We start from the raw sequence: 60,948 nt of genomic DNA on the forward strand, positions 1-60,948 counted from the left end.
CTCTCCGTGAATCTGGGTTTCTTCCCTCTCTGCCAAGGTCACATTCTTGCAAAAATCTTGACCAACATACCCTAAGGCCTGCGGTAAAGCCATTCTCTGCGGGCTGTGTATCACTGCAGATTTCTGAGGCACGGTTCTGCTGCAGTGAGCATTAGGGCCACACGAGGGTGCTCAAAGCCCTAGATTTACTCCACAAAAGCCTGAGATTACTTTGAGGCCATAAAAAGGTCCTGAAGTTTGGTGCATACTCAGGAGACCTGAATCTCTGAACTGTCCATGTGACGGCCAGGCCCTGGGCCTCAGCAGACTCGCAGCTCCTATCCTCTGGTTTCTTGGACTTGCCCTGGCTAGCTGACAGGGAGGTGAAGAGGGTCAACCACCACACCAGGGAGTCAAGAGTGCCTACAGCTGCAAGCAGGAGAATTGCATCCATCATCCATGTGGAATCTAAATCCCCTCTTGATGTAGAGGGGGACTGGACATAGCCATCCCAGGTCCACAAGAAGGAGGAATAGAGTATGGATTAGAGTGGACTTACTGGTGTTCTGCTGGGGAACTATTGTGATTAGTAAGGGAAGAAGTTGTAGTAGTGATGTGGAGAGGGTGGCCACGGTGGCTGCTGATGGTCAGGGAGGGAGGAAGAGATACGGTATGGGGGCATTTTCAGGATTTGGAGTTGTCCTAGGTGGTGCTGCAGGGCGGATGCTGGACGTTGTGTGTCCTGTCATAGCCCACTGGGTGGACTGGGGAAGAATGTGAACTACAATGGGGACCACTGTCCATGTGCTGCAACGGTTCTCCAGAATGTGTTCCCTGGGGGCAATGGATGTGCCACAATGATGGAAGAGTTTGCTGATGTGGAAGGGGTGGCGTGGGTGGGGTGGGGGCTATATGGGGCCCTCAAAGTTTTTGAATGTAACATTTAGAAGAAAATTAACAAGGAAAAAAAAAAAAAAGAAAGAAAGAAAGAAAAAAAAAGGTCCTGAAAGAGCCGCTTTCCAACTTCCAGTCTTCAGAACTAAAACCCACAAGCCCTTATCAAGGAGTTCTCTACTCTGCCCAGCTCACTGAACACTGCCCCTCCAGTGCAGGAGAAAAATAAAATTGATGGAGATGCACAGAAAAGGGAAGAGCAAGATGTCTTAGGTCCAGGAGACCCTTCTGCTCAGCAAGACCAGACCTGGCTTTACATTTTCCTGCTCTGGGGACACCAAGGCTAGTGGAGATAATCTGCTTTGTGTTACCTTTCAGATGGTTAATTCAACCTTCTGGTCAAAAGCATTGGTAAGAGAGAGTTGCAGGCAAGGAAGAAGCAGTTTTCCTCTAAATGTATGAAGAGGAGTCTTGCAGATAGTTTTTAGGGGTGAAAGGGGTCCGGAAACTGAGGAGGAAAGATTGTACAATAGGTGGTAGGTAATCAGATGAACTCTACCACATGGAAACAAAGAGGAAGAGAAAGGGAAGCCAGCAAGTACATAAATATTCATCAGTCCTTTGGGTTAGAGTTTGTCATAAGAGCAGAGAGCCTCACTTTGACAAGATATGTTTATGTTTGTGTTTTATAACACTGTTTATTTCTTGCAATTATTAATATGGAGCAAAATTATATTTGGGGGAAAGCCCTTTAATAAACGGTGTTAAGGGAAAAGAAAGGAAGAAATTTTTATTTTCATTTCTTAAGATTTGTTTGGGGAGCAGATGTGGCTCAAGCAATTGAATGCCCACCTCCCACAAGGGAGATCCTGGGTTCAGTTTCCAGTGCCTCCTGAAAAAAACAAACAACAAGCATACAAGCACTCTGGGGAGCTGTTGTGGCTCAGTAGTTGAGCACCAGCTTCCCATATACGAAGTCCCAGGATCAATCCCTGGCCTGCGATTCCTCAAAAAAAAAAAAAAAAAACAATAAAAGATTTGTTTATAATCGAGGTGGATCAACAGAAGGAGAATGAGGGAACCCTCAGCAGAAGATGATACTAAGGGGGACAGAGTCAAGGCTCTCTCTTTAGAATATTTGAAGAGTTAAGCATTTTTCTTATGCAATGAATTCAATTCCTTATAATTAATCTCTATTAGCTCTTCTAACTGCCTAGATCTAATTTAATCCAGCATAACTGAACTTTCAAATCTTGATTGTCCCTCTCAGTTCTTCCTATCTGTCCATGGAAACCTCATTATCTCGCCCTTACCCTGATTATCCTGTGGTCTTTAATATACCTGAGACAAGAAAATTTCTTCTCCTACTGCCAAGTGGGTAAGGCAATAGTCTTCCTTCTACAGATTTATCTTCTCTTGCTTTTTATCCTTTGTGAAGATTCAAGGATTCAGATTAATGTGATTTCAATAATGAAAATTTCTGTGAGTTTAGGTATTCTCTGGGTAGTGTGGTAATAGTGGGTTTGGAGATGGATGCAGCTGAAAAGCTGTGAGTAGTACACTAATATTTCGATATTTGACTATTTCATGGTTGAAATGAAAAAACGGTTTTATAGTCACCTGGAACAGGGTGGTATCCAGGCTCACATGTTATATATATACTCATAAATGCTCATATTGGAAAACGTTCCTTTGGCCACTGTGGTTTTCTGCTTTCAACTACAGGGAACCCTCAGATTTATCACCTCTGATGTAGCTGGAAAAGACAGGCTCCAGGTCCTTCCCACCACATCTAGTTCCCTTTAAAATTAGTTTTTAGCACCACTCTATCTCCAGGAAAGTCCTCTTCTCTGGACTGAGATTTAAAGTTAACAGCACTTTAATTTATTCCCTTACTATCAATTGAACCTGAAAGGAAGACTGCTCTCTGCCAAATTCCTCTCTTTCCCTACCCCAAAAAAGTTATTTCTAATGTCACTCCCTTCAGGTCATCTTAGCCTCTCTTTGGGGACCAAGCAAGGTGATATAAGAAAGGGCAATGGTAAGAAAAAGAGCAGGTAGGGTAGATTTTAATGAAAGTGTTAGCAAAAGTAAGGGAAGCAAGAATGAGGCAGAGGAGCGTGACTGAGGGCCAAAAGAGGTGAAGGAAACTGCCTATAGCTAAAGTCATTAAAACAGAAGGAATCAACAAAGAGGGAGAGTTCTATGATGAAATCAAGATGGAAACAATCTAGAAAGAAGTGGAAATGGGGAGTGGGTGTAGCTCAGTAGTTGAGTGCCTGTTTCGCACATCCCAGGTTCAATCCCCAGTACCTCCTGAAAAAAAAAAGAAATAGAAAGGGAAACTGGGAAACTGGAGAACACAAGTGGAAGAGTTTATATTAGAAATGAAGAAAAATTAATCTTCCCTGAGGCAAGCCCAATGAAGGAACAGATGGCTCAACTGTCAGGTCCTGGCAGAGAAGATGCAGACACAGAGAAGGACTGAAATACCAGAAAAAGAAACCAAGGGGATTGGTATTCCTTCCTGATGCTTTGATTCAGCTCAGTAGGCAGTGAAGTCCTTGAGTGGGAAAAGGAGGGAAGGTAGGAAATGAATTATCACAGGCAATATGGGCAACACTTCAAGAGTTCAAGTGAAATTGGGAAAAGGAATGTTAAATAGCAATGAAAGCCCCATTGAATTTAATGTGAACTTGTGGTCGGTAGACCAGTTGAACAAATTTCCCAAGAAATATTCAGGACCTTGCAGTCAATCTGAGAAGTGGAAAGTTATGATTGCAAGATTAAGAATGATTAACCTTGCAGAAACCTAATTGGAAAGGGCAGAGTAGGATAAAGAAAGAGACGATACTGAGATTGTTAATTATGGAATTCCAGCTAGAGAATAAAACCAAGAGAGGGAAAGGCATAAATAGTTAAGAGAAAGTCAGTAAATGGGAGCAGATCACACTGCAATCATGGTCAGAAAAGGAGGTGTCTGAGGAAGTGGAAGAAAAGAAAGGCAGAAACAGTGGAAGGAGAGATGTTCCAGTTTCAAAATCTTGGATGGAAGTCAGTTCTATGTGATGATATACTCAATCATTTTTTTGGTTTGTAAAGGTTGCCAATGCCATATACCAGAAATAGGTGGCTTTTACAATGTGAATTTATTAAGTTAAAAACTTACCTCATATTTTGTTACATTAACCTTTTTGAGGGTTTTTAATTCTCAAGGCATCATCAGAGATGCTGTCTCACTGAAGGTAAGCTGCTGCTGATCCTGGAGTCCTGCCATGTGGCAAGGCACAATGGTGCCTCTGCCCATCTCTGCCTTCTCCAGGCTCACTTTCTCCCTGAGCTCAACTGTGGTCAAGCACATGGTAGAGCACAATACCTTTCCGCTCATCTGCCCTTTTCTCTGGGCTGCTCCATTGCGACTTTTTCCTCTTCTGGGTTCTCTCTGAGCTCCTGGGTTCCTTCTCTCCATCTTTGCAGCTTTTCCTCTGTGTGCCAGTGCTTTTTAGTCCTCTGTTTATAACAGACACCAGTTAGAGGATTAAGAACCACTCTGGGTCTCACAATCTAATCAAAGGCCCTTCACTGAAGTGATCTAGTCAAAAGGTTTTCCTCATTGTGGTTGATAATCTTCTTCCATCCTCTCTCATGACTCATTTGTTCAGTTTTTCATTCCTTCTTTTATTCTTTTATTCTTTATATGTGGCTACCTGGTATCAAGTTTATGTGAAAGGTAGTAAGATATGTGGTTGGCCTTACAGAGCTGGGACATTGGACATCCTCACACTCATTCCACAAACCCTTCTTCTAAAGTGACCTCCAGAAGAATATCTAATTCAAGGACCCCAGAATGCCTACTTAGACTTTTTCCCTAAAAGCACATTATTCCACACTTTTAGTCCTTTACTTTTTCTGGGAGCTCACCAGCTGGTGGAGTCCTCTCTAACATTCTCATTCATAGGTATCTCTCATTTAGTTTTGACTCTCTCCATCTCTACGTGAAAAAATTATCTTCTAAACCATTTTCCCTATACACTCCTCTTCTTCTACTCCTCATTTTAATTCCTTTGCATATTTCAAGGAATAAGATATTTGAAAGAAACATTAGCAGTAACTTGCTTTTCTTCCCCCTTTTAGAACAATTATTTAAAACTCTTCCAAGCTTCTTGGTATATCCAGCTTCCTTTCATATCTATTTCCTTGTTTGCCTTCTTATGAATGAAAAAGAACAATTAGTCATCATCTTCTGCACAAAATTACTTTACATGCTATTATTTTATCTTTTAATTTATACAAAGCATAAAAAAGGTTTTGGAACAACAACTATTCAAGTATGTGGACAATTTTCTTGTTATGATGATTTTTTAAAAAATCAATTTTATTGATACATTTTAATAAAGCATGCAATTTATCCAAATTGTACAATCAATGATATTTGGTATATTAACATAGTGGTGTGTTCATCACTTCAATCATTATTAAAGCATTTTCGTTATTTCAGGAATAATAATAATAAACAGTAAACAGACAAACAAGGAAATTCCTCACCTCTCAATCTCTCTTTCCCCTGCTATACATAGTATTTCTGGCTATTCTTAAACAATTATTTATTTGTTTATTAATCAATTTTATTGAGATAATTTCACATATCATATAATCTACCTAAAGTATCTAATCAATGGTATTTATTAGCTGTTAAAAAGTCCTTTGTCGTAAAATTGTAAAATAAATAGATTGAAAGAAATTACAAATTTTGAAAGAGAGTGCAAGGCCAGGTTAAATTTAATATAATCAATTATAAAAAATAGCATAACAACAAACATTTATACATGTAAATAATAATTCAACTATAATAGAAATTAATTATAACAAAATTCTAATTTTTTATTATAGCTCTAAATATTGGAAATAAATTAAGAAATAAATTAATTATTGGCTTAGTTATTTAATTTCTATTTAGGCCATAATTCTTTCTGGATAATCAAATTCCTGTCTGGGAATTCTTCACATCTTATTTGAATGAATTATAGCAGATAGCACTTTGCCAACTCATAATTTTATGAGGTAGAAAAACTCAAAATCTTGTTCAGCAGTAGTTATGCTAAATCATTATTGATCCAGACAGATTATTTTAATTAAAGAGTATGAATAAGAAAGGGTTAAAGAAAAATGAAGTATCCAAAAATATATCTCTTCTCCAGTCCTCCTCAATTAAAAGTAAGGGTTTATTTTTTATGAAAAAATTACAGACTATTGATCACAGGAACTATTTGCCAGTTGTACTGAGTAATTATTGTTCATATACTATAATGTTGATATTTTACATTTATCTGGTCTATTTCAGCTCTTTTTTGGTTTCTATTTGCATGGAATACCTTTTTCCCATATTTCACTTTTAATCTGGTTGTATCCTAACATCTGAAGTGGATCTCTTGCAGACAACATACAGAAGGCTTATTTTTTTTATCCATTCTATCACTCTATAACTTTTGATTGGGGAGTTAAATCCATTAACATTCAGTGTTATCACTGTAAAGGCATTACTTACTTCATCCAATTTGTCCTTCAGGTCTCTCTTGTCCTACCATTCTACTGTCCATCTTCTTATCCTTTGGTTTACCCTCCTTAATAATCTTCATTTCTAAATTTGTCACCAAATCTCTTGCCCTTGTTCTTTTCTTTCAGGCTGCAGCACCCCCTTTAGTATCTCTTGCAAATCTGGTCTTTTTGGTAACATATTCTATCAGTTTTTGTTTGCCTGTGAAGACTTTGAATGCACCCTCATTTTAGAGGGACAGTTTTGCCAAATAAAGAATTCATGATTGGCAGTTTTTCTTTTTCAGTACCCTAAATACATCATAGCATTTTCTTCTCAACTCCATGGTTTCTGATGAGAGATTGACACTTAATCATATCAAATTTCCTTTGTATGTAATGCTTTGCTCTTCTCTTGCTGCTTTCAGAATCCTCTCTTTACCTCTGATATTTGTCATTCTAATAGTAGGTGTCTCAGGGTAGGTGTATTCACATGTATTCTACTTGGGGTGTGTTGTCCTTCTTGGATATTGATATTTATGTCCTTCATAAGGGTTAGAAAGTTTTTGGTTATTAATCACTCAAATATTCTTTGTCCCTTTTCCATTCTCTTCTCCTTCTGAATACCAATAATGAAAACGTTTGTAAATTTCACAATTATCATTCAATTCTCTGAGACTCTGTTCCATTTTTTCCATTCTCTTCAAATTCTGTTCTGCTTTCAAAATCACTGATTCTGTCCTCAAGCAATTCAAATCTGCTCTTATATCCCTCTAATGTATTTTTTAATCTCATCCATCATGTCTTTCATTCCCATATGTTCTGTTACCTTTCTTTTCAGACTTTCAAATTGTTCCTTATGCTTTCCCAGTGTCTTCTTAATATCCTTTATTTTTTAGTCATATTTTCTTTAAATTCTTTGAAGCGACTTAAGAAAATTGTGTGATTATCACTGATCAATTGTATTAAATCTCGTATCTCTTCAGGATATTTTGTTTGTTCCTTTGGTTGGGCCATCACTTCCTGTTTCCTAGTATGGCTTGTAATTTTTTGCTGATATCTAGGCATCTGAATATGTTGGTTAATTTACTCTAATGACTAATTTCGCTTTCTTGTCTATTGTCCTCCGGCCATACACATACACACAGTCTTCTCTGATATTTGGTTCAACTTATACTCGGTCTTTAAAGTTGCCCAGTTTTCAAAATCAGGGTAGGTACTCACTAGTGGGGCACAGATTTTCTTCCAGGGGTTGGATACAAAGAGCATTAAGTTTTTATCCCTGCAACTTTCAGACTGGTCAGCAGATGGTGCTAGCCAGCACAACGCAGGCTCTGCTGCTGAATTCACTGAAGCAAAGCACCCTGACCTCTCCCTTTTCTCTTGAAACAGCTGACAGGCAGGAAGGTGTCTGCTCCCCTCTCAGTCAGCTGCAGTGAGCCAGATGTTTCACCCCAGCTTAATATCTTGGTGGTGGGGTGGGGGAGTCCTTCCCTGTCTCCACAGGGGCCTGGTAACTCACATTTGTCTTTTTGGTTTCTTTGCCTCTCAGTCCCTTACCCTCCTGGGAGTTGTGTAGCACTGCTCTGGTCTACTGACCCCCAAAGTAGGTCCCTAGAACAGTTTTTGGCTCTTTCTCCATTGTTTTTGTGAGAACACTCAGTTCTGCCTATCAGTCTGTTGCCATCTCCCCACAACCCTCATATGTGAGGTTTGTTACTATGATTTTAACTATTTTATTTTCTCATTTATTCCTAACTTTACAATGAGTACATATAATTTTCAAGTTCTAAAATGTAATGTGCTGTAGTGGAAAGAAGCTCATCTGGGGTGAATCCTGGTCCCTCATTTATTTAATGTCTGACATTGGTTAAGTCTCCCTGAACATTAATATACCTATTTTATACTAGAGTAAATATGATGAAAATTAGATAAGATAGGAAGTGGATGTGGCTCCCATCTACCATAAGGGAGACCATGGTTTCACTTCCCAGGGCCTCCTTATGAAGGCAAGCTGACCCATGCCCAGAGAGGGCTGACAGCCCATGGAGAGCTGATGGCCCACACCCACGGAGAGTTGGTGCAGGAAGATGATTCAACAAAGGGAGACAAGCAGACACAGAAGAATGCACAGTGAATGGACACAGAAAGCAAACAGCAAGCAAGTGGCAAGGGGAAGGGGATTTTTTAAAAAATTAAATAAGATGATACATTCCAGTTCAAGTGGAATGCACTAAGCTTCTATAGCTTTTACAGACCATTTCATGTAATCTGTCACCTAAGGATTTGCTTTCTGTCAGTCGGTAAGAGACACCTATTATTACCCCCAGGGGTGGAGTCTCACCACTAAGGGGTAACAGGAGTGTAATAATGCCTGCCACCAGGATACTCTCCCAGGAGAACATACCCATTCCATAATTTGCAGGTGTTGCGGTCACCAGCAGAATCACAACTCACACAGCACTGGATGGAACAACGTTTTTACTCGCATAGAGAAGAGCAGAGTAAAATTAGCTTCACTAATGGGCGACAGTTCCTAATAGCCAGTGGATCTCAACGGAGCCCCCCTCTCGTGTGTTTGTACGCTATAGTGCAGGAACCCTTTGCCAGGGATGGATACACCACACGTGTGAGTGGATGCCTGTAAAACTTGCCCACTTTAATCAGACTGTCTCCAGTGCATATTTACATATGTTCAGGACAAAGGGAGAAGGAATGCAGTCCCCTTAAATTCTAGGGGACTTCTTTTTATTTCACCAGTTCCTGAGAAAAGGGTATATTTGAGAGACCTAGGGAAAGGTAGCAGGCCAATGCTATGATTGTCCCCTTCCCCATTTTCTTATATTATCCTGAAATTTGTTTGTCTTTTTATAAATTCAATTTTCTTCTCCAAATGTATTACATTTTCAATTTCATAGGTAAAATACAAAGTTAAATATTTTTTACTTTAACATTAAACTCCTAGTTCCAAGCATTTTGTTCAAGGGTGAGAGAAGGAAAGGGGGTTGATCAATGACTTCAGAAAGCAAATGGCCAACCACAATCCATGTTTCTGCTTCAAACTCATATTCACTTTCCAACACTACCCTGATTCTGGGTTTTCTAAGAATTTATGACACATTATAAGTATCAATAAATAAAGTGCCATCCAAATACTTTAAAATGTAGAGGTTAAGTGCCTCAAGAGATGGAGGGAAAATTCTGAGGTATAAATTAGTTGCACACAATCTAGCTTTCCCTGAATTCTGTTCCTCTGTGTGCCACAAGTTTTTCATAAACTCTAAGATAAATCATTTCACAACCTCTTTGACTACAAATTCTTCCTCTATAAAATAAGGATATAAATACTTGTTATGTATGCATACCTCTTATTGTTTCCATTAAGAATCAAGCTAAATAAATGATATGAAAATACTTGGAAAAATGTTTGGCATTGAACACATGTATAGTGATATTTTGTGTTTGGTAGGAAACAGAATATGCCTTTGAAAAGTAATTGCTAGATGTTAAAAACACATCACATTTAACTTTCAGACTGTATTCACATTTCCAAACAGCAAAAGCAAACCATCCAAATATTTAGCCTACCATCATGCCAACCATCTGGAAGTTTCCGAAATTAGTATCCAACTCTTTACCATAGCAATGTCCTATCTTTTTTCATGAATAATTCCATGATGCTTGATAAATTAAATGGGAACATTTTCGTTTAAATTAGTTATGTGGTGAGATGCCAATTATACACATCCTTAAAAATAGTTCAAATATCCAAGCCAGTTTTCCAAAGAAGTAAATCTTTTCATAATGAATGTCAAGATGAAATTTCAGAAAGCCAACAGGGATTATTCAGAAAATACAATAAAAGAAAGAGGGAAGGACCAGAAGTGCAGCTGCATGTAGCACACCAGGTGAGAGGAAATTGGAGAAGGGATGAGGATCATATTTTTAAGCCAAAAGAATCCATCCTAGTTTATGCCCTGGCATTCTGATGACATTGGCATGCCTTAGAGGAAATGATTGCACATACGTTACTTAAAACTTTGAATTTGGAGTGTTCTAATCAATGAATTGCTAGTAAATGATTAACACATGGCTCTCTGAAAAAAAAATGTACGTATGCATGGAAGTGCATATCGTTAATGTAAATTTTACTGATATAAAGAATGTATATAGCACACAACTTAAAATAATAATAAAACAAACAATATGCTTTGTGGTAAATTCCAGATAGCCAATTGATTTTCATGGAATTCTTTTATTTTTTCTATTGAGCTCTTGTGTTCATAGCCATTGTTTTCAAGTGATGAGTGTACTTCTGATATGAATATCAGGTGATACTTTTGTTTATGCTAATGAGTGAAATTGAAACAACAAAGACATATATTGAAACTTAAACTCATTCATCAAATATGTGAATGACTTCTTCATTGAATTTGGTAATAGTATGTCAATACTGGGAGAATTGTTTGTGCTATTACATTGTGATGACTGTTTTCAAGATACACATACATTTTATTAATATTTTCCCATCACTTTCTTAAGTATGGACAATAAATAAAACAATAAGTTAAGCCCTGATTTGTTACATTTGTTACATTTCTGTAGGAAATTCTTCCTCCATGGTTGGTTTCAAGCAACCAATGTGACATCACTGAACTTGGAAACGGGAAGAGGTGTGCAGCAGCACATCATTATATGGTACTTCTAACATATGATAGACCTAAATAACCATGAGAGCATACATTAATAAAATGGAGTATAGTAATTAGGAATTGATACATTTTGAGTATTTCCTTTGCTTTTAACAATAGTTATTGTATTGTAAATCAATATAGTTTGGTCTTTATAATAATAATGGCTGTGTTTTAACAATCAGTTCACAACATTCCTGAAAATTTAACAATTGGTACTCACGAGCCAGTATGTGCCATCTCCAACACACAACTGGGCATGATCCTTGAATCTTAGGTAATTTTAATAAAAGAAAATTTGACTTGAACATGAAGTTGTGGGAAATAGATCTTAAGGAATCTTCTTTTCTTGGAGGAATTGGTTAGAAGTTTGTATCAGACAAGTGGTCAATGGAGATCTTGGCAAGTCAGGTCCTGGGGCTACAGCATGGCTTTTAGCAACACCTGACATGCAACCTCACCTGCAGCCTGTCAGTGCCAACCCATCATTAATATTGAGTAAATAAAGGGGAGGCAGCCATTACCAGCAGGGCCTTCTGAGAGACCACGGAACAAAACAAAAAAACAAACAACAAGCAAACAAATGAAAAAGCCAACTCAGGAGAACTGATGAGGATCAGTGGTTGAGTGCCAGCTTCCCACTTAGGAGGTCCCGGGTTCAATCCCCAGCCCTGGTACTTAAAAATAAAAAAGACGGTATGATCTCTGTTTATCATGCTGTAGAGCACTGCCTTGCTCTGGGTTAATACTGTCAAATGACCAGAGGGAAATTTGTCTAATTAGGCGAGGCTGTTTGCTTCAACACATAATACAATTCCTCATAAAAATTCAAAATATTTATTTCTGAAAATGACCATGCAGAAAGTCCTTGAAAAGTTGTTTTTATTCATTGTACATTATGGTTTGATACAGTGATTGGGTAGAGAGGAGTAGAGAGTTACTTGGACTAAATTAAAATGCAAGCCATATAGATTTTCAAAAGAGATGTGTAAAAGATCATACATGATAAAAAGAAAAATGTTCATATTTAATTAATACTGATGTCATATAGACAAACACTACACTTATAAGAGCAAGGCACACATTGACACATTGGGGAGTAATAAAACAAACAATATCTCTACTCTCCTTTCTTCCACCAGAGGTCTTAACTCATTAAGCGGTCTTATTTTTTGTAATAGACTGTTCTAGTAAAATGAAAATGGGTTAAAATACAAGTCACCTGTAATTTTACAATTCTGGATTGACTCTAAATAATTTGGCAGTGCATTTTGAAGAGGATTGTTTTTTGTTTTTTTGTGTTTTTTTTTGTCAAAAGCTAATTCCTTTTGTTCTTTAATGATTAGAGTTAAGCAACATCTTCATGGTCTTTAAAAATATACTGAATGTCTCGTCTAAAAGAATACACAGCTTCCCTGAGGGCATTGGTTTACCTGTTGACTGGAGTGGTAAAATACAGGAAGCAGAATGATAAGTAAAAATCATAAGATATTTAAGTACAGAAGTGAAAATACCCAAGATATCTGGCAAGTTTAGATTTCTTAAGTCTTGTCCTGACAAGGTAGCAAGTTGAGGGATGCAGAAGTTTTGATTCACTCTCTGTTTAAAAGGGAAAAAAAACGTTTGGAAGCCATGGTTATTATAAATTATAAAATATAACATAATAATGAAATTTAATAGATTTTAAATTCTACCAACAACCTTACTGAGAGAAAATATCATTGACTCTGTTTTACAGGTGAGAAAACTAATTAAATAACTTAGCTTAAATCCCAGAACTACTTATTGGTAGAATTTAAATTTCTTTAGTCCAAGTCCGATTTTTTCCGCCACTGCATCAAATTGTCTATCACGGCCCAGTAATAGGGCAGAGGACACAGCCATGCCAACCTATCATTCCAAGTCACCAAGGATTTGAATTGTTATTTTTAAAGAGGCTTCTGCTTCTGGCCTCTGTGACAGAATAAGAAGATGGGCACGATTTCCAGAATTCTCTGAAGAGTAGACTCTCAGCACAGTCACTCTGACTGTGTTAAATGTGTTTAGTGAATAGATGAGCTTTGGTCCTCATCTGGTGACCTTGCCTGTTCTTTCCTGAGGAAATGATAATCTCTGGTCTTTGAGTCAACTATTCTCTTTATAGTCTCTCTGCAGGTCCGGAACAGATTCAAGAAAGCCAAGTGAGAATAATTCCTTCCATATAATTTTTCCTGAGTCTTTTCGGCATATGTGATTATTTTGTGCCATTTTAAGGTTTAGAGACTATTTCTCACTGAAGCAAATATATTTAGTACATTTAAGTGCCCTAACCCAATCCATGTATGATTACTTAAAAGACAAATAGAATCAGTGGAATATAGTTTATTGAGACACTATAAAAAGAAAACAATCATCAGATCTTACAGTGTGTTCTTAAATATCATTGCTTTTTCTGACTGCTTTGCAAATTATAACTTAACAGCTCTTAAACAAGAATAAATTTGCTCACCAGCCAAGGCTTTTTAAAATAAACTCTTCTTGCTCTCATCTTAATTTGTATTAAACTCTTCACCACATAAGAGGAATTTATACAATTCTTAGCACAGAGTTCAGCAGTCCTAATCTCACAAATGGCCAGGTAGCCACTTTCTCTCATTAGTATATGTCCATATAACCATGCATTATCTATGTTCATAATGGTGACTGTTTCTGCCTCTGCCAAACACAATCCTTTTTAAAATATAATGCACATTACGATTTTAGTGCATTATAGAACTCTGTGGCACATCTTTCGCAAACTGAAATAAAAGTGAGAAAAAATTACAAAAGTAAAATAAAATAAAGGTCTTACATGATATGGCTCACACTTTCTCTGCACAATCAGTTGTGGGTTTCAGTTTGCAGGTCATGGCCTCACAGCAAAGATTGCTACAATCCTAAAAGCACATACATCAGGATAAAAGTGGATTAAACATTGTTCTTCCCATAGACTGGGATCATAGAATTTTAGTACAAGATGGAAATGAAATCATACTTTCTAAATTGCTCTGCTATGTAAGTTCTAATTGAAATAACTCAGGAAATTTAGTATTAGGAAAAATGTTATGAGTAAAACAAACTATATCTTAAAAAGCCAGAAAAAGACTTGTCAAGGAATAACCCCAGCTAAATTTAGCCTGGATGGTATATTGTTAAATTAATTCAAAACTTCAAGGAAGAGTATTTCTATACTATTTGAAACTGCTTAAAAAAAGAGATAAAAAAATTCTCAAGCTGTTTTAACAAATCTATGTAATCTTCATAGCAATAACTGGTAATGAGCACACAACTTATTCTTGTTTATAAGTCTATATAAAACTTGAATAAATATTATTAAAACAATAGTTTATTAATATAATAACTTAGGTTTTCATTACAACTATGTGTTTTTTATAGCAAAATTGTAAGGGTGGCTCAACTTTACAAAATAAAGAAATATTTGGAGATTTAGAGGGAAAAAAAACCTACTACTATTTCATAGATAATTGACCAAAAGAAGCAGTTGGTAAAAATTCAGTAGGTGTTATTTAATTTTTTAAGCATATATAAGTAAACTATTAACAGAATGATGTATGATCATGATAAAGAAACTATGTATGACCAATAACAAAAATATATCCCATAAAATAAAAGATAAGACAAGGATTATTTCTATTCTATATTTCAATTAGGAAATTCTAACAAATACCATGAAATAAGCAAAATTATGAAAGAATAATAATTGGCATCAAAACAGTAATCATTTATTAGAACCTAAAAAAGGAAATATTGCACATACTAACAATAAAGAGAAAAATAAAAAAGTGAAAACATTCCAGAATAAACATTTAAAATGTACAAGTACCATCTGAGGAACTTATATAAAACTTTCCTGAGAAACTTTAAAGGCAGATTGTCTTTTTAAGACAACATTTAATATTGTGAAAATGTCATTGATCTTCAAAGTGAAATATGAATTTAATACATTTCATTCAGAACCTCAATCATATTTGGGGAAAAACTGATGAAAAAAATAAGAATAAGCAACAAAATATTAAAATACAGTTTAAAGTTATAATTAAAACGGCATGATGCTTATGCAATAACAACTAGATAGATGGAATAATAATTTTTAAAGTCTAGAAAAAATAGACTGAATATGTATTTAAAAATAATAAGATGATGTATCAGATCTGTGGAAAACCAGATTATTCAATATTGGGTACTATAAAGAGAATATATTTTATTTCTTTATAAGAAAACAAAACTATTTAAAAACTTAGTTGTTCATAAGTCTGAACCTTCTAGTTTTATTCAATTATGTAAGAAGGAAACTAAAAAGATATGGAAACAATGCATATATACTCAGAGAATACTAGCTCTTAGATATCATAGAGCCAGTAATCATTTTTTCATCAACACACATTGAATATATGCTTTTCATCTGCTGAAATTGGCATAACTTGGGTTATACACATTTTCAATTGTCTTACACCCAAGAAACTGTGTGGGAAAGCAAACAGGTAAGAATGAGATAACCTTAACTCTAATCTATTATAAAATAGCAAATCATTTTTAAGATTCCACATCTCATATTAATTGATAGAACATTTTCAATGTTCTTACAAATGATTAAATTATCCATGGAATTTAATATAATACAAATGATTAAAATACCTTAATAAATAATTTTTGAGACATAAAGAGGTTAAATGACTTCCCTATAAAGCCATCTAAAATAATGGATACATCTTGGGTTGCAACTGATTTCACCAATTATCAACTTTGTACCTTTGGAACAAGTTACTTAACTGCTCTGAACCTCACTTCTCCACTAAATTGAGATAACAGCACATATTTAATAGATTCGTTGTGATTAATTAAGGAGATGGTGTAGGTAAAAGAACTAGGTAAATTGTTTGACATAGAAAATCTCTTCTTTTAAAAAAAAAGTCTTAAAATTAAAAGTGACTGCTAAAGCAACAGAATGCTATATTTTAAAGACTGGGAATTGCTAATGAAAATTGTCAGAGACATTCTTTAAAGTACAGTGATGCATAGAAGATGTCTAATTTGATAAAAAGTAACAAAATAATAGTAATTGCCTTAGGTATTCTATGTTAACTTGTTTTGTTCAGGTCTAAGTGATTTCTCATTTTTCTTTTCTCTGCTTTACTTACTGCTTGGTTTATACTCTTTCTTAAGAAAAGGTCATCTCTCTCCATGGAACTTACTGCTAGATCTGTAATTGCTAATGTACAACAAATGATCGGTTGTGGCTTTATGTAATTTAGGAATTGTTGACTAGTATGTCTAGGAATAATCCCAGTGGCATGTTCTGTTCATGATTTACTTCTCTATAGTCAACTTCATACAATGACATCATAATCAAATCTTGTCCTTTGAAATGCCTTTCAGAAGATGACTAAAATCAGTGGTATTAATAAAAACACGGGTGCAAATGTATTTTTTGCCATGATACCAACTTTACCTTTTAAAGGAATTTAAAAAAATTTTTTTAAAAGGGAAGAAAAGAGAAAACTGCAGAATTCTTATGCACCAGTAATTCTAATAAAATCCATAAACCTTGAATGTTCTCATACCGTAGGAGAGCCACAATCACAGTCTTCTCCAACTTCCAGAAGATGGTTCCCGCACACTGGCTTTGTTATTATGTTTTGGGGAGTTGGCGCTTGTAGGAGGCACTTCGGTTTTTTAGATAGAAGGTATTTTTCAAAATGTGAGCGACAGATTGTACTGAAATCCTTTGGGAATTTTGAACTGTGACCAAAAGAAAAATCAGAAAGAACTTGCTATACAGTGATGCAGCTGTTGCATGATAAATAGACATGAAAATCTGACTTGTCTAACTGTACTGCTTGGTTCAATGGAAATATCATATGTAGTATCTGTTTAGGACTGCACCTTACCATATGTGAAAGGAAAGTGTGCATGCATGCAATGCTAGGTGGACAAAAATTTTCCTAGACGCCGTGTTGTAGAGCAGGAAAAATTTAAATTCCCCTGTGGATTTGATAGTGTCCTAAATGGCAATAGTGATGAACCTCACCATTTCTTATCATCCATACATCTTGTTGTTGAAAGATGAAAAATGAGAGAATTCGTGACCAGTGAAGGGAAATAACCGTAGGCTTATAGGTTGTGTGGATATATTTCTCTTCTAAATAGTGAGCACTTCAAGAGGAAGCATATTTTATTCATTTTTCTATCCCAAATCCTTGCAAAGTGTCTGGCATTAGCAGGTTAATTAATAAATATGTAAAAATGGATTGATTGAGTATTGGTAATGGGTATATATGAATATGTTGTCATCTAAATTATATTCATATTTTTAGAAAATATATTATTTTAGTTTAAAATAATGTAGTCATTGCACTTATAAGCCACATCTTGTCATAGCTGGAAATCTTAGTAAATGGGCACTGCTTGCAAGCAAAACCCATGCATCAAGAGATTGGAGAGAGATAGAGTCCTCAGTAAAATATATTTAGCCAACGTAAGTAGACTGCATCTAAATTCTTTACGGTTCTGAAGTTATACTATTTCTTCAGGATGACAAGATCTCACCTCAAATATTGATTCATTGCACAACTCCCAGAGGGACACTTGGTGTTATATGGAATATCAGGCATACCAAGGACATGACCCAACTCATGGGACATAATTGCTACAAGGGCCACATTATTCTTTTTTTGAGCCTGGAAAAAATAGAAACATCCATTACTTATTCAGTTATTTCTTAATCATTGCCCATGTGTAAAACTAAAAAGTAGCTTGAGGGATGAAAAATAATGAGTCACTAGACTCCTTTACCTGTCACTACTGATTGCAAAATGTTTAATAAATGTTTGAAATGGTGGGGTCCTATGAATCCAATTATTGAGTCAGTGCTCAAAAAATAATTGTTAAATTAATGAATATTATTTTCTTAGTAAATCATGGTTAAATCGAGTTAATTATATTCTTCATAGAATTACTAAAAGGTACCATAGTATGGACTCAGTCTCCAAAAACTAATGTATGGCACCTAGGACATTGGCAAGGCCTAGCCAAATGACACCCATTTGTACCTTACATGTCTAATTTCTCAGGCCATAAATATAGTGGACGACTGATTTAAAGCTAGTTCAGGCCACACAGGGCATGTAGATCCCCATTCTCTCTCAAACTTTCTACTCTTATTCACTAACAAGTCTTCAGGGAGAGCCAATGTAAGAAGTAATACTGATTCAAAATCCAAGGAATATCCACTGGAATGATTCAACAGTAGATTTAATTCTACTTTTATTTATTTATTCAACAATTGTTTACAGTACCAACTCTTTATAAGCAGTATGTTGTTTTTCTTAGAGTATGTGGAAATGTAGAGAGGCTTAATATAACTTTACAAACCTCAATAACAGCAACTGAAGAAGGTGAGCACAAGGAATTTGAGGCTGCCATTCCTGCTCGCCGATTGTTGAAGCCAATTCCACTTTAAGAAAGTTAGAAAAACACTGTCACAATATGCGCCTTTGGGACAATTAGCTCTTGTCAATTATGTTACATATTTCTCTGCCTTAGTCTTTTCTTTATTCACTAGTCCTCTGAAAATGCTTCTACTGTTCTACACCATTATAATAACTGCTAATAATCATCTCATATCTAAAAGTTCATTTCATTGATCTGACAAGGTCTTCCATTAATGATACAGATAAATTGCTTCAGGTACCTGAAGACTGTTCAAGAAGATATAATTGAACAGGAATCTCTAACAGGAAACACTGTAAATGGCTGCTCACCCTGCCTCACATGCTGGACTGCATGTGCTCACCTGAGCAGTTGACTGTGGTCATGAATCTTCATTTTCCCCATGTTAGAACGATGCCAACTCAGGAAGTTGTTAAAGGTGACGCCTATGTTGGGTGTCACCTTTATCTTGTCGCTGTCAGACCAGATTTCCATACCTACCAAGGCCACTTGAACATCTATGGTGTTATAAATCTGTGGAAAGAGTATTTTCTTCATGTAAATGTTTGGGAGTCATTTAGTGTTTTAGATATTTTGCAGACCATGAGTGATGGGTAAGTATATCCCATTTTGAAAATAGAAATTCTAGAAGATGCTTGGGCTAGAATATAGACGATTTTACCTTAATGGTCATCCATGTTCTGCCGAATTTCCTAGAACTTCTGACCTTGTGAGCCTCTCATCCACTTACCTGGCGAAACCAGAGGGAAACCCTAGGCTCCCAAGCAGAAATACATGAAGAAAAAACTTACCACATTGAGTAGGTTTACCACATCAAACACAAAACTTCTTATCAAAGTTATATTCTTCTGATACATGTGATACTGTAAAAAATTGAACAATATAATTAGAACAGCAAATTAAGGCAAAAAAGCTGACGGGGACAGGAGTTCACATTTCATAAAAAATTGCATATTTTAATATAATTAACCATCTATTAGTTCTCTGCCTATCTCATAGAAGAGTCTGGGTGTCAAAATTTTATTTCAAATGTAAGAGATTTTTTAATGAGAAAAGTAGACCTTTAAATAATTTTCAATGTTTTTCATTTTTAAGTTAAATGACTCAAATAATTTTTGTTTTTTAAAGTCACTTCAATATTGTTAAAATTTGATTATAAATGATTTACTAGGTAAAAACAAAGATTCTAGTATTTTTTCTGTATATGTAACTATAATGTGTTTACTTTATATTCACATAATATAGATAGAATTTTCAAAAACATTTTAATGACCATTTTTTATTATTGGGATTGACTTCCTGTAGTTAACTGATGTTATGTATTTTGCCAATAACTGAATATGTTGCTAGAAGATGCATATTAAAGGAGACAGATGAGTGAAAACTATCGTTGGCAAGGCAGGAAGAACACATAAACAACCAGGTGGAGGGACTCTGTATTGCTAGATAAAATAGTTGGTTGCTTGCCTTGTTATGAAAAGTAAATTTAAGAATTGATGTAATTGTCCAAGGAATACATATTTCATACTTACAAAGGCATTATCCAGCACCAAAAAGAGGTCAATGTATTTCTGAGCCTGAAGTAAGTCTTCTTGCTTTACAAAGAGTAAAATAACATTATTAATAATTACCTTTATTCTGAATGATCCAGAAGCTTACAAAGAGAGATTTTCCTCCTCAGAGGAAAATTAAATTGAAGAATAAATAAAGGAAGTACAGGCTTCTATTATACTAATTGTGGCTGAAGATACCAGTATACCATATATCATTGTTGACATTATTTAAATAAATGATGACTTGAGCTATACTTGGGAGACTTCTGGGGAAGATGGTGGTTAGGGAGCTCCAGGACTCAGTCCTGTCACCAAACCAAGTTCTGAACAGAAACTGTCTGAAACATCTATTCTGACACCCCAGATGCCTGAAGAACACTTTACAGCTTCCAGGAGAGAGAGAAATTACAGTAAAGGACAGTAAATTGCTCTCTCTGCCCATTGGCTACTGGCACCCATTCCCCACTCTCATGACAGACCATGGTAGAGTCCAGTCCCTTGTTAGCTGCTAGTGACTGAAAGGGGCATAAAAATCCTCTTCCCCAAGAACAGGACTGGGCTCAGCCAATTACTGATCATGGCTTTTGATTAGTGAATTCTGATCTCTGGTCCCAACTCTGAGGGCAGCTATTGTGTCAACCCACCCCAGACAGGGGCAAAGACCATAGAAATTAAAAATGCAGCATTTCCTCAGGGCTGCAGGGATCAGTTAGCTGAAAGGCTGCATTGGTTGGGCAGGACAGCAAATCTCAGCTTTGGGAAGCCATTTAAGTAGATTTTGGTGACCTTCCTGATACCCTTCCCAGGCCACTTTGGAGTCAGTCGATGCTTCTTCATGGGTCCCTGGTCCTGTTTTGTCTGGGAGAAACTGACTTGGAAAAGTCCCTCTGAGGTGATGCTCTTCTAAGAATCTGTCCTTCTAACAAAAGGAGCATGAGAAAACCAAAGGAGTATAAAAAATTCTAGAGGTGGACAGTCTAGCACAAAATCCTGCCAACTTCAAATACCAGGGAAAGGGAGGTCTGTCTCCTGGGAAACAGAGGGGAAAACCAACATTCCATGTTCTTGGATTGGAAGATTAAATATTGTTAAGATGTCAATACTACCCAAAGCAATTTATTGATTCTATGCAACCCCAATCAAAATCCCAACTACTTTTGTTGCAGAAATGGAAAAACCAATTACCAAATTTATATCAAAGGGTAAGGGACCCAAATAACTAAAGCCATCTTGAAAAAGAAGAATGAAACAAGAGGATTCATACTTTCTGATCTTAAAACTTATTACAAAGCCACAATAATCAAAACAGCATGGTATTGGCATAAGGGCAGACATATCAATCAATGGAGTTCAATTGAGAGCTCAGAAATCAACCCTTACATTTATGTCAAACTGATATTTGGCAAGGGGGCAAAGTCCACTCAATGGGGAAAGAATATTCTCTTCAACAAATGGTGCTGGGAAAACAGAATCTCCAATTGCCAAAAAAGCAGGAGGACACTTACTTCTCATCATATACAAAAATTAATTCAAAATGGATCCAAGATCTCAATATAAGAGCGAGAACTATCAAATGTACAGAAAAAATGTAGGGACACTGTGTTAGGCAAAGGTGTCACATTTTATATCCAAAGCACAAGCAACATAAGCAAAAATATATAAATGGTACCTCATCAAAGGAATTTATCATGAAAGTAAAATGGCAACCTATACACTGTAATAAAACATTTGGAAACTACATATGCAATGAAAGATTAAGAGCAGAATATATAAAGAAACTCTTTAACTTAACAACAAAAAGATAAACAATCAAATTAAAAATTGTGCAAAAGACTTGAATAGACATCTCTTCAAAGAAGATTTACAAGAGGACAGACAGCACATGAAGATACTCAACTTCATTAGTTATCAGGGAAATGCAAATCAAAACCACAATGAGATATCATTTCACACCCATTAGAACGACTGCTATTAAAATAAACGAACAACAAAAAACAAAACAAAACAAAAACAGAAAATAAGAGTTGGAGAAAATCTGGAGAAATAGGAACATTCATTCAGTTCTGTTGGCAGCGTAAAATGGAAGACAGTTTGGCATTTCCTCAGAAAGCTAAGTATAGAGTTACCATATGACCTGGCAATCCCACTACTATGTATATAACCAAAAGAATTTAAAGCATGGGTTCGAACAGATACCTGCATATTGATGTTCATAACAGCATTATTCACAATTGCCAAAATATGGAAACAATCCAAGTATCTATCAACCAATGAATGGATAAATAAAATGTGATTTATAGATAAATGAAATATTATTCAGCCATGAAGAGGAAGTCCCAATATGTGTGACAATATGAATGAACCCTGAAGACATCAAGTTGACTGAAATAAGTCAGATACAAAAGGACAAATTTTATAAACTCTCACTAATTCGAACCAGTCAAAATAAGCAAAGTCAAAGAGTCAGAATCTAGAATATACATTACCAGGAGACAGTGTAGGGAGAGGGACAGGGATGGTAAGACTTTAAATGTACAGGGTTCCTACTTGGAATGATGGAAATGTTTTGGGAATGGATAGTGGTGTAAACACAATTAATAGCACTGAAATATATATCTGAATATGATTAAAAGGGGACATGTTAGATTGTATAGATTGTAGCAGAATAAAAATTTAAAAAAAAAATCTATGGAAATACATTACAGGAACATGGGCCCTAAGTTAAACCATGGACTTTAATAGTTCAATTATAAAAATGTGCTCTCATCAGTTGCAATGAATGTTCCACACCAATGCAAGGTATTGGTGTTGGTGTGGTATATGGGGATCCTATATTTTATGCATGATTGTTCTGTAAAACCACAACTTCCCTAATAAAGAAGAAAAAAATCTGTACTCACTTTTGGGTTATTGAGTGCCCTAGAAGTTCGAATAGGGCCTTGTTTCCTGCCAACATTTCTCACACCACAGGTTTGATTAGCTGGGTCTAGCTGCTCCTGGTTATATGTGAGGACAGCATGCTCTTCCTGGTTATTGCTTTGCAAAGGCTTTATCAGATATGTTTGGTCATGATGCGTGAAGTATCCCCTGTGAGGCACAGAGATTTGTATTTCAGGGTTTCTTTCATGCAGTCACATAAGCTAACCAGAATGGACTGAGACCTCTGCACTGACCCCAATCTCACACATAGTTTATTTTGATAGGCTTTCAGCTAACTTTTGCTATTTGAAATACTAATCAATAATTGTCAATATTAAATTGAACCATATCTTATTTACCCAAAGAATTCTGAACAAGAATTACTAAAAAGGACTTTAGAGCATGAACTCAGTAAATATTTTTCAACAGTTCACACTTTCTTTCAATAAATATTTCTTGCCAGGTCTTGGGAATATAATAAGGAGCAGAGATAAATCAGTGTTTAGGTACCAGGGCCCCAGAGGGGAGAAAGAGTGTTTAGCAAGTCAAGCAGAATGAAGAGCTGGCATTAGTAATAGCTTAAAGAATCCCTCTTCCAAGTAAGATAAGTAGTTCAGAAATACAAAATCAATCCATATGATGGACTATTACAAAGCCAACCTAGCCACTGGAAACGGTGTCTGTTTAAGGTATATTATGGCATGGGGCAAAGCTTATGCTAAGGGTGAACCATATCAGAAGGACAATTACCTATATTTTATTTCACTTATTTTATATTTACTATTGCAACTATGTAAAGTATTAGTATCTACATGTGTCAAAGCTGCAAACATGATAAACATGAGTAATAGTGATAACTTATAGGTAAACATTTGAAGTGATTGCAATTTTCTTACCTGTGCTTTTTCTTATTTTTCAAATTTTCCCTAATTGGCAAGCATTACCTTTGTAAACAGACATATACACACACTTAAAAATTAAGTTCAACTGGGATAAGTGCAGGATAGAATCATTTAGGAAATAAAAATAATGCTTTTAAGGAGTGGGGTGGGTAAACATGGATATAGATCAGGATGTTCTCAGGGTCCTGAGTGTAGCCCTCTTGTTTAAAAATTGCTAGGGCTGACTTCTGCTAGAGCAGTAGATTATGAAATCAGTGTAAGGGTGATACTTTACACTTCACTTTAACCACCCATGTTTGGCATTTTAGGATATGTACAACTTTAATAAAATAGTAAGAAGACTTTAACATTTAAAGAGATTAAATTCAATATAACAAAATTGTGCTCAAAGTTATGAGAGTGCCTCTCACCTCAACCCATCACAAGTGCTAATGCTGGCAACAGAATTCTTTTCATTTTGTATGTGTCCTTCATAGTAACAGTGTTCCTGGGGTTGGAAAAAAAAGAATTTTTAAAAATTACAAGAATATCTGTATCAAAGTTTTGGGGAAAGTTGTCATCTTGAATATTTAGCCAAGTTTTTCAAAAAGTGATGGATCCATACAAGTTCCCAGAAACAAAAAGCAGTGAGAACCACACATGTTTTCACAATTGCTCCACAGTTGACTCTGGAAAATTCCCCTGTTTGGTGGTTGAGCTGTCTTTCTGATATTAGTTTTCACTAAGGAAAAATCCAGGGAAGCTGAACATAAATGGGCTTGTGGTGAAAGTGGAAGTTACATCTGAGCAATAGCTGATCCCCTTGGGATCTTCTCCTGGAAGGCTTTCATGTTAGAGGGATGGTTTTCAAGAATGTATAACTCCCCTGTGCTGACTCCCAGTGACACTGTCCATCACATAGAAAATGAGGCATCCATTTTTTTACACTCTGGAGTCTTCAAAAGGCTGCACTGCTCCCCATTCCACCCACCAACGCCTCATCCTAATTGGCCCAATGCTCCATTTTAATTTGTCTAAGAAGAATCCCTTTGCCCACATCAAAACTCAGAGCATTTGTCTACAGCTAGAGACTCAAAATGGTTGGCCTTCCATATAAGCAAGTAAGGGAACTCTTATTCTGAATGCTATAAAGAAGCCAATGAACAATTTCTCCATTTATCTACTCTCCAGTTCATAGGACTCAACCAGCAAGACAACCAACTAGAAGACAATGATGGACAAGGACCATCTCAAGGAACAGAGAGTCTGCAACTGCAAGCAAGATAGTCCCATCCATCTGCCCCATGGGATCTAAGCTGCCTTTCAGTTAGAGGCAAAGAGGGCATCACCATCCCAGAATTCTCAGGATTGGGGAAGAACAATGGGCTAGAGTAGACCTTACTGCTATTCTACTATAGACTTATTGTGATCCTAGTAATGGAAGAACTTTTATCATTGATGTGGCGGCAGTAGCCATTGGAGGGTCTAAGGGGAGGGAGAAGCAAAAATAGGTGTAATTTGGGGGCATTTATGGGATTTGGGAATTGTCCTGAATGACATTACAATAACAGATACAGACCATTATATATCTTATAATAATTTATAATATGTGTGGGAGAGATTGTAAACTACAATGTAAATTATAATCCACACTTAGTGGCAATACTCCAAAATGTGTGCATGAATTTTAACAAATGTACTACACTAATGAAGGATGTTGTTAATGTGGGAAAATGTGGAAACAGGGCATATGAGAACCCCTATATTTTTTATGTAACATTTATATAATTTAAGTGTCTTTAAAAAATAAAGATAAAAAAGTATATATATAAAAAAAGAAAAAAGAAATAAATTGACATGTCTTAGGGACTGAAATTTCAGCCATGGTTTTTTTCCTTTGGATGAAAACCTTGTCAAAATAGGCATTTTCTCAGAGAAGACTTGGAAAAAATACCCCACTAAGGTATCACCAGTCATTGATACTTGAATGAATTAATCTTTCAGATACTGTCCCCTGAAGACTGCTTTGGCAAAAATCTGGATATTCATCAAATGAGAATTTTGATGTGAGAAAGGAAGAATGAGACATTTTTGGAAGAAGCATTAAGTTTGTTTTTTGTAGAGATGTACACATTTGGTATGCCAAGGATTGCTCTGTGCATGTAACGTGGCTTGGGAAAATCTCATAATTGAGACATTTTATTTTCTCTTCCTATTTTTCCCTTGGACATAATTCTCTGTTGTGTGTTGTGTCTGTCATCTAAGCCCTGGCATAAGCTATAGGATGGCAGTTAAATCAAATATAAAAACATAATGATTCAATTGCTGGTCCTAGGATAAATGCATATATCTTCAGAAAATAGCAAATAGTGGCATGATGTTTCATTTTGGGGTTTTTGAAGAGTATTTCTAATTTATTGATAAGATAGGCTTAAGGGCAAGTGGCCTTTCAGTTGCTTCTAAAAACACACCACTTGGAAGCTGCCTACTCCTCCTCCTTCTTACAAGCTGACCGCAATGGCTTCTGTTGTCTGGCTACAGATGACTCCCTTGCTTTCACATCCTTTGATTATTTAAAAGTTGTCCTTGGACCCATGAAACATAAAATAAATATCCGACCCCAGAAAAAGTCCCAGAAAGCTTTCAGAGTACCATGTTCTGAGGGCTTGCAGTGATCTTTTCTCCTCTGGATGAGTAGTGTGTTTCAGTGTAGTCTGGCCCTAAGAGATGCCTGTAGAGAGGGTAAAGCTACATGTTACAGTCAGGTAATAAAGAAAGTCTGATTTTCCTGATTTAACTTTTAGCACTTAAAGAAAAATAATGTCTACAATGAAAACCATGTGACATTCTGACCTGTTTATCTTTTTCCAGTATTAGAACTTCGTTCCTGTACAAATCAAATTGCTAGTTATACCTGTTAGATATGAGGGTATAAGTGCCCTCAGCCTCTTGTCAGCTGCAGACTCCTTCTCTTCAAATGAGTCATTTTGAGATTCTTTGCAGCTAAGACACATCACTTTCAGAATCTCTAAAGGATGCTGGTTCAAAAAATGTACATAAAGGACTATTGTATTCAGGGAGAAATTTACTGAATACCTTGGTCAGGCCCCATTCCTTGACACGTATCTTAAGGCCAGGGCACCTTGCATCAGTCTTGGTAATATGTTATTATATATGTAATGGAAAGTTACACCAGAGGTTTGAGTTTATCTGAGTAGAGAAGATTTCTCACAAATTCTAAGTAGCATCAAGGGAGAAAGTATTTCATATGTAGCTCTCTTTGTTTTACGCTTTGCATGCACTTTCGTAGAAAAGCACCAAACTTCTTAGATAATGTTAGCACAAACGAATAGTATCTAAACTCAGTATACTTCAGGTTTTCTATCTCAAGCCACATTGACTAGAGATTTTTTTTTTCCCATATTCTCTTGATATTATTAGAATCTAATGATTACACTGTCAGGGAATACACTTACTTGGTTTTTTGAAGGTGAAGAATGACTTCTTTTCCATTTAATATAATCTGATATTGAACTTCAGGTTCATATATTTCCTAAAAATATTTAGTAGTTTAATTAGATTTTAAAAATTCATATTTCTAAATCTATTTAACATTATAATACAATGACATATGACATATAAATTACAAGAACAATACAAATGCATATAAGATAAAAGCACTAGTTATCTTATGCCTTTAAAGTATGTAGAATAAAACATAAATTGTAAATCAAGATAGACTTCCAAAAAGTACATGGTAATAAACACTAAAGGATTGACCTAAATCTACAAATGTGAGACAGGCACACATCATTTGGCAGATATCTCGTATCTTGTCTTCTGTGCATCATAATGGTTCCTTAATGGGATAAAAATAAGCTATGTATTTTCCTTACTTAGGCATTTTCAGGACGTGGAGAAGTCCTAGGTGGTGCTTCACGGACAACTACGGGACATTGTAGATCCCCCAGGGCCCACTGGATGGAACGTGGGAGAGTGTGGGCTATGATATGGACCATTGACTACGGGGTGCAGCGATGCTCAGATATGTACTTACCAGGTGCAATGGATGTGTCATGATGATGGGAGAGAGTGTTGCTGTGGGGGGAGTGGGGGGTGGGGGCGGTGGGGTTGAATGGGACCTCATATTTTTTTAATGTAATATTTAAAAAATAAAATAAAATATATAAAAAAAGAAAATATACTAAAGAAAACAAAAATCTGCTAAGAATTAAATAAGATAAAATTACAAAATGGGTGAAATATTTCCGTCGAGGTAATAGTCAAAGAGTTAAGTTTAAATAAATAAGAATCTCATCACTAATGAGATAATGTCGAATTCTCCACTACAGAGAATATGCTGAGAAAAAGATAATTCATTGGAGGGTAGGCCGTAAAAAGCCATGGTGTTTGCAAACCTGGAAAGGAACATGTCCTTCTAAAAATAGCTACTCTTCCTGTACTCTTTTTTATCCCCACACACTCGGAGAAATGCCCAAGGAACTTTACTCTTGGTAATGAAGAGAGGCAGTTATCTCCCTTCCTGCTACTTACCTGTGAAAACATTCTGAGATGCCCCGTGCTCTCCCTTGGACAAAGGGCATATGGATATATGGGCTTCAAGATTAAACTATTGAATGCTGACAGTGACAACACTTCTATTAGTGAAAGGATCTTTTTTTGTCTTTTCAGATGATTCTAGAATCTACCAGAGTCATTCACATTGCTTACCTCTTTGCCATGATTCTCTGTCTGGTTATAGTTTATCTCTCTTTTGTGTAAAATATGAAGTTTTTTAGGATGAACCACTTCAAAGAGATTTAATTCAGGTGTTTGTTTTATGGCAATTGCTAGAGAAAGAGAGATAATTTGATATAAAAGATTAAGGTTTTTTTTTTTTGGAGGGGGATAGTTGATTTGTTGAAAGGACATGAAAACTTAAACCCCCATATAGAAGACAAGAATTGAGAAGAACAAGTTCATTCTTGAACTTCAGTTTTGATGACAAAAAAATTATTCTGCTAGCCCCTGCCCCCATTCTGGAAAGAACTGAGGATGATAAAACAAGTCTTTGAATGGCCTTTCAGTATATCATTCAGCATATATAAACTCTAGACCACCAAGCCAAGAAAAGACAGGGGTCTTGAATTCTATCAGAGGTGTGGAGTCAAGGAATTCTATCTGTGGTAATTCTGTTCCTTTTTTGTTCTGCAGTACTACTCAACATTGTGAAATTCTCCTTTGATGTTCTCTGATGTTCCTTTTTGTGCCTATTTCACTCTGAGATGCAACCCCTGTTGCCATCCCTGCTTCTAAAAGTCAATTTTTTAAATGCAGATAATACCTTATTCTTAGGAAAGTTTCTACTAGCAGTTATTTATTCTTTAGCCTGACAACAAATCATTATGCTCTTTTCCTTACAAGAATTTGCCCACAGTATTTTAGATTTCACAAGAATAAAGTTTTTTCATGTCCTCTGGACATTCCTCCTTGAGGAATTTTGAAGCATCAGAAAATAAGTAGGATATTTGTTGCTAGAGTAAGGGTCATAATTGATGCACTTGAATACATTACAGAGGCAACCTGCAATTCTGCTTTTATACAGGGGGAAAATAACTGGTCTTGGAACCAGAAAATGTAGACATAAGTCTTAGCTAAAGTGCTTCATAAAAGTCAGTTTGCCTTAGCATCAGTTTACTTATATAAAATAGAAGCTGGTGTCAAAATCAAGCAAGATAAAATATATGAAATTATCCACCACCATTTAAGAGGATGGTAGGCACACCTTTTCTAGTTTTTCTTTTATTCATTCGATTCAAGAGTATAAGAGATTAGTCTTAATTTTGAATGCTCACATTTTATACATAAGTATCTGAGCTTAGAGACAGGTTTCTACTTCATGTGGCAGTAAAAAAAACTCTTGTAGACACAAAGCAATTCTTTATCTGACTGATAGGAAGAACCTGAAGTGAAATAATAAAACAAGAATTTTCTCCTAGTTAGCTCCTAAAGATCTGCTGTGATGTTGTCCTGAGCAATAGAATCTGATTCACATTTAGTGGATCATGGGCTTAAAATTAGAGTGATTTTTAAGTAATTTATAGTCCCAACTCTGTTACTTAATGTATATGATTTTTGGAAAGCCTCTGAAGCACCTCTGCTTTTCTACTTCATTACTTGTTCTATCTACTTTATTTGGTTTTTGGAACACTTTATAAGATTAGATTACAATTGGATTTGGCCAAAAGTCTTTGCAATATTTATCAAAAAAAAACAAAAAACAAAGATCCAATAGTATTTTTCCGATAAATATAAAGATGAAAGTAGAAAAAGGTCTGTTGAAATTTCAACTTCTTAATACTAAAAAACTTATTTCTTTTCAGTAACAGATGCATTGTGTAAATATAAAACTCCTGTTTTAAGTATAATGTCTCAAATAACTTCCTCTGATTTTTTAAGTAGTCAGAACAGAAAAAATCTAAAAGTTAATTTATATTTTAGACAGCAAGGAATTTACCTTCTCTGATATTTCTTTTGTATGAAAACTCATGTATTCATTCAGCAAATATTTATTAAATACTTACTCTGTGACAAGCATAATTTGAGGCCTTTGGGTTACAACAATTAACAAAATAGGCTTTGTTCCCTGTCCTCATAGAATTCACATTCTATTGGAAAAAGACAGATAGCGAACATAATATTATAAATAATTAAATCATCCAGAGTTTAGAAGGTGATTAGCACTAAGGAGATAAAATACGTCAGAGTAAGGAGGACTGCAGTGCTGGGGTAGGGGTGAGTGTTGTCATTTTTAATAGGAAAGTCAACATAAGCGCATTAAGAGGACACATTTGAGTCAAGGTTTAACAAAGATGAGGGAATGAACCACGTGACTATTTGGAGGAAGAGAGTTCCAGACAGAAAGAACAGCCACCAATAAGGTCCTTATTTGGGAGTCTGAAGAGTGTGCTTAAGAAACCACAAGGTTGTTGCTTGGAATAGAGTGAGAAAGAAGGGGAGTAGTAGGAGATGGAATTAGATTGTTATAGGAGTGAGCGGACCGTGTAGAGCCTAGAAGGTTTTAAAAGAACTGACCTTTCCTCTGTGTAATATAGGGAGCCATGGGAGAGTTTTGAGCAGAGAGGTAACATAATCTGACTTTTGTTTAAAAGGATCATTCTATTTGTTGTATTGAGAATACATTGTAGGAGGCAAGGATAGAAGGAGCGAAACCAGTTAGGAGGATATTAAAATCATCCAAGAGAGAGGTGATGGTGGATTAGAAAACGGTGTTGGGAGTAGAAGCAAGAGGAGTGGTCAAATTAGGATATATATTAAAGTTAGAATCAATAGCATTTGTGGGAAATTAGGATGGCCTGTGAGAGGAAGACAAGAGTCAAGAATGACTCCATATTTTTGTCCTGAGCAAAGAGAATTGGGATTGAAAGACTTGGGGAGAGATGCATCTAGAGGAGATTTGTGGTGCAGGGTACTGACATGTAAATTGAAATATCTATTCAGCATTTAAGTGGATTTGTTGGAAATAGAATGTGCATATAAGTGTGGAAGCAAGAAGTTGGGAATTGTTCTCTTATAGAAGGTATTTAAAACCATAAGATTAGATGGATAGGAAAGATGGAAAAGGGAATGTATTTTTAAGCTATGATTCCATATTGAATCATATGGAAATGATTCAATAAAGACTGTGAAATAGATAAAATAGGAAAAAGGATAAATTTTTAGAGCAATGTTCTTGAGCAGATGAGAAGGAATGAGGATCTAGGGATAAATGGAGATATTAAATTAAGATGAGCACAAATAGTTCATTTATAGGAAGAAGAGAAAAGGATGAGCATATGGGGACAAGTAGTGACAGATTGGTAAATATGGAACACAGGGTAAAACCATCTCCCAACTCCCCACCCCAAGAAACTTCCAGCATGGTTTCATACACATAAAGTAAAAGCAAATATGATGCTGACATTCTTTTTGCTTAGCAGTTCAGTGGGTAAAAGTTTGACCATGAGGGTCTTGTGTACCTTTGAAAATTATGTAAGACCCACTTTAACATATTTCCATGGCATTTCTGTAAAGTTCTGAGTTTGAAAGAAGGATGATTAAGTAGGTAAAATTATGTATGAAAAACGCAGAAATACGATAAGTATAAAACTATCTAGTTAATTATAGCTTCATGAACATGTCCTAAAATAATGACTTTATTGTGAACTACTATGAACAGATGTTTAAAAATTCATTTTAACTTGGCCGCTGTTAGCTCTGTAGACGGTTGTCAGAATAAAAGCAATTTCAGTGGGTTTTGAGAAAAATTTCAAGGGCCCAATAGCTACACAAAGGAAAGGTCCACCTTTCAAGGAATGTGCAGCCATAAGTTTTTTTGGAGATTTCTCTGAGGAAAAAGAAAAATAAAGACATGAACCATTATGCTTTTTAATTCAATTAAACAATTCTTTCACTATTTGGTTTGCAACTCTTCCAGAAGCACAATTCTTTACTAGCCAATATAAGAACTGAACGGCTGTTTGGTTAGTCAATTAATTTTTCTTTTGATTAATAATAATACAATTATGTTTAGTTTAACCCTCATTATACTTTAAGGATCTTCACTGCCACCCACTCTAGGACAGCCTGTAATCAAATTGTGTCTTTGGATGAATGATTGTCTCTTCATAGGGTAGAAAATGTTAAAGGACTCACATTTTATTCAACACGACTTTGTAGATGGTTAAGAAGTTCTGATGAATAAAAAAACATAATTTCTGGTCTATAAGTTGGTTTTCTGGTGTCATTTAGAAAGAAATATTTTAGAAAATGAAATCATATAACCAGTCAGATTACTGAATGAGATGTGCAGTCTCAAGAGACTTCCTCACTAAGTTGTTATGCCAATCACAACATCTTGAGTATAAGCACAGATTTCATATGAACTGTGCAAACCTCCATTGAGCTGTACACATATGGCATAATTATTAAATAATTATTATATTTTATTCTTTATTTGGGTACAATAGCAAACCTGGGCAATGCAAGGGGAATATATGAAAAATACTAGGGCTATAGATTAAGTCCTATATAAACAACTTTTGCACATCTTTAAGAAAGTGATCATTTTGCAGTGAGCTCAGGTATGCAGAGCTCTTTACCTCCTTCTGCATAGGATTTTCCCCCGGATGTGTTATCCATGGAAATGTGCAGGTTTAGCATTTGAGTTCTAACATGGTCATTATGTAATTGATAGTAGATTAACCAGTGATGGAATAAATAGATTTGATTTATCTGTAATATAATATGGGTGTGTATAGTGGTTATCAAATTGGCACATCCATCAGTAAACATTATCCACAAATAAATAGTTGTTTTATCCAGGACTAAGTCCTTTGGTCCTGTAATTCCACTCTGAGAATGTTTCTTAAGAAAATATTCTAAAATGTAGATTACTTTTAAACAATGAAATTCATGAAGATGTTAATAAAACTTTATTTTTGAAAAATAGAATCAATAGAGGAATAGTCAAGTCACTTTTGGTTCATCCATTTGGGAAAATATGTAAACACAAATTTATTATTTATTAAATTACATGAAAATCTGAAAATTGAAAAAAGTATAAAATATGTGTTTTACATAGTATTTAAATTGTTTTAACTCTAAAAGTTTTAATTATATATACAGTCTTTTTAGAAAGAGGCAAAACGTATCAAAATGAAAACAGTGATCTTTGGATCATATTATAAGTATATAATTTTCTCTCCTTATTTATGTCAGCTTCCATGTTCTGCAAACATTCCATTAAGCATTAAGGGTATGCTTTAAAATTCGTTAAAACCATTTACTTTTATATAAGAAGTCAATGTATTAGAGCTTACCTTGAGTTTGAACAATGAACCAGAGTGTAGAAAGCAGGACCAATGACATGTTGGCTGCTGCCAGTAGCTGAGAGGTCCCAGGAAGAATGAAGATGTGGTCTCCACGGGGGCCCAGTTTTATCCTCCTCTACAGCTCTTTTGAAATTGGAAAAAAAAGTAAAGCCTCAAACTTATCATGAGATCAGGGAATATTTCCTAATGGTATTGGGAAACTGCAAGAATTGCAGAGTCAACAGCATGAGAATGTTCCTTAATTATGAGAGGTACTCATGTCTGTGGTTACAGCTCCTTAAAGAGTCACATCTGCTTGCTCAGGATGGGAAAGTATGATCAGAGGCTGAAATGACCGTGTGCACATTTGCCTATTCACCAAATTGAAGCATCACTCTTGCTATTCAGGGTCCTCATAGAAACTGATCTTCAAATTTAGAAAATAAATCAGAATATCCTGCATATACTTTTTCTTAATTTATTACATTTATTAAAAACATTAAATAATGGTGCTGTGTTTAAATGCCATTGTTGGTGCTGATTTCCACAAAACATAACTATTTATTAAGAACTCTTTACAAATACACTCCTGACAGAAGTAAAATGTTTAACAGAAATGGCTGTCAAGACAGTGCCAATCCAGGCATAATTCCCTTATAATTAATTCTTGCTAGTGGAGTTTGCCATTATTTTCAAGTACACTAACATCCATGGAGTTTGAGGCACACTATGAAAACAAGAAGTCTTTTTATACTTCCCAAAAAGTTTTATATTTTAGCTACAAAGGTCAGTTGCTAGCCCCAAATTTGTCCTTAAAAAGTAGAATTTTTATGCACATCCACACATCTTTCTTATGGGCTTATTCATTTTCAAATGGGAGCAGAAACCATAACCAGGTTCTTCATATGTGATGCCAGACTAACATATACTGCCCAATTTCTTTAAGATAAATGTAGTGATTTACTTTATGTCCAGCTTCAGTATGAGTCCCTAAATCAGGAATACTGAGGTCTCCCCAGCTTCCAGCTGCCACACTCTGTTTCTTGTACATATTTTGAGAAACTGGAACAGAGAGCACAGAATCTATATATCTATATATGAAGCACCAAAGTCTTATCAGCCAGGATATTGCAAATCTCTCTGAACCTCCATTTCCTTATCAGTAAAATGTGTCTCCACCAAATTGTACTGGATATGAAGTACGTTTGAGGTGCACTATGAGTTCTACTTCACAGAAATATCATTAGTGTTTCTCTGATTACAAATATAGTACATTTTCATGGCCATAAATATGATATTTTCTATGCACTAATAAAATTAAATTTTATAAACTTTAGATTTATTGTATATAGGGTTTTGGGAACCTGGTATTTTTAAAATAGCATTATATTTAATAGCATAATAGCATTGTTAGCAATGCTATTATGCTATTAAATATAAAGACAATATTATTAATGACTTTAGAATATTGCATTGCATATGTTACATCTGTTTTTTTTTTTTTGCTGCATATTTCTTCTGATTATTTCTTTAGGATAAATTCCTAGATGTGGTATTACTTGGTTAGTAAATATACATTGGTATACATTGACTAAATTCTTTTCAGTGAGTTAGTACCAAATTACATTTCCATTTATGATGTTTTCCCAATCTAAACAATCTATGCCATTTAATTACTTAGTTTGCCTTAAATTACTGATAAATTTTGGAATTTTCCTGACATCTGATCGTAGCATAATTAATACTCTTTGTCTATGCTTCATTCACTTTCTTCTACTTTCTTCTTCTTTAACTAAGTTTTTCTATAATTTTGTACTGCCTTTCCTGGTCTAGAAGATAAACATTTTACTTACTGTCCCTTAGTAGTACCATTAAAATTTTACAGGAAGCAGATGCGACTCAAGCAATTGGGCTCCCACCTACCACATAGGAGGACACTGGTTTGGTTTCCAGTGCCTCATAAAGTAGACAGTGAACTGGCACAATGGGCAGGCACAGCAAGCTGACACAACAAGATGATGCAACGAGAGACACAGGAAGAGAAACAAAAGAGAGACACAACAAAGCAGGGAATACAGATGGCTCAAGCAATTAAGTGCCTCCCTCCCACAGTGGCGGTCTGGGGTTTGGTTCCTGGTGCCTCCTAAAGAAACAAGGAAGATGAACAGACACAGCAAGTATAAACAATGAGGGTGGTGGGAAGAAGTAAATGAAATAAATCATCAAAAAAATTTTTTACCAAAATATAATGTTGCTTAACATCTCTATTATCAAGCCATTCAAGAACTCTGAAATGGCTTAAAGTTCATCAGTGTCCTATCCCTTGCTATCTGTTGCCATCAAATATTTTAGTTTTACCACGATTTTGACACCTCCCCCACCCCTTTGTTACTATTTTTTTGTTTTATTTAGATGATGTATTTAGAATTGCTGAAAGGTTATTTGTAGCATCAGTCCTTTTTTCCTAATTGAATTTTGTCCTTCATGAAACATACTCTTTAATAAATATTTCATTAAAGTTCTCTAGGAGTTAGAACCTCCATATTTTGCTTTTTAAAAATTTTCTCAGGGTATGTATTTCATCCTTATTTATTTTACTGGGAGTTTTAGGATGACTGTTAATGTTTCTCAGCACTTTGAAGATATTATTTTACTGTCTTTTGGCAATTGTTTTTGCTTTTAAGCATTCTGATTGTAGTTTTTATTTTGAAAATAATTTCAATTAATTATACAACAAGTATTTATTGTTTTCATACTGTAGCAGTTTGATTTCATTTATGAATTCCAAAAATAGATATTGAATTATGCTTGTGAATATCCCTCTGTGCATATTAGATTATATTGGACTCGGAGGTTTCACTTTTACTTGATTAAATAATGATTAAGGCTTTGATTAGGCCACATCAATAGGACATTGAGTCCCCACCCCTTTGGTGGGGTGGAGACTCACAGAGAAAACTACACAATAGAGCAGAGGAGTTAGTTGGAATTTTGATGTTGGGGATTTGATGGAGTTTTGATGTTCAACTTTTATGCTGAAGCCTGGGAAGTAAGTACATGGGAGAGTGCAGAGCAGCTGAGCCCAGAGAGAATCAAGCCTGGGGAGAGAGACAAAGCCTAGAGAGGCTGATAGTCTACAGCTGACCTTGTGGAGAAAACAGAGCAGCTGAGCTGGGACAGAAATGAGTCCTGGGAAAGAGACAAGACTTATCCCAGCCTACAACTGATGTTGGAAGATGGGACCATGGAGCTTTAAGAGGAAGAGGAAGGCTGAATGTCGGCAACCAACTTGCTGCAACACATGGCAATACACTTTGGGGAGGGAAGTAACATGCTTTATGTCCTGGTAACTGTAAATTTCTAGCCCAAATAAATACTGTCTATAAAAGCCAACAGATTTCTGGTATTTTGCATCAGCACCCCTTTGGCTGACTAAAACACATACCAAATTTGAGTTTATGCTAATACCAAATTCATACTAATTTTCTGAGAATTCTAAGATGACCTTGATACTTTCTTGCTATTGAGATATTCCTGTAATAAAGTCTAATAGTGGAGATAGATGCACATATAAGTTGTATACAAATATGAAGCATTATTATTGAGATTTGTGCATTGTATTCAAGCAGATTTTAGAAGGGATACTTTACCTGTTGGACTGAAATAGTCATATATTATTAGCTAGGAAAAGAACAGGAGAATTACGTACTAGTTAAAGAAAACTCAAAGAGCAAAGTCATGGATAATGTAGAAAATCATGACACATTTTTTGAATTACAATATGTTCCCATTACTTGAACAAAATATATGTGACATAAAGCTTGTGATATATGCAGGGACCAGGTTATGGAAGGATATAAAGGCCTTAAAAGAAGAAGGTAAACATTTGAGAAATAGCTCATAAAATTGTCAGGCTTATTGATTGATTGGATCACAGCAACTAAGGGAGACAGGAATTGGGAATGTGTTCCTGGCTTCAGCTTGAACAACAGATGAATGATATAGATGACATTTCCTAATTTGGTTGGTCAACGGGGATTGCAGGCTGATGAAATGCAGGAGATATATGGCCTATGTACCTTTCAGGAGCACAGAACCTTGAATATGATAGAAGTTCAAAATGTTCATTGAACATATCACCAAGAGAAGTCTGAAAATTGAACTATCTGTCTGGGTCACTGGTGCTGTTTATTTGGTAGTTGAACATAGGCTATAAATTCCAAGCGTGGAAATAACAGTGAAAGAAATGTTTACTTGGTGCATCTGGAGGTAATGAGAAATGGCATATATAAGAAGCCAGATGAATACAATATCTAACAGTTAACTAAACATAGGATTTAATTTATGATCATGGAACTAAGAAATTAAGACCAACATCCTGACCACAGAGAATTTTGTCTCCATAAAACTTGCAACTTGACACTCTGGAATGTTCAATAATAAAGTATATTTGAGGACTAGGAGCGGATGTTTAAATATCATTTAACTGGAAATTAGAATAGCAACATAGAAAAAATTGCAATAATCCTGTAGACTTATAAATCCCTTTATGGTTTTCAAAGGACTTTGATATACATTATTTTATTTAGTCATTATAGCAATAGAACTAAGCAGATGGTTCAATAATTATTATTCCCAATTTATATATGACTCAAATAGTTTAAGTGATTCACTTCAAATCACTCAAAGAGTCTGTATTATAGGGTTCCTAAGTCAAAGGTAGGAATAGAGGTGATAGACATAAAATGATGCTATTTAGAATATTTTGTTGAGGCACATCTTACATGTGCCTTACATGATGACTTCAATTGCCTCAAAAAAGAAGCATATTCCAAGAATGTAAAAGGGTAGTAGTCAGTGGGTTAAGTCAGAGTTAAGATCCAGGACAAGGAGGCATCCCTCCTTGATGAGAGTTTTTGGAATAATCCTTGAGATTAATGGAAAAGGAACTGACTAATGAGAGATAAAAAGATGATAAATTTAGTGTTGATGAAACAATAAAATTATAAATCACAGAAAAAATTCGATATATAAGAGTTTGATATTAGAGATTTGATTAGGTACCTAAGTTTTCAAAGATGATAGTATGGTTATGGCCAGTTGAGGTAAATTGCTTTATGATAAGTTCCAAGAATTAAAATGCTAGTATATTTTTGGGTCCCTTTAAATCCTAAAATTCTAGAATAACAAAATTTATCAGTACGGTGGTGTAACATGGTATGTTATCAATGGTAACTCTAGGGGCAGAGACAGATAAACCACATAATGTAGTTTATTTCTTGACCATTTAAAGTTCAATCAGTAGCAAGGGGCTCTGCTCCACACAGTCTTTCAAGGCTCTGCCATCTTCAGCATACATCTTGCAGGGTTGCCCTGGAAGTCAACATCCACCTAGTAGGTAGAAAAAGAAAAATATAGAGGATTTATGGGGCCAGGTTTAGAAATGATGACATGAGATATATAGAACTTTCTTGGCCAGAACTCAGTCAAATGATCACATTTAGCTCTAAGGGAGCTGTAGTTTAGCTATCTCACACAGAATAAAGGGAAATGGGTCTAGCTATCTTACACAGAGTAAAGGGAAATGGGTGTTGTGAACAACAATGCCATACAGCCTTTAGGTATGTTTGGAAAAGATCATAAAGTTGTTAGATATCAAAGATGCATAGGAGTAGAGGGTGATAGGTACAACATGAAATTCAAAAGAAATAAAAGTAGAAAAGCAATAGTTTGGAGACATCTTTGGTAAAGTAGCAAACAACTTTCCCATTTATGACCTTGCCTTATGTGGGGTATATGAGAAACATCTCTATGTATGCATACAAGGCAAATAAAGTCAGGGCATGGATAATGAGATTTCATTTATAATGGGTGTTAAAGGGGCTGATGATGGAGAAATTCATTTGCAATAAATGAACATCTCTAGATATTTTTAGTAGAAGGGGTGGGAGAGGGTTAAGTAGGATTCACTAAATCTTTCACCAGATATTTAGAATTGTCTATATTCTAGTATTTTCATTTCCTAGGCTGTTCCAAGAAAAATACCATGAAATGGGTTGACTTAAACGTGGGAATTTATTAGCTTATACTTTTGAGGCTGTGAAAATATCCAATTTAAGACATCATCAAGGTGATGCTTTCTTCCTTCCCAAAGACTAGCCAGTGATCCTTGACTCCTCTGCCACATGGCAAGGCACAGGGTGGCATCTACTGATTTCTCACTTCTCTTCCTGGTTTGGTTGGTTTCAGCCTCTTGCTTCCTTAGCAGGCTCCCTCTCCCACTCCTTCTCCTGCTCCTTCTCCTGCTCCTTCTCCTGCTCCTCCTCCTGCTCCTTCTCCCGCTCCCTCTCCCGCTCCCTCTCCCCCCCTCTCTCGCTCTTTTGCATTTATAAAGGACTCCAGTAATAGTATTAAGACCCACCCTGAAGGAGGGTCACACCTTAACTGAAGTAGCCTTATCAAAAGACACTACTTAGAGTGAGTTCACACCCATAGGAATGGATTAAATTTAAGAACATGTTTTTCCGGGGTCCTTAACAGCTTCAAACCACCACATCTATTAAATAAGTTCAGTACAAGGCTTTTGGGCTACAAGACTAAGCAGAAAAGATGTAAAGGAGATAACACTGACAGTAAGTGGAACAGTGAGTAAAATTAAAAGAGGATATGCAGCTGAGTAATAAGGGGCATTTCGGGGATTGACCAAGGAATACTGGGATGAGAAGCATAGATGATCTTTTTGTCAGCACATTTACAGTTACTGTCCTGGGAGAGAAACACAATACAATTGCTTAAGCATGATTGCAACTTTATTGGTTCAAACAACTGGGAAGTCCAAGGTACAACTTGCTTTAGGGTTGGCTTGATTCAGGAGCTCATCTTCTCCCTATTTCTTATAATACCTTATTCCTCACACAAACTTTATATATTTTTTATATTTTGGGCTCCTCTTTTTAAAATTAGACTCAATTTATGTAGCTTAAAGCAGCCACTAACAGCCTGAGGTTTAAATTTCTATACTGTCTATCCCAAAGGAAGAATGGTGTTTTCTGTGCAAAAGAATTAGTAAAAGATACCTAGGTATTTAGGGGAGCAATTCTGAAAGAAGAGCACTTAAAGAGGAAATAAAAGAGTGTTAAAAACAAATTTCCCATTTCATGATTCTAAGAGTATAAAAATGTTTGCATTTCTCTTTACTTTGCTACATGCAATTTACATTTTAGAATCCATTTTTAAAATTTTACTATATATATGTTGAGAATTTTATTGAAATTTCATTGAACCTATCAATCTATCAATAATTGATATATTTAAATTAACTGTTCCTAAGTGATCTTAATTTATCTCTCCATTATTTAGTAATTATTTTATTATATATAAATATTTTATAATTTTCCCTGCAGAGGTCTCTAACATCTTTCAGAATTATTTCTAGTTTCTTGAGGCATTCTATCTTAACCATTTTAACTATGTTTCTTGAAATTTCTTGCTTTCATTTTCCTTATATTTGTACAGTTGTTTCACCAATAGTTTTGGGGGAAAAAAACAAAACACATATCCCCTATTGAATTGGCTACTGCTGAAAGTCAACTGACTGTCTATGTCTTGGTCTATTTGTCTGTTTTTTTACCAATACCACACTGTCTTCATATTTATAGTTTTATAAAAATACTTAAAATCTGGTAGTGTGAGTACTGAAACATTCTTTTTAAAATTTGTTGTGGCTTATCTATGTCCTTTCCATTTCCATTTTGTATCAACTTGCCAATTACTATAAAACTATCTTCCTGGGATTTTGATTAGGTTCACATTGAATTTATAGATCAAAATGTTAATATTGGCATCGTATTTATATTGAGTATGTACACATATATTTCTCCATTCACTTGAATCATTTAAAAATTTCTCTTAATGTTTTATAATTTTCAAAATAAGGACTTGGACAAGTTTCATTAGATGCATTTCTAAATATTTGTTTTTTGATGTTTTTGTAAATAGAGTGGATTTTTAAATTTCCCCATTATTTGTTTGCTAGTATATGAAAACATCATTAATGTTTCTACATGCAGTACATATATCCATATATGCTTCTAAAATAATTTAGTTGTTCCAAAGTTGTTTTGTAGAGTCTTTAAAATTTTCTATGAAAACAAAAGTTTTACTCTTCATTTCCAAATTTTATGCTTTCACTCTCCCCCCCCCCCGCCGCCTTTTTTTTCTTGTCTTTTACTGTCTTAGATCACTGGGAGAAATACGTCTATGGCATGGCCAATATTTCACCAATAAACATATTAGTTGTAAATTTGCTTTCAATGTCCTTTAAATATTGCTACTTAGTCATGATGTTATTATTTTTATATAATGCTAATTTTGTTTGAAAAAACTTTGTCAGATAGTTTTGCAACTGTATTCATTAATTTTATTTATTCGAATGTCTTTTTAAGATGTTGATATAACAACATTATATTGACCTCATGGAATTAGCCATGTAGAGATCCCTAGGACTCAAGATTCTTAAAGAGATTCTTTAAGAGTTATAATGTTTCTTCTTCAGTTTTGGATAGAATTTAATAGCCAAGTTGTCTGAGCTAGGTATTTTATTAAATTAAAATTTTAATAAAAAATTCAGCTTCCTTAAAAGCAGGAAAATCAGATTTTCCATTTCTTTTTAGATCTGTTTTAAGAAGTTATGAGTTTTTTAAAAAATCTTTTTATTTTGAGATAACTAGTTCCACATGAAGCCATAAGAAATAATATGGAGAGATCCATTTACCCTTTACCTAGCTTCCCCAATGGTAACATCTTGCAAAATTATGGTACATCCAGGATGTTGACATGGATATCAATAACGACAAGATACAGTCCAAACCAAAAGATCCTTCATGTTGCCTTTTTACAGCCATACTTTTCATCCACTCTCACCCCTTCCTTAACTCCTGGCATCTACTAATCTGCATTCCATTTCTATAATTTTGTCTTTTCAAAGGTATTGTATACATGGAATCATCTAGTATGCAACCTTTTGGATTGGCTTTTACATATAGCATAATTTTCTGGAGATTTATCCAGTTATTTGTGTATATCAATATTTCATTCCATTTTATTCCTGTGTGATTCTTCATGGTATGGATGTGCCAGAGTTCATTTAACAATTATCCATTGAAGGGTATCTGAGTTGTTTTGTATTTGAGACTGTAAGGAATAAACTTTCTTTAAACATTCCAATAAGAATTTTGTGTGTTATACATTTGTTTTTCTAGGATAAATGTTTGAAGGTGTAATTCCTGGATCATATGGTAGATGCATGTTTTCTTTTAATATGCCAAACTGTTTTCCAGAATGGCTGTACCATTTTGTATATCCACCAGTAATGTATGAATAATCCAATTTCTTACATTTTCTGACACTGTTTCTTTTTTAAATTTTAGTAATCCTTGAAGGTTTATAATAATATCTCATTGTGGTTTTAATTTGCATTTCCCTAATGGCTTATGATTTTCAGCATCCCTTGTGCTTATTTGTCTTCTGCATTCCTCTTTTATGAAATGTCTCTTCAATCCTTTTGCTCAAGTTCAAATTAGATCTGTTTTGTTTATGATAAAGGTTTTACAGTCTTTAAATATAGACGATAATATTAATAGCCCTTTGTCAGACATGTGGTTTGCAAATATTTTCTCCCAATTTGTAAGCTGTATTTTCCTCCTTAAAATGGTCTTTTTGCATAGAAAAAGTTTTTAGTTTTGATGAAGTCCAATGTATCAATTTTTCCTTTAATGGAATATACATTTAGAGTCAAGTCTAAGGACTCTGACTAGCCGTAGATCTCAAAGACTTTCTCCTCTGTGCTTTTCTCAAAGTTTTATAGTTTTATGATTTATGTTTAAATCTTTGATCTATTTTGAGTTAGTTTTTACAGAAATAGACATGTTCTATTCTTTGTTTTGTTTTGTCTATGTGTCCATTGCTACAGCACCACCTGTTGAAGAGGCCATCTTTCCTATACTGAATTGCTTTCCCTTTTGACAAAATCAAGTCAGCATGTTTGTGCACATCTATTTCTGGGTACTCTACTCTATTCCACTTGTATGTGTGTCTCTATCTCTGTCAGAATCTTGCAGTCTATATTACCATATCTATATAATGTCCTGAAATAAGGTAGACTGATTTCTCACTTTATTTTTGTTCAGTTATTTTAGTTCTATTACTTCCTATGCATTTCTATATAAATTTTAGAATAATCTTGTGTGTATCCACAAAAATATTTATAGGATTTTGATAGGAATTGGTTAAACTTGTATAGCAGTGTGGGCAGAACAGACATCTTCACTACGCTGAGACTTCCAGTAAATGAACTTGGTACATCTCTCATTTGTTTAAATCATTGTTTTATTTCTTTCATTAGCAGTTTTTAGTTTAGAGCATACAAGTCTTAGACAATTTTTGTAAGATGTCCTGAGAATTTCAATATTTTGGACAATCGTAAATGACGTTGTATTTTTAATTTTGGTTTCCATGTATTCACTGCTAATATAGAGAAATAAACTTGGTTGTTGTTTTTTTTCCGCAAAATATGTTCCAAAGAGATAATTTATTTATTATTTGAAGAGCTCTATTATCAATAAGAAAAAAACTAACAATCCAATAGGAGAATGGACAAACGTTATAACGCAGGCAGTACACACACAAAAAAGACTCAAATTATGAAAGAAGCTCAACCTTGCTCATAATTAAAGAAATGCAAATAAAAGCAAAAATAAAAGCAAACATGATATTTTTCGCCTATCAGATTTTCAAAGATCAAAAGATTTGAAGGTACCATATTGTCAAGTATGTAGGTATGAATGTAAGCTGGTGCTTCTTTGGAATAAATATTACAGTATCTATTATACCAAAGCTAAAAATCATGTTTTCACCTGCCTGGATCAATCTGACACCATGGCTCATTTTTTGAGGCCAAAGCCAAGAATGTGAAGCAGAGAATCAGACAGAAATTGAGGCAAATCCAGGGGCATCTAGTTTCTGACTCCCTGATGTGGAGATAACATAACTATTGGTACGGTTGGACTTGGGTGTATTGAGATCTAATAAGAGAATACATCAACTCGTAATTCAACGAAACTTTTCTGCAAGACACCCTGCCACAATGGAATTAAGATGGGCCAAGGAATTATATCCTTGGAGATGTTAGAAAAAGATATCTGGGTCTTGAAGATAATTATTTGAAATATGCTGAGGAGGAATAAAATTGTAGGGTATTTTTCTTCCAATACATAATTTTTCAGTTTTATCTGACCAAGAATTTGAAGATTTATATAACAAGATTTTCTTTTTATTTACAGGTTGTCCTTTCTCTGCATGGTTCCAATATGCATGAATATCAGTTACCACAGTTAGGTTAAATGACACTGGTCTGCAAAAAAATTTTCAGTTACCACAGTACTGTGAATAGTTGCATAAACTACAAACTTTGTGGCTAGCTCTTTAGTCCACAAATCATTATGCAAATAACAGCTGTGCATCATGATCTATGATGAAATCACATTAATTCCTTCAGAATCTCTGGTGATTGGTCACCGAACATCTGTTATCCAGTTCATGTTCAAACAGCAAAGTGTGTGATTGTATGGCCTTGTCTCCCGGTGATAAACCTCTATGACATTTTACAAAAATGGGTGATAGAGGGAATTGGTCAACAAAGATAATGGGGCAGCAAAGAAATACAAAGTGATAACACTGAAAGTGAAGTCGGATGTGATTAGAAGATTTGAAAATCGTGATAGCAAAGCCAAGATAGGGAGAAACCTTAGGCCTGCATGAAACTATGATACGAACTATATTGAACAAGTCTGATAAATATAAAAACAAGATTAAGTAGCTTTAACACCTGTTAATTTAAAATGCATAGGAGCAGGAGGCCACTCATGGTTGAAATGGAGCATTTACTTCTACTTTGGATTGAAGACTAATCAAAAATAAATCCAAATCAGTTTGGCTAACTTTCAGGCCAAAGTGTTGAAATTAGTTGCTATGTTGAAAGAAAATGGTAATTACAATAAGACTGAAAAGAAACATTATACTGCCTATAAAAACTGGTTTCATTGCTTCAGAAGTCATCATGTCTTGATTAATATTAAACTATCTGGCGAAGCTGCTGGTTTAGATAAGGATACTGTGGTGAAATTTGTCCTCAGATTCCAAGGATTACAGGCAGTCTTCACTTTGCACAGTAGTGCAGGACTGTGCAAAAAAATTTTGGGGGGATTAGAATGGAATGGAAATGGAATTACAGAAGATATAGCTGACCATGGGAATGTTGACACTGCCACTATTCAAGAGAACTTACTGAAGGTGAACTTTAAGACATAAATGAGGAAAGTGGTTGTGATGAAAAGGATGACAAAGTCTCGGAAGTGATTCTGTCAGAAGCCTCCACATTACAGGAACTTTGGATATTTCACAACATTGAAAGTGCAAAGGAAGCAACTTTGGAAGCTGATCCATATATAGAAAGGAGTATGACAATTGGCGAAGGCATAGAAAAGATGGTGACTGTATAATAATTTATATGATGGTAAGACAAGCACTATTCAAACTACTCTTGATAACATTTTTAATTGTGTTAGATCATTTACTTTAAAAAAACACAAAATGGGAAGTGGACTTGGCCCAATGGATAGGGTGTCTGCCTACCACATGGGAGGTCCGTAGTTCAAATCCCAGGCCTTCTTGACCCGTGTGGAGCTGGCCCATGAGCAGTGCTGATGTCCTCAAGGAATGTTGTGCCACGCAGGGGTGTCCCCCGCGTAGGGGAGCCCCATGCACAAGGAGTGCACCCCATAAGGAGAGCCGCCCAGCGTGAAAGAAAGTGCAGCCTGCCCAAGAATGGAGCAGCACACATGGAGAGCTGACACAACAAGATGACACAACAAAAAGAAACACAGATTCCCATGCCGCTGACAAGGATAGAAGCGGTCACAGAAGAACACACAGCGAATGGATACAGAGAGCAGACAACTGGGGGAGGGGGGAAGCAGAGGAGAGAAATTAATAAAAAATAAATCTTTAAAAAAATTTTTTAAAAAACCACAAATTAATTTTATTGGTACATATTAATAAAGCTTTCAATTCATCCAACGTGTACAATCAGTGGTATTTGGTATAATCATACAGTTGTGCATTTATCACTTCAATCATATTTTAGAGCATTTTCATTATCTCAATAATAATAATAAATAAAAAACAGACAAGAGGATTCCTCACCTCTCAGTGTCTTTCCCCTGCTATACATAGCTACCGTTTCTAGCTATTCTTGCACAATTATTTATTTATTAAGCAGTTTTATTGATAAAATTTTTTACAGAAATAAAATTTTAATTCTAAAAATAAATCAGTTTAAATGTAACATTCTTAGCTTTAGCCCCTCGTTTTCTTCATAGCACATTGCAATGTGTAATTGTCTTTTAGTGTGTTTTAGTTTGTCTCCTGCAGTAAAGTCCCATGATGATAAGGATCAAGCCTACCTTATTCCTCAGTCTCTCTCCAGTACCTGCCATAGTGCCTAGCACATAGAAAACACACACACAAAAAATTATATTTTCCTTTTGATCCAACAATTCCACTTCTAGGTGGCCATTTCTAGATGACTCAAAAGATTTTTTCTGACCTACTAATTCTACTTCTAGATGAATATCTACAGATATACTCTTGTACACCCATAAAGATCTTTACTACAGTATAGCGTAATAGCAAAATATAGGTAGCACCTAAGGCATTCCATAAAATATGGTTCTTCCATACAATGGAACATTATAAAGACAGTAAAAAGAATGATTGATTTATATATAAGTATATATATATTCGCATAAAACATCTCCTAGACATGCTGTTAAGCGAAAAAGCAAAGGATAAACCTGAGTGTATGTTGTGGTATGGTTTGTTTCTAAAAAGGGAAATATGTATATGTAACAGAGTGGCTTTCACCAGGGTCTCCATGCCCCTTTAAGGAAAATTTCAAGTTACACTGGTCCAAAGTCAACCAAGCACACATACTGGGGTAGGGTGTCCTTCCATGTCACACTGCCCTGCCAGGTTCTAGGTCCCCACCCATTCACCTTAGCTTTGTGGGTCCTGAACCTTTGAAAAGGGGGCTATCCAAAGAGAGAGTTTGGTTAGTATTGAAGTCTCAGGGTCATAAACCATGAATGAGGTCACTCTAAGGTCCAGCACTTGTGCTGGTCAATAAACTCCCAATGCTAATTCTCTTGTCTGTGCGTTCATTCTCTGATTTATCCTTTCTCCAAGGGATTTACCAGCTACCTCCTCCTTCTCCTTCTCCACCTTCTCTTTTCCTCTTTCTCTTCCCAGCCCAGGTGACCCTCATTTTCTCTTCAGAACACTCAAACAGCTTGAATTTTCATCTCTTCTCTCTCTCTCTCTCTCTTTCTCTCTCTCTCTCTCTCTCTCTCTCTCACACACACACACACACACACACATATATGAATAAACCCTTATTTCGTCTTCAATTAGGATTTGACTTCTAATAATAGCAAAGCCAAGTTTTTCTTCCAGAAAGGATTTGGCTTTCAGAACATATAGTATCTATTCTATGTTTTTTTAAAAAGTCATTTCAAAACTGAAATGGGCACTTTTTTTGGTCATTTGCACCCTTTCCTAACATTACTCTGATTTTCATTCACTTCTCAATGTAGCCCATAAATTGACCATACCTACAATATCAAGGGTAGGCCATTCTATTTACCTAAGTTAGCCTTGTCAGAGTGACTCTCAGGAATTTGCTTGATTGACCAGTAAATATATAACCAAACTCATCAGCTTTGGCAGGCATTTTGTTATGTAAGGGAAACCAGCTTGAGAGCAAAACCACTCATAGTAGAGGAAGCTGGGGAAGCAAGTCACAAAGTCCTATTAAAATCACGTAGGCTCTAGCTCTCTGAGTTAGCTTGATTTGCTTCATTCATATTAGTTCCAAAATGTATTTGTCAAATGCAATGAATGTGCCACACTGATGAAAGAGGTTGTTGATGTGGGGGGCGTGGGGGGAGGGGTGGGGTGGGAACCTCTTGTATTTTTTAATGTAACATTTTGTGTGATCCTTGCATCTTTAAAAAAAGATAATAAAAAATATATATATATATATATACATATATATAAAACCATGTAGGACATGCATGTCATTGTAGTGATGGATACAGGCCTTTATACATTTTGTCATAGCCTATAAGTAGTTGCTGAGGGCAGGGAAAGGGAAGAAGAAATGTAATGTGGGTGCTTTTTTGGGACTTTGAGTTGTCCTAAATGATATTGCAGGGTCAGATTATGGACTTCATAGATCCTGCATTAACCTACTGAAAGTACTGGGGGAGAGTGTGAGCTACGGGGTAAACTATTATCTATGTGATGCAGCAGTGCTCCAGAATGTATTCACTGAGTGCGATGAATGTGCCCCAATGATGGAGGAGGTTGTTGGTGTGGGAGGAGTGGAGTGGGGGGTGGGGTATATGGGAACCTCTTATATTTTTTTATGTAACATTTTTTTTGTGATGTATATATCTTCAAAAATATATAATTTACAAAAATGATGGGGTGGAAGGGTGGGGAGCTGGGTATATGGGAATCTCTTATGTTTTCTATATTTTTTTAATGTTTTTTAATGTAACATTCTTTGTGATCTATTAACGTTAATTTAAAAAGTGTAAAAATAAATAAAAATTTAAAAAAATAAACATTAAAAAATTAAGAAGACCAAAAACCAAAACCAAACAAAACAAAAAACTATAATGTAAACTATAATCCACAGTAAGTTGCAAAGCTTCAATATGTGTTCATCAATTGTAACAAATGTACCATACTAATGAAAGATCTTGTTAATGTGAGAAAGTGTATGTGGGGGAGAGGGTGGGGCACATGGGAATCCTCTATATTTTTTATGTAACGTATAATCTAAAGACTCTTTTTAAAAAGTTTAAAAAACAAAAAACAAAACCATATAGCACAATCTGTCTTCCTTTTGGAATTTTCAGTTACATGAGCCAGTAAATCTCCATTTTTTAACCAAGTGTGTTAACTACAACCACAAGGATTTATGTAAATGCTCTTTTTAAGCTGAAGTCCCCTCTCTATTCATATTTTTCTGAGTTTTATTATGAATGTGTTTTGAATTATGTCAGGTCCTTTTGCTGATATGACAATGTGTTTTATCTTCCTTAGCCTATTAAAATGACATATCACATTGATTGATTTTTTGAGTATTCACCCAAAGTTGGATCCACAGAATAAATTTTCCTGAGTTCTATCTGCTATTATTTTATTAGGGGTTTTTGCATACATTTTCCAGAGTGATATTAGTCTTTGGTTTTGATTTCAAGATATTACTAACTTCATAAAATAAATCTGGATGACTAACCTCTTTTTCTATACAAAAGGTTGTATAGAATTAGTGCTAATTTTTCTTTAAATGCTTGGTAGAGTTCTCCAGTGAAACATTCTGGGCCTAGAGATTTTTTTGTGAGTGTAATTAATTATTTAGAATTTAATTTCTTTGATAGCTATAGGGTTATCCAAAGTTTTAATTTAATATTTGGTAAATTGCATAAGTTTGTGTCTTTCAAGGAATTGATCCATTCCTCTAAGTTATGAAATTGATATGATTGTTTAAAGTTGGTTGTAATTTTTCCTTATTATCCTTTTGAAGTCTTGCAGAATCTAGTGATATCTTATGTTTCATTCTTGACATTGATAAGCTATGACTTATTTTTCAAATTTTTTATCAGTCTTGCTAGAGATATTTCAAAATTTTGGACCTTTTCAAAGAATCTACTCTTGAGTCATTGATTTTCTTTGTTTTATTCTGTTTCAATTTGCTTATTATAATTTTCCTTCTGTTCCTTAGAGTTCATTTTGTTCTTTTTCTAAATGTTTGATGTGGCTTTTGGATTATTAATTTGGGACTTTTTTTTTCTTTTTAAATATATGCATTTAGTGCTATAAATTTCCTTCTCAACACTGATTTAGCTGTGCCCAATACATTTTGATAAGTTATATTTTTCTTTTTATTTAGTTCAATAAATTTCTTTAAATTTCCTTTGAGGCTTCCTTTTTGACCTCTAGATTATTTAGAACTGTGTTGTTTAGTTTCCAAGTGTTTACATTTACAGACTTTCTTATTATATTTCTATTTTTGATTTCTAATTTGCTTCCATAGGATCAGAGAATACACCTCCTTATGATTTCAACTCTTTTACATTTGTTGTATTTTATTTTATGGCCCACAATGTGGTCTATCTTAACATATGTTCCATGTGCATTTGAAAAGGAATTCATATTCTGCTGTTTTTGGATGGAGAGCTTTATTACTATCAATAATATACTATTGTTTGAGATTTTTGTTGTTATTTTATATCCTTGCTGATTTTCTAAGTTGTTCTATGATTTGTCAAGAGAGGACCTTTGAAGTCTCCAAATAAAATTTTGTATTTATCTACTTTCCCTTATTTCAATCAGTTTTTGCTTCATGTAGTGTGCAGCTCTGCTTTTTGGTGCATATGCATTTGGGGTTACTATGTCTTCTTGATGGATTGATGATTTTATCATTATAAAATGCCCCTCTCTGTCTGGTAATTTTCTTCAATTTCAAATGTACTTTATATGTTATTGTATAGTCATTTTTACTTTTATAAATGAATGCTGCATGTTATATATTTTTTCATCTTTTAACTTTCAATCTTTCATCTTGTTACATATATTTACATTAGAGAAGTGATAGGTTTACAGAAAAATCATGCATAAAAGTATTGAGTTCCCAAATACCACCCCATTACTAACAGCTTGCATTGGCATTGTGGTACATGAGTTACAGTTCATGAAAGAACATCTTTATGATTATGCTATGAACTATATCCCATTGTTTACAATAGAGTTCACTGTTTGCTCCCTTGTAAATTATCTGACTATTTTTAGAATTCCATTTTGATTTATCAATAGTACTTGTTGTTTTTTTTTCAAGATTTATTTTTATTTTATTTATCCCCGTCCCCTCCTTGCAGCTTGGATGCTGTCTGCTTTCTGTGTCCATTCACTGCACCTTCTTCTGTGTCTGCTTGTCCTCCTTTGTTGCGTCATCTTGCTGCACCAGCTCTCCACAGGTAGGGCCATCAGCTCTCCATGGGTGCAGGCCAGCTTGCCTCCCATATGGTAGATGGGAGCCCAATCAATTGAGCCACAGCTACTTCCCATCAATAGTGTTTTGAATGTATCTCTTTGTATAGTTTTCATAATGAATTCTCTAGGTAATACATTATTTATACACAACTTATATGTACATAAAATATCACAGATTATTTCTCGGTTCATGTGTAGCAATATTATGTTACTTTGCATTTCTTTACTCTTTCCTATGTATAATAGTTATAAGTATAAAAGTAACTATAAAAGTAAGTATAAAAGTTACCTTAAGTATGCCTTCTACATATAATTAGAACTTCATTGGTGTCATTTATGCCTAAACCATCACCATACTTTAGAAAATTCAAGAGAAGGAAACTCAGTTGTATTTATTCATAGTTTTGTTTTCTGTATTTTTCATGATGTTTCAGTATTATTTATTTCACTGTTACCTTTTTGATTAGAGAACTTCCTTTAGCTATTATTTTTAGGTAGGTCTGCTGATGACAGAATCACTTAATTTTCTTTCATCTATGAATGCTTCAATTTCCCCCTGCTTTCCTGACTGTTTTCACTGTGAATTTCATATCAATCATGTTTACTTCTTTTGTTTGTTTACTTTTTTCTTAGTTTTTATAAAGTTTAGAATAAAATTGGAACTCCTAGTGATCACACATGTATAAACTTATATTTCAAATTTTGCTGGCCTCATCTGGCCTTATTATTTCCATAATTTTCTTGCTTTCCTGTTTCCTAATTTTCTTAACTGTTTATTTTTCTTTTTGTATTATACTTTTCTAAACCTCCTTAATTTGTATATGCACAAATGTATGTGCATGTTTAATGAAGGATAGTATATAAAAATAGACTCAAAAATGAATGAATGAAAAGTGCTGGTTCAGTCTAGTCTTGATAAACTGCTTCCAGTTCCAGAATATCCTGTATACTTTCCAGAATCATGATTTCATACATGTTGTGCTTAACTCCATTACCTCCTTTGAATGACCATTTCCTTTTCTCCTCCTGATAAATTGCTTATCATTTAAGATTTAAGCTGTGTCTCTTTTGGGAATCTTTTCACGCCCTTCCCTGACAATCCTTTCCTTCTTGCTCCCTTGTACACATATTATCTCTATATGAGCCATTATTTTATTTTTTTATTCTATATTTTATTTCTATTCTATATTTATTTATGACAGTCTTTAAAACTAGGCTGTGAAAGCAGGGAAAGAGTCAAATCTATCTATCCTCTGTGTCAACACAGTCAACTGGGACTTCATAAATGTTTGCATTAAAGAAGAAATGAAAATAAAGGGGTAAGAGTGAATTGCAAAAAGTCCTAAGTCCAGAATCCTGATGATATATTTTTGTTAAAGATTTACTTATCATTTTCCAGGCTCTGTGCTAACTACTACTAAGAATGAAGGGAGGGAGGGGATGTGGCTCAAGCAGTTGAAGACCTGCTTCCCACATGGGTGGTCCTGGGTTCGGTCCCCAGTACCTCCTAAAAATAAGCAAACAACAACAACAAAAAACAAATGGCAAGCAAACAAATGAAAAAACCAACTAGGGGGGCCAATGTGGCTCAGTGGTTGAGCACCAGCTTCCCACATATGAAGGCTGGGGTTCAATCCCCGGCCCCAGAACCTTAAAAAAAAAAAATTGAACAGAAAAAAAAAAACTGAAAAGTGATTTTCAGGAGTAAAAATTTGGCTCTAACATCAGATGTATTTTTACTGGAAATATTGTATAAAACAAATTGTATCTGGAGCTAAAATAATCTACTTACTTTCAGTTTTTAATACTATAATATTAAATGTGACTTTCTGCTTTAAAAGTAGTTTTGCTGAAGGCAATATGTTTGCATGGAAGGAGCTAAAAATTGGATTCAGAATAGTTGGGTTTGAGACCCTGTTCCAAAACTTATTTCTTGTGTGACCAAGAGAAAACTAATATATGCTCATCTTTATCTTAGTTTTCTCATCTGTAAAATTAAGACAATGATTCTTACTGCGTAGGATTGTTTGAAACTGTGGGCAGGCCAAACCACTGGTCATCTGTGAGGGGATGGCCTCTGTTTTTGTAACCTTTTCTTTTGAGTTTGTGTTACTGTAGGACACATAACCTGAGCATACACAGAAAACACTGACTTTTGTCCTTTAGATGATCTTTGAAACACCAGGAACCGAAGTCACCTCATTTGGGACCAAGATTAAGAGGAAAAGAGACATTGGAAGCAAATTAAATGTGAGAAGTCCTTCAATAAGGAAGACCTGGTCTAAAATCCACTCTAACACATATGGACAGCTCTATAATTAACCATTTGGACTATGCCAAGTCAAATCTCCCTGCTTCTATCCCCACCTCTCACCTCCCATCCCCATAAAATCTCCCTTAACTCTCAGACTGGAAAGACAGATTTGAGCCATGAATCCATCTCCATGCTGGCTGGCTTTGCATTAAAGCTTTTTCTTTTCTCAAAATCCCAATGTCATAACATTGGTCTCTGTATGTATTGAGTAGCAAACCCTTGCTCAGGAGCAGTTATAAGGATTAAATGAAATCACATACACACTAATGTATAAATCTTAATGCACTCTACAAATGTAAACCTTTGTTATTACTGATAGACTGATTTTATTTTCTAATCATCAAATTTGGAACTGGCTTGGATTTCATTTATTCTAATAGCTTGGTGAAGTAATTGTTGGTTTCCCCAAAATATAAATTCAGGATAGTTGAACATGGCATTTTCAAATCTGGGACTGGCTTTGACTTTTTAACATAGTTCTGCTTGAGAGTAAGACTGCCTATAAAAGGAGGAAATTTAATAGGAATTTGGAGGCAAATTCTAAAAGCACCTCGGAGGGGAATAAATTTTTTTTTCTAAAATAGAGACTGATGAAATATGTACTGTCAACCTTTCCCCAAATCCCATTACCTGCTCAAAGACATGTGACACACACAGAGACAGTAGCCTGAGGGATTCAGCATTGGCAAACTCAAGGATGGAATCATCCTATGTATAGGTAAATGACAATGCACATTATCTACCTTTCTAAACCATGGAAATCTCTTTCTTTTCTCTTTTTTCTATTTATATTTTCATACTGCATTTACATATTTCTTAGGAAGCCCTCTTTGGAAAGTGGCAGATTGTATATTGTTAATCCATTTTACAAATGAGGAAATTAAAGGATTTCCTGATTTTAAAAATTATTTGCATATAGCTAAATAGGTAGTTATTGGCAGAGCCAGGGCAATTGCCTGCTTTCATCATTCATCCCTATGTATTATCTACCTTTTTGCACCATACTTTTATTTTTTTTTTCAATTCTTATTCTCTCTTTCCACTAAGTTTTCTCTTTACTTTCCCTTGCTCCCCATCTGAGAGTTTAGCTTTCCATGTAGCACTAAAGGAATCTCTGCCTCTAATCTCCAGCAGATTCCATTTCAATTAGAGTTAACAATGTTCCCCAAAGGACACGCAAATCTCAGAAAGCTATTTCACAGCATGAAAGACTTTATAAGGCAAAATTCATCACATACACTAACTTACATGAAAAAGTGCTACCTTCTGAGTCATAACTCTTGGCTTGCATTTCTATGAGAAAATGCAAAAAAAACTGCAGTTCAGTGGCTGAGACCTTCTTCCTCAGAAGTCATTGCAAAATCGGAGAGACAGCTACATTCAAGTTACCATCACCTTGCTTTGCACTTAGATTACTCTCTGAACTTCCTTAACTAATTATTCACACAAGAGTTACACCCCTAGGACTTCAACATTGAACTGATCCAGATGTTTAATAGTTCTAGGAAAGCATAATTAAACATTTTTCTTACTAAGAAGAGATGATAATAACACCGTTTTAGAAACAAGATTCTATAATAATGGGAAAAGGGTGAGCAAAATTATCAATTTAAAAATTTGTCTGCCTTCAAAGGAGTGCAAATTATAATAAAAAGTAAATAGCATTGCATTGGCTATAAAATGAGTTAGGATTAAAACAATGTTAATGTGAGTGTGGATATGAAGCCTCAGAAATTATCTCCAGCTGTTTTAAGCAGAAAATAAACATATGAAGGGGATATTAGGAAGCTGAAGGACTCCACCAGACAACTAGAGAACCAGGCCAAGTGGCTGTACAATCAGGAATCCCAGTCCATATCTTAGTGCAGCAGACTTGATGAATGGCGAATACTTGTCTCACTCCCATCCCTGTTCAACTGAAACTGCTGACACCTTTGGGATTAGATCAACCTTGAACCAGTAGTAATTCCTACTAATATGGCTTCCTGAGGAACTCAACCTTATTGCAATATCCTCTATCACAAAAGAGAATCTCCCTGTTCCCTGCCTCTTTCTATTATAAGCTGTTGATTCTAAGTTCTGGGAGGATGTATCTAAAAGACAGAACCTTGGCCATGACTATGTCATAGGTGCAAAAGAGACTGGGAAGAGCATATCTTATATATATATATATATATATATAATCCTTTTAAAAAACTTTTTTAAAGATTCTTAGATTACATAAATGCTACAAAAAATGTACAGGATTCCCATATGCCCCACTCCCTACCCCTCCCATACTTTTCCACATTAACAACATCATTCATTAGTGTGGTATGTTTGTTACAATTAATGAACATATATTGGAGCATTGCCACTAAGTGTGGATTACAGTTTACATTATAGTTTAAACTCTCTCCTGCACAACTTTGTAAGTTTTGACAAGATATGTAATGGCTTGTATCTGTCATTGGAATGTCATTCAGGACAATTTCAATGTCCTGAAAGTGCTCCCATATTACATCTATTTTTCTCTCTCCCTCCCTTCAGAACCTCTGGTGGCCACTGCCTCCATATCAATGATAAAAGTTCTTCCATTGCTAGAATAACAATAAGTTAACAATAAGAAGAACAGTAAGTCTGCTCTAGTCCATCATTCATTCCCCAATATTTTTAGTTGCTCCAGGATTCAGGCAGATCTATCTCCATCACTACTTACAATGTGGGAATCTTCCAAGCATGGCATGGTGTTTGGCTCTAGGCAAATAATGAAAATGAGAAATATCTATTCAGGGACACTTTCAGACATTACTGATGGGAATTAAAATTCACATAACCTTTCTAGAGAAAAAATTGGCAATGTGTAGTAAAAAGCTGGAAACTTTTTAAAGCAGCTATACAAAATATAAAATACTATCCAAAGGAAATAAGTAGACCTAGAGGATCTATTGGCCCTTGAGATGGGCCACTGATCCTCATTTAGGTCAGAAGGTTTTATTCTCTTTTTTAAATTTAATTATTATTATTACTATTTTTGGCTGGCAATGCTGCCAACAGAAAGCATTCAGTCTTCCTTGGAAAATGCTTCCACTGAGTAGTGTCATTTTGCTCACAGTCACATCACACCCTTATCCCGAGCAGCCTGCTTGCTAGGCCTGGATGAGTGAATAAAGTCTCAGCTCCTTTTCCCCAGCTTGATATCTTCTAATAGATCACACCAGCTTCAGAACTGGAGTGGGGCCAGCTAAGGCCTTTATTATATAGCATCCCAGACCAATTTCTCCCCCTGCCCAATGTTGCTTCCTTCCATTCCATTATACCAGGGATTTTTAACCAGGGGTACACAGGAGTCTGTGGAAAGATTTCTGGGGTCCATGAGCTTGAATTGAAAAAAAAAACATCTTTATTTTCTCTAACCTCTAACTGAAATCAAGGGTTTCCTTCACCTCTGAATGTATGCAATAAATTACAGTGGTATTCATTTCATTTCACATTACAATTGTTGCATATCTCAAAAAGTCACTTACACTCATCCAATACTTCAAAACTATGGTAGTTGTTAGACCCGACGCTAACTGAGTGTCATAAAACTATATGCTATTACATTCTGAGATGAGGTCTGTGGTTTTCACCTGACTGACAAAGGGGTCCATGGAAAAAAAAAGGTTAAGAATCCTTGCATTACACAGAATTTGGTCCTGAAAGCACTCCATAATAAACTTTCTATGCTGAAATCCATCTCAAAATCTACTCCCCCAGGAACCCAAACTGCAACATAGAGAACTGCTCAAAGCTGGCATGTACATGAGTGTTCAAAGCTGCAGTATTTTTAGTAATAAAAAATGTGATAAGGCGGCGGACTTGGCCCGGTGGTTAGGGCGTCCATCTACCACATGGGAGGTCCACGGTTCAAACCCCGGGCCTCCTTGACCTGTGTGGAGCTGGCCCATGTGCAGTGCTGATGCACACAAGGAGTGCCGTGCCACGCAGGGGTGTCTCCCGTGTAGGAGAGCCCCACGCGCAAGGAGTGCACCCCGTAAGGAGAGCTGCCCAGTGCGAAAAGAAAGCACAACCTTGCCAGGAATGGTGCCACACGCATGGAGAGCTGACACAACAAGATGATGCAACAAAAAGAAACAGATTCCCATGCCGCTGACAACAACAGAAGCAGACAAAGAAGAAGATGCAGCAAATAGAAGCAGAACAGACAACCGGGGTAGGTGGGGAGGGGGGAAGGGGAGAGAAAAAAATAAATCTTAAAAAAAAAAAGGTGATAAAAGCTCCAATGCTAATTAAAGGATGAATGTATACAGCCATTAAAATTACCTTCCAGATTTGTGGCATTAAATAAAATTTGGAATAATAATAAAATAGTGTGAAGACAAATTAATATTCAATTTATATACCAGCAAATAAAAAGACAGAAAAAGAAAGAGAAAATGCAAGAGAGCCATATTCCTAAATGTTGATATTAATTAGAAGAGTGGGTGTAGCTCAGCGGTCGAGCACCTGCTTTGCATTTACAAGGTCCCAGGTTCAATCCCCAGTACCTCCTAAAATAAAATTAAAGCTAAAATTAAAATATTACTTATATATGGGAGTGTGGGGTTACCTTAGCTTTCCAAATTTCCTGGAATTAGGTTACACTGTTATATACAGAACATTAAATAAATGTTTTGCTTGTTATTTATCTAAATTTTAAAGTAATACTGATTTTGAAAAGTTATTTAAAGTAACAACTAGTTTTATCTTTCTGTGAAGTGAAAGCATTGTAAATGACATAATCATATAATATTAAAATTGCAGACATATCTCAAAGAGTTTGGAATCACACAAATCCTGAGTGAGAAAGAGTTAAATTTTAACAATGAGATACCGTCACAATAAATTATACATCATAATTTTCACTTTCATAAGGCTTTAGGTTTCATAACAGTATTACTTACTGTTGGAGAAAAGAGGTGCTCACTGGGACACAGAGACTGATTGCAGGCAGAAAGTTTATTGGGAAGCTCTCCCAATGGAGGGGGTCTGAAGAACAGATTTCAACCTCCCCACCTGCACGGCGGGGATCTGAAGAGAGATTTCAGACCACTTCTGGGAAGGGGGGATTTGAATTTATACAGTACATTCCTAGGCGGGGAAATGATAGCCAGTGGGAGGGGGTTGAAGGTCTGAGTGAGGTGCAGGAGCCAATAGGAAGTCCTAAAGGTGAAAATATTCCCTTGTTTGGCTACAAGGTAGTGGATTAGGGAGTTATGTTTTCTTGGAATGCTGGAGGAACAGGTGTTGTTTTGATTTGCAGGACAAGAAGGTCTTAATCTCACTTTACTCCCTTTTCCACGTGGTTTCTTTGTTCAACCTTAGGAAAAGTGCCATGGTCTCAGACACGTAGGCTTATGGCGGGGGAGGGTGTCTTTCCTCAATGCATGTCAGGGGGAATTGAGTCGCAGCTTGTTAATTATCGCAAACCTAGTGAGAGAGAGCCTCTAACACTGACTTAGCAAAAATAACAATAGAGTCTTATTACTCTATTAGTGTTTGGCAGTGTAGCCAACCACCCAGAGTATCTAAAATTGTCTCTGGCAAGGAAAGTTCTTCCTCTGGAAACATCAGAAAAGAATAAACTGAATTCTTCCAGTGGAAGAGACTAGACTGAATTGAAAAGCAGATGTGCCCGATGTTGCAGATTCTATTGGTGGAGAGGATGTCCCCCAAAGAGTTGTACCTTCCCTAATGAGACGAATCTCAGTGTAGTCAACAAGGCTGTGTCACTCCTTTCTAGGCCAAGCCAGAACACTCTTGCCAATGAGAAAAAAGGGTCTGGGCAAAGAAGAATATGAAAAATTTGCTAATGGCCAAACTATTTCTCTAATACTTTTGGAATGCTAGTGTCCCAAAGCTTTTTTTTTTTAAGTACTGGGGGTTGAACCCAGGACCACATATGTGGGAAGCCAGTGCTCAACCACTGAGCCATATCAGCCTCCCTGAGTTGTTTTTATCATTTGTTTTGCTTGCTGTTCTTTTTTTTTTTTTTTTTTTTCAGGAGGTATCAGGAACCAAACCCGGGAGCTCCTGTGTGTGAGAGGTGGGATCTCAACCACTTGAGTCTCATCTTCTCTCCCAAAGCTCAAAAGATGGATTCTAACAGCAAAGATATAAAACATGAGGATAATATATATAGATCAGGGCAGAATTTTATAAGACTAAGGTGAGCCAACTGGCAAACAGCCAGAAACACCTATGAAATAATATGCTTGAGAAAGAGGGGGTGCATAGTACCCCAGTGGCTGAAAAAGGACAAATTTCTGAAAAGTAGTCCCTGTAGATGGCAGTAAATAATATTTAAATAAAATTTACTCTGCTATTTTAATTTAGCGAATGAGATTCTGGAAATAAATAACAAAACAGCTAAGAAGCCAGCCTTTATAAAATTAAAATGAGATAAGAAAGAAGAGTACGTTAATAAGAAAATATGAGAAATAATTATTAAATGTCTTTGAATTATTGAAAAGCAGGATCAACAGGATAGAACATAAAGAATTTACAGGTCAAACTTGAGTAATTTTTCAAAAATGCCAAGGAAAGGATAAAGAAATAAAAATGAGCAAGACCTTGATGAGAAGTCTGATTATCATAGATCTCACACAGATAATTAGTGCGCCTAAA

The 60,948-nt window shown here is 35.4% G+C and overlaps 1 protein-coding gene across 2 annotated transcripts; it reads right to left on the bottom strand.

Annotated features, from left to right (window-relative positions):
* Window positions 1-12,258: 12,258 nt before the first annotated feature.
* Window positions 12,259-59,356, bottom strand: ADAMDEC1 (ADAM like decysin 1). 2 transcript variants are annotated; one of them, XM_058287851.2, is made up of 16 exons: window positions 59,226-59,356; window positions 39,094-39,200; window positions 33,819-33,953; window positions 28,669-28,787; window positions 27,414-27,490; window positions 26,590-26,668; window positions 24,369-24,445; window positions 23,038-23,224; window positions 20,117-20,179; window positions 19,376-19,447; window positions 18,928-19,097; window positions 18,507-18,588; window positions 17,682-17,812; window positions 16,697-16,874; window positions 13,927-14,011; window positions 12,259-12,695 (listed from the first exon to the last, which is right to left on the bottom strand). In XM_058287851.2, the coding sequence occupies exons 3-15, from the start codon at window positions 33,865-33,867 to the stop codon at window positions 13,937-13,939; spliced, it is 1,359 nt and encodes a 452-aa protein (XP_058143834.1). In that variant the 5' UTR covers window positions 33,868-33,953; window positions 39,094-39,200; window positions 59,226-59,356; the 3' UTR covers window positions 12,259-12,695; window positions 13,927-13,936. The 2 variants fall into 2 exon arrangements, with proteins under 2 accessions (XP_058143834.1, XP_071068040.1); XM_071211939.1 differs by lacking the exons at window positions 39,094-39,200; window positions 59,226-59,356 and having other exon boundaries at window positions 33,819-34,033.
* Between the last annotated feature and the right edge of the window lie 1,592 nt (window positions 59,357-60,948).

The sequence above is a fragment of the Dasypus novemcinctus genome, chromosome 25, assembly GCF_030445035.2.
Source record: "Dasypus novemcinctus isolate mDasNov1 chromosome 25, mDasNov1.1.hap2, whole genome shotgun sequence".
NCBI lineage: Eukaryota > Metazoa > Chordata > Mammalia > Cingulata > Dasypodidae > Dasypus > Dasypus novemcinctus.

Coding starts and splice junctions, on each gene's coding strand:
- ADAMDEC1 (XM_058287851.2), bottom strand. CDS start 33,867: ATGTCATTGGTCCTGCTTTCTACACTCTGGTTCATTGTTCAAACTCAA. Junction 24,446..26,589: donor CTGCAAGCCCTCAGAACATG/GTACTCTGAAAG, acceptor TTCCAACCCCAG/GAACACTGTTACTATGAAGG. Junction 18,589..18,927: donor GACCACAGTCAACTGCTCAG/GTGAGCACATGC, acceptor ACTTTCTTAAAG/TGGAATTGGCTTCAACAATC.